Source organism: Lytechinus pictus, chromosome 17 (genome assembly GCF_037042905.1).
Source record: "Lytechinus pictus isolate F3 Inbred chromosome 17, Lp3.0, whole genome shotgun sequence".
NCBI lineage: Eukaryota > Metazoa > Echinodermata > Echinoidea > Temnopleuroida > Toxopneustidae > Lytechinus > Lytechinus pictus.
The window spans coordinates 5,511,272-5,572,219 of record NC_087261.1 but is presented as its reverse complement, the minus strand read 5'-3'; the positions used below and the strand labels follow the sequence as shown (position 1 = coordinate 5,572,219).

At 34.8% G+C, this 60,948-nt stretch overlaps 1 protein-coding gene and 2 long non-coding RNA genes across 3 annotated transcripts; 2 read left to right on the top strand and 1 right to left on the bottom strand.

Moving 5' to 3' along the window:
* Window positions 1-1,390: 1,390 nt before the first annotated feature.
* Window positions 1,391-8,619, bottom strand: LOC135157217 (uncharacterized). Its single transcript, XR_010296255.1, has 4 exons — window positions 8,469-8,619; window positions 6,384-6,559; window positions 5,634-5,730; window positions 1,391-5,002 (listed from the first exon to the last, which is right to left on the bottom strand). It is a non-coding gene; the product is annotated as an uncharacterized LOC135157217 (long non-coding RNA).
* Window positions 8,620-14,249: 5,630 nt separating this feature from the next.
* LOC135157282 (uncharacterized) lies at window positions 14,250-21,285 on the top strand. Its single transcript, XR_010296295.1, has 3 exons — window positions 14,250-14,385; window positions 16,664-16,930; window positions 17,701-21,285. It is a non-coding gene; the product is annotated as an uncharacterized LOC135157282 (long non-coding RNA).
* A 4,837-nt stretch (window positions 21,286-26,122) lies between these two features.
* LOC129280988 (uncharacterized) lies at window positions 26,123-36,942 on the top strand. The gene is made up of 6 exons (XM_064112167.1): window positions 26,123-26,281; window positions 26,807-26,883; window positions 27,958-28,091; window positions 29,231-29,310; window positions 30,554-30,629; window positions 32,952-36,942. Exons 1-6 carry the CDS (start codon window positions 26,145-26,147, stop codon window positions 34,884-34,886), a joined length of 2,439 nt encoding a protein of 812 aa, XP_063968237.1. The 5' UTR covers window positions 26,123-26,144; the 3' UTR covers window positions 34,887-36,942.
* Window positions 36,943-60,948: the final 24,006 nt, after the last annotated feature.

Genomic DNA, 60,948 nt, shown 5'->3' with positions numbered 1-60,948 from the left:
CAATGGTTAGGAAACCTTGGTTTAACTCCCGTTCTACTAAGGTTGGAAATCAATGTTATAAAACCATGATTTAAACCATGGTTTTATGATAGCATAAAAACAGTATTTATAATACCATGGTTAAAATTCCGTTTTACCAAGGTTGAAAACGACGGTTATACACCATGATTTTAACCATGGTTTTAAGATAGTTTGAAAATGATGGTTATATAACCATGGTTTTAACCGTGGTTTAATGAGAGTGTAAAAACAGTGGTTACAAAACCATGGTTAAATTTCCGTTTCACCAAGGTTGAAAACGACGGTTATACACCATGATTTTAACCATGGTTTTAAGATAGTTTGAAAATGATGGTTATATAACCATGGTTTCCCTTACAAAAATGTCCTGTGGTAATACCATATAATTACCATAGGACTGTACCACACGATTACCACATATATTGTTGTGTGGTAATGCTATGTCTTTATGTCCTGTGGTATTGTGTGGTAATGTGTGGTAATGTCGTGTGGTATTGTCCTGTGGTAAATTGGAACATTTACCACACAACATTACCACAGGAATACCACATGAATGGATTAATATATGGTAACATTTACCACACAAGGGATTAATTTATGGTAACAATTTTTACCACATACCATTTACCACATAGATTATCACACGACATTTACCACACCATTTACCACACACCAGTTACGACATGCATTACCACACACCATTTACCACACAAATTACCTCACATTTTACCACACACCAGTTACCACACGCGTTACCACACATCATTTACCACACGAATTACCTCATATTTTACCACACGCCTTACCACACAAATTACCTCACATTTTACCACACACCGGTTACCACACGTGTTACCACACATAATTTACCACACAAATTACCTCATATTTTACCACATGCCTTACCACACAAATTACGTCACATTTTACCACACACCGGTTACCACATGCATTACTACACACGATTTACCACACACGTTACCACATACACTACCACACACCAGTTACGTAACTGGTGTGTGGTAATGCATGTGGTAACTGGTGTGTGGTAAAATATGAGGTAATTCGTGTGGTAAATGGTGTGTGGTAAACACTAACCTGTTACCACACATATTGTACATAATACACATAATACCATGCATCAGAGTCATTACCCAAAATGTGTGTGGTAACTAGATGTGTGATAACTGATGCATGATAATGTATGTTGCAACTGGTGTGTTGCAATGTGTGTGGTAACTGGTTAGATACATCACAGATCATGGGTATGATTTTGGTAGCAGTAGAATGTGTTCATGACCCTATGTACTTTTATAAGATTAAGAAAATACAACACCTTCAATGAACAGACAACAAATGATTTTACAAGTGATATAGAAAGTACTGGTATTTAGCTCATAGAGTCATCAATTTACAATACTGGTTTAGATTTGCTATTGACAAAAATTGTGTAACAGCTGCTTTACTGTACAAACAGTGTAACATAATAGTAACTATCAAAGAAATTAGTTACAGTGCATATAAATACTTTTAAAAAAGATACATTTCTTCTAAATACTTTAAAAAGTTACCTCAAAGGTTATCTGGCTTTTCAGCAAACCAAATTAACGACCATTGTAGTTTTTTTGCAGGTCACACATACAGAATGGACTGATTTACTCTTTGTTTTATGCTTAAAGACAAAAATGATTAAACTCTTAATCGTTTTTAAGAAAATGAACAAAACATAAGGATGTGTCTACAATAGGTAATATCATATAAGTAGCTGCGGCAAAGTGCACTGTACTCAAAATTGCGTATAACAAAATGCATAATTATCCCAAGTTTACTTCAAGGCTGGAGGGCAAGTAGAAATAGACGAGAGATGATAATATGTATTTGGAGAAAATGAAAACTAGGACAATACCCTGGCATGTAATATCTGAATTAAAGGAAAATAACACCCAAAACATAATACCACATGATATTATTGATAAATACAGGACAATCAACATGAATCCACTCATACCCTAATCCAATTACGGAGTACCACCTTTTCAAAGTTGGCCTCTTACAGTATGGTTCGAAGTTTCTGGATGGAGGTCGCCATTTTCGCGGGGTTAGTTAGGAAATTATTACATCAGCGACGAACTACATCTCTAAACGTTTAGGCATTATATATTCTATTTTATCAATAACAAATCAAATGTACAGATAAAACTCATAAAAATATTAGTTAAAATTTGTTTAATATATGGTAGGTTCAAAATACAATTTGATGAGTTTTAATGATAAGATTTACACCCCAATTTCCGCTGCCAATTTGTAAATCGTAGATTAGGGTGTAATTTTTATCATTAAAACTCATCAAGTCGTAATTTGAACCTATCATATAATATTAAACAAATTTTAATTAATATTTTATGAGTTTTATCTGTACATTTGATTTATTATCGATGAAATAGAATATATAATGCCCAAACGTTTAGAGATGTAGTTCGTCGCTGACGGAATAATCCCCATCCATAGACTTTGTACCAGAAGATGCCAACTTTGAAAAGGTGGTACTCCATACTGGGACATCGGATTGGGGGTATATGAGTGGATTCATTTTCATTGTCCTGTATTTATCAATGGTATCATGTGGTATTATATTTTGGGTTTTATTTTCCTTTAAGATATTGTACTGGTTTATATCATGGCATTACAAAGTTCATCTGTAGTGCACACTGTGTCAAGTGCACAAACCTATTCATGGTTCCCACAGAAATTTGAAAACAGAATTCCATGACCTCTCCATGACTAAATTGCTGCTTTCCATGACTTAATTCCTTTCTGGCACAGTTTTCAAAATCAGACATGTTATGATCATGAACACCAATTATAATAGTAGAGTACAATCACAGAGTATGAGAGTTGTGAGACATAAAAAACTAGAAAGCTGTCATAGCCAAGAGGTAAATGCAATTCCATGACTTTTCACATATCCCTGACTTTCCATGACCAATTTTTTTCCAGGATTTTCCATGACTGTGGGAACCCTGTAATAATACTGCATTGACAGAGCTCTATCATTTTTAAAGTTAATTTCAATTTCCTTCAAACATTTTATTCATCTCTTTTTGGTTGGACCTTGAATATAATACAATACAATGTTTTGGCAGGTCGTCTATAAAAGCATGTACATCGTTAAAAAAGGCTTTTGGCAGGAACTTTTGGCAAGTAGTCAACAGTATCAATGCATGTAAATTTGGGTGAAAGAATCATACATGTACATTAATTCTTAAGAAAAGTTTGTGGTTGTATTACACTATCACTTAAACGTATTAAAAAGACAGCAGTTGCAGCAAACAATTATTTCATGAGAAATTGTCAAAATATTGTACATAATCTCTAGATCTGGTACATTAATGTAAGCTTGTATTTTTGTAAAATCACTCATTTTGAACTTAAAATTAATTATTTTGATGATCACTAACACAGAAAAGAACATGTGGGACAGGACAGTGTATTATGATTGATTTGAAAAATACCTGACATTGGATAGAATTACATGCTTATTTTGGTCATTTCTCAGCAATTACACATTTTCTTCCCGAGCTATAATTAATTATGGCACATGTCTTTTATATTTTGCTGGTAATTCTATTGGATTCTGTTCGAACTCATTTTAAGATTGTTACTACAACTGGTAATTTATCTTTAAAGTTGTACTTGTATATGATACGGGCTCAACATAATCTAAAATAAAGTAATTTTTACCATGCAAAATAGTGAAAACTTTATCAAAATCAGATAAAATTTAAAAAAAAATAATTAAAAAAATATTGGTCATCAACACATGCAAGTAGATACATGTAAGTTTATGATATCATGCCCACATTTTTATTGTTCTCATGTTACCAGATAAAATAATAATTTACTTCATGTGTGTAATAAGTATGTCTTCCAATCCCATGTAGCAAAAGAACTTCCAGCAATAATCAATACAGGTAAGTCACATCAATACAGTTTACAATCTGATTTGTTTCATTCTTGGTAAACAAAATTAAATGCACAATTTTATATACAAAATAATAAGTTGGGGATACGTGTACATGTACAATGTACGTCAGTATGACATCATCAGCTTGCTACTTGCATATATGCTTAGAGCTCTTTCACCAAAATAATGCAGAGGTTAGAATGTCATACATTACTTTATTATCCCTTGTCTAATTTGGATGAATTTTTCAGTTTTGTTAAAAAGTAATAAAAGGCAATATCCATGGTTACCCTTAAACTTGACCTCAATGCATGTTCGCTTTTACACAACACGTTATTTTGCGAGATACAAAGCGCATGAGATTTAAAAAAATTCAAATTACCAGACAGTGACAGTATTGTTGTAAGTACAGAGCAAAGATCAGGATGGTAGGTCTTCTCAAATTGTATTTGGATTGATCCAAGGTTGTTGACAACTGGAGGAGAGGAAGGAGCTAATTCCACGGCCTTGGAGCAGTAGTGGAGAAAGTTGCATCACCAGTAGCTAATTCGTAGGTGCGTAATGATCACAAAAATAAAAAGGCAAGTGCGCCTAGAATGAAAATGACGCACAAGGGATTCCTTATAAAACATGTAATCTGGATCTCTGTCAATGACTTTGAAAATCAGGAGACGGACACTGATGTTCATGTATATCCTTTCCTTGACTTGCAGCCAGCGAAGTTGGCGTATGGCAAATGGCACAATAGATGCAGCATTCTGTACTATATGCAGTCAGTCCAGATCGCCCTAATTCAAGCACGAAGAGCATTACAATAGTCCAGTTTAGATAGCGCTAAACCATGGACTGCTTTGTGGCAAGTAGAAATATAAAAGGCACTTCCCATTGGCCTTTATTCTTCCAATCTGTTTGATGTTATACTGGTAGGGAGCAGGTTCCAATAGCACTATGAAAGGAGTTACGAAACCAGATGAATGGGTGCAGATTCAGGACACCTTCCATTTCAACTTAAGGCATCTGCAATAAATAACAGAAGAAGATAAACATAAAAGCCTTTCCTGCATTAACTATTTAATATTCATTAAAAACTACATGGTTTCAATATCAATTTCCAAACTTTTTAAAAAATGATTAAAAAACAATGTGGGGTTTGTTCCATATTTATACTTCAAATATTAACATGTAAAGTCAGGTCGGGGGAGGGGGGCTTGATGCCCTCAAGATCTGCTGCACCTCCAAACCATCTCTGTATAGGGAAGGACATTTTAAAGTAAAAAAAAAAATATTTATTTTAATTAAACATGATTTTAATTCATGCTTTTTTTAAATGTGTTTTAAATGGTTATGGGATAATTCCATCAGTTTGAATAAGAAATTACAAGTTGCCAATTTCACATAACGAAGATCAATTCTGATGTGATAATAAATGCATGTCAGATGTTGATGTTTCACTTATGCCTATCTAATACGTTTGAATTGACAACAGCATGAACCTTGTAAGGGCATTAATTATTAGACAAGCTTTGTATCAGAGTGGTTACAAAATCAAAATTATTTAACTGCATCTCATGTTCATGCACATGTAAATAATCAAAATAACACAATAATTATAAAAAATACCTTCCACATAGGATAAATTTGTACACACCATTATATCTGCATGAATATTGTTCTTTTAGTCCACCTATAATGATACAGCTGATGAGAGTTTGAATGATGGTATCAAGATGGTGCTTCTACCAGGGCTGCAAAAGAGAGAAAAAAAAATAAAATGTTAACCTCAATCATGCCAAGAAATCATGCCAACCGTTGTGAAACTCTATTAGCGCCAAATTACACTCTAAACTTGTCATTAGAACGTCCAAACCGATACACGTCAGCCAGGAATCTAGTACTAGCACAATCAGCTATGCATTTGCACCAATTTTCTTGCATATGGACGTCTCTCGACTTAAAGGTCATGTCATTGTGTTATATAGCTTGGGAATTGCAAGCAAGTGATCCTTCGAAATGTTTACCTGCTTAAAAGTAACATTTCTTAAGCCTTAATTTTGTATATTTAGATAACAAAAGGCTTACAAATTGGAAAAATCAAATGTTTGCCCAAAATTATTGTGGGAAAGGTGGATTTTTTAAGGGAAATCCATCTTTGTGTACCAAGTTCTACAGGCAACAGAGACTTGTCTAGCTCCGTGAATGAAAATACCCCTTGTACAATGTAAAAATGATAAAAATATCATCACAGAGTCCTCTAAGTACAGTTAGGACCATTGACAGATAAGGTGCCCTAAGATTGCGCACATCCGAATCTGCGCGATTCTGATAATGGAAGATACGCAACGACTCCAAACAAAAAATAAACTTTACACCTGAAAGAGCCTACTGTACTTAGTCTTACCTACTGCCCGATGCCTCCTGACATGTAGAGCAACAACAAAGGACCTCCACTCCTGGCGGCCAGTGGTTCTGGGCCGTCTTCTGGAAACTCCCCCGGGCTAGGTCATATTCACCGACTTCATCTCCTCCTCAAATGTGATGCCAGGACAAGTAGTTTTGGGTCTCCCTCTCTTTCTCCTGGAATGTCATAAACAGATCTATTCATAAAAAATCTGACTTAAAATGGTTGGAAAATAATGAATTTAGGGCATTGGCAAGAGTTCCATATGCAACCCCACTAAAATTGAAAATAAAAACATGAAGAAGGTTCAGAATAATATATCTAGCACAATATAGAACATATATGATGGGGTAGTGGATAGTACTAGGAGTGGAAATACATACTAAAATATGGCTTTATTCCGTCAAATTTCGAGCATGTATGGATGTATCTAGTGTGTGTAATTGTCCATAGACATCGGTTTATTTACTCAAGGGTCTGTGAGTCAAGTCTAGGCGAACTATTGGCTGATAATCGTTAAAATACCCCTTCCGGCATCAGCACTTCTTGCTAGCATAGCAGGAACAGGTCTTGACTGCAAATAAAACGAGGTGATCTCAAGTCCCAACTAAGGTGCCAAAACAAGGGTAAAAAAATTATAGAAAAATCTGAAGTGAACGAACTGGAATGGAATTAAGTCTCGACAATCTTATTTTTTATCATGTTGGTGGGGGGTACATTGGAATTGCATATGGAATTTTTTCCAGGGCATTTCATGTGACGTCCTCAAAATGCAGCCTCTGTGACTGTGCTTTCTTATCGAAATTTTCGCATCATGTGAATAAGTGCGCAGACATCGGCCACTATTAGTATTACCCAGTTGTTGTGTGTCCAGACAGGTTGTGTGTCTGGACGATCAATTTTAGAAAGTCATTTGGAAAAAAAGCAAAGTTCCATCAATTTTTAGTACAAATTATTAGGAAATATTATAAAGAACAAAATAGAAGATGATAACAAGTATTGAATTCATATTTTTAGTGTAATCCAAAGATAAAAGGAAGGCTTCAAAAAGATAAAACTGTCCGGACACCCGACCCCCATCCTACCAGCAACGTTCTCGCCAGTGTAGAACACGCGTCGCATGCGACACACGTAAATTCCACAAGCTCTATATGCGTCACGGGCAAAAAAAAATCATAAAAAGTGGGGAAAAGTCATCGGAAATAATTGTTGCATCATTCATCATCAATCCTCAAAAGTAAAGGATGTTTCAGAATCATTTCGGCAACAAACAAACTACGATCTTCTTATTGATGACCGGAAAAATATCCATGCATATTAGAAACTGGCGCATTTCCACTTCCAGCCGGCTAGCCAGCCAGCCAAGCCTGAGCTGAGCAGCCACACTAGCCCGCGTTGCCAGCGCGCCTAGCTGAGCTGGACATGCATGCTATACGCTACAATGCATGTTAAACTGAATTGTCCGCGGTGCGACCCGGGTCCGACGTAGCCTTTCATTTTTACATGATACCGTTTCCCGATAGTTATCAAGAAATTTTTATCATAAAATGAATTGTTCCACATAATTTTCCCGCTAATTTCTAAGTAATATTCTTAACGTTCATTCTCAATTTCTCATGTCATTCTGATCTGCTGTCGGGCTACCGTACCAGTACCACTAACTTAATAATTTTGTTCAATCAAAATGCAAGTAAATGACCATGAGGCATGACTGGCCGAGATATTTTCCCAAGAAAATCAATTATTTCTCTTAATTTTTAATGAGACTTTTTGCACACTTACTCATAAGAATACAAGGTACATCATCAATTGAAAGATTTTGTAAAATAACAGGAAATTCACGTTAAATCTAAACTCAAATCGTTTAGGTGTGCTGTGACTGTGTGCAGACTTGAGACCACCAGCCAGTGGTCCACATCACAGCAGCGAGCAGGCGCTCGGGGCCGGGCGAGCGCCCGGTTAGACAGGATGGGATTGCCAGTGTCATGTCATTTTCATTGACGAAATCTTTATTTAGCTAGTTGCAAGCCGGGGCATTTAACAAACTACGAAAAGAAAATCATAGAAAATGGTTATCTAACTTACTGTTTAGCCTACTGCAAATGTCTTCGAAGTCGTCCACATCTAACCCGCATTCTTTAAGTAGTTGAATTATTAACGGCCTTCTTCGTCCCACTTCTCGATCGAGCTCAATAAACTGCAACGCAACGCAAACGGTATTCTTTTCAAATGTTGGCGGTAAGTGCGCATGCGCAAGCCTGTCGCCGCCCCCCCCCCCCCACAAATAAGGGACAATCGAAAAAAGATCAACAAAGAAGGCTACACAGTGTTACACCTGTAAAAAACTTTAAAAAATTGGGAGGGAGGGTGAACGAAAGAATGAAGGAAAGAAAGAAAAGGCGAAAGAAAAGAGATGAAAAGAGAAGAAAAAAAATTAAGGGGAAAATGAAGGAAAAAATAAAAAAAGAATAAAAGAAAGTTAGAATAAAAAAGAGAAAAAAAGTTTCCGCCATTCTTTGAATTGAATACAGAAAGAGAGAAAAAGAAAGAAATGGAAGAAGAATACATGTGTGAAAGACAAAATAAAGGAGAGAAAGAAAAAAAGTAAGAAAAAGGAGGAGGAAAGAAAGAATGAAGGAAAGAAAAATGTTTTCTTCATTCTTTGAAAGAAAGAAACAAAGAAAGAAGGAAACAGTAAGGGAGGAGGGAAGGAAAGAATTAAGGGAGGGAGAGAAATAATAAGGGAAAGAATTATAAGGAAAGATAAAATAAAGAATGAAAGAAAGAGAGGGAGGAAGAATGAAGTGAGGAAGGAGTGAAAACATAATGGAAGAAGAGAAAGAATTAAATTAAAAAGGAGAGGAAGGGAGGGGAAGAAAAAAGTTGAAAGAAAGAATGGAGGAAATAAAAAAAGGAAATTTGATAAAGAAGACGGGTAAGAAAAAGGGAGGAAAAAAATGAACACAGAGAGAGAGAAAGGATCAGGAAAGGCAAATAGGAAATAGAGATAGATGGAACAAAAACGGGCAAGCAGGAAGGATAGAAGGATGAAGAAAGAAGGATAGAAAAGTTCAAACTTCAAGCAAAAAATTCCAATCGTCTAACAAAAATCATAATGATATTTGGTGTTTTTAAAATATATTTTAAAAAATGTTTTAAAAATGAATAAAATTTCAAAGTGATTCTTTTTTACTTAAAAATTAGATGAAACATCGCGGCATTATATAGAACAAGACTCAAAACGAAAGTTGAAACAACTAGATCTAGTTATGAAAACTCAATAACTTGTTCCTCCGATTACATCCCCAAATCAGTAATCTGAGAACCCATAATATAATTATACAAATTTCCCGCCGATTTTGTGATTATTTTGGCATGTTTCATTGTGTTTGGTGTAGAGAATCTGCTCCGATCCTACATGCCTTGCTAGTACTAGCCTGTCACACAAAGGCAGGAGGCCAGTTCGATTGGGTTAGCAAGAAAATCACCTTGCAAAAGTTTATTTATCGATTTTATTGTTGTCTCTGCTTCGTCATCTGTTGGTTATTTGAATGAAAATTCGTCACTTTTAAATATATTTTGTTCAATATTCTGAAATACGGGACAAATAATAGGCGTCCCGGGAAGGGTTTGTCGGGACGCCGGGACAAAGAAGCAAAATACGGGACAATCCCGGGAAATACGGGACGTCTGGTCACCCTGCCCCCCCTCCGGCGAATCAATTTTTAATTTTGATAGGGGGTGAGCTGAGGGGGGTCTAAGTTATGGGTGTGAAAACTTTTTTTGTGTGGTATTTCTGATTTTCAACAGAAGGGCAATAACACACAAATACCACATATTTGAATTGACAGTACTACACAATGGGCTATGACGTAACATGCTTTCATGTGGTAATTTTGATTTACCACAGCAGTATAATTCCACACAAATACCACATATTTGAATTGACACACAATGGCATCATGTGGTATTGCATTCATGCGGTAAGTTTGATTTACCGCAGAGCATAACACCACAAAAATACCACATATTTGAATTTACATTACCACACAATGGGCTAATGTGGAAACATGCTTTCATATGTGGTAATTTTGATTTACCACAGCAGTATAAAAATACCACACAAATACCACATATTTGAATTTACGTTACCACACAATGGCATCATGAGGTAAAGCATTCATGTGGTAATTTTGTTTTACCACAGAAGTATACAATACACAAATACCACATATTTGAATTTACATTACCACACAATGGCATCATGAGGTAACATGCATTCCTGTGGTAATTTTGATTTACCACAGAAATATAACAATACCACACATACCACATATTTGAATTTACATTACCACACAATGGCATCATGAGGTAACATGCATTCATGTGGTAATTTTGATTTACCACAGAAATATAACAATACCACACAAATACCACATATTTGAATTTACATTACCACACAATGGCATCATGAGGTAACATGCATTCATGTGGTAATTTTGATTTACCACAGAAATATAACAATACCACACAAATACCACATATTTGAATTTACATTACCACACAATGGCATATGAGGTAACATGCATTCATGTGGTAATTTTGATTTACCACAGAAGTACCACATAGACAACAAATTACCACAGCCACCAGCTGACGTTACCACACAAGGATATGGAAAATTACCACAGATGTTCATGTGGTAACCTACATTCATGTGGTAATTCGTGTGGTAAAGCCGGGTACCACACATATATACCACACGACATTTTCGTAAGGGTTTAACCGTGGTTTAATGAAAGTGTAAAAACAGTGGTTACAATACCATGGTTAAATTTCTGTTTTACCATGGTTGAAAACGACGGTTATACACCATGATTTTAACCATGGTTTTATGATAGTTTGAAAATGATGGTTATATAACCATGGTTTTAACCGTGGTTTAATGAAAGTGTAAAAACAGTGGTTACAATACCATGGTTAAATTTCCGTTTTACCATGGTTGAAAACGACGGTTATACACCATGATTTTAACCATGGTTTTATGATAGTTTGAAAATGATGGTTATATAATTATGGTTTTAACCGTGGTTTAATGAAAGTGTAAAAACAGTGGTTACAAAATCATGGTTAAATTTCCGTTTTACCAAGGTTGAAAACGACGGTTATACACCATGATTTTAACCATGGTTTTATGATAGTTTGAAAATGATTGTTATATAACCATGGTTTTAACCGTGGTTTAATGAAAGTGTAAAAACATTGGTTACAAGACCATGGTTAAACATTCGTCTTAGCAAGGGTGAAAACAACGGTTATAAACCAAGATTTTAACCATGGTTTTAAGATAGTTTGAAAACGATGGTTATATAACCATGGTTTTAACCGTGGTTTAATGAAAGTGTAAAAACAGTGGTTACAAAACCATGGTTAAATTTCCGTTTTACCAAGGTTGAAAACGACGGTTATACACCATGATTTTAACCATGGTTTTATGATAGTTTGAAAATGATTGTTATATAGCCATGGTTTTAACCATGGTTTAATGAAAGTGTAAAAACAGTGGTTACAATACCATGGTTAAATTTCCGTTTTACCATGGTTGAAAACGATGGTTATACACCATGATTTTAACCATGGTTTTATAATAGTTTGAAAATTATGGTTATATAACCATGGTTTTAACCGTGGTTTTATGAAAGTGTAAAAACAGTGGTTACAATACCATGGTTAAATTTCCGTTTTACCATGGTTGAAAACGACGGTTATACACCATGATTTTAACCATGGTTTTATGATAGTTTGAAAATTATGGTTATATAACCATGGTTTTAACCGTGGTTTAATGAAAGTGTCAAAACAGTGGTTACAAAACCATGGTTAAACATTCGTCTTAGCAAGGTTGAAAACGACGGTTATAAACCATGATTTTAACCATGGTTTTAAGATAGTTTGAAAATGATGGTTATATAACCATGGTTTTAACCGTAGTTTAATGAAAGTGTAAAAACAGTGGTTACAAAACCATGGTTAAATTTGCGTTTTACCAAGGTTGAAAACGACGGTTATACACCATGATTTTAACCATGGTTTTATGATAGTTTGAAAATGATTGTTATATAACCATGGTTTTAACCGTGGTTTAATGAAAGTGTAAAAACATTGGTTACAAAACCATGATTAAATTCCCGTTTTACCAAGGTACTAACTTTGTTAGTCTGGGCCTATAAAGCTTGTCACGACTAACTCAGCTGTGGACTAACAAAGGTTTTTCATTACTCGTATTTCGTAAAAAGACAGGCTTGACTAACACCATTTGTGGTTTCTGACTAAATGAGGCATACGTGCACCTCATAATGTTGTACGCACTAGCGTACCTACGGGGGGGCAGGGGGGGCAGTCTGCCCCCCCTGACGAGTCCCAACCCATGCAAAGTACGTATCCCTGCCCCCCCCATGACGAGCTTGAAAGACCCTTTTTTGCCCCCCCTGACGAGCTTGAAGACCTTTATTGCCCCCCTGACAAGCCTGAAGACTTTTTTTTTTTTGTTTTTTTTTGTTTTTTTTTGCTTGTCAAGTTTTGTTCTGGTACGAAATCCTATATTTGTGATTGAAGACCTTTTTTTTTTTTTTTTTTTTTTTTTTTTTTTTTTTTTTTTTTTTTTGCTTGTCAATTTTTTGGCGGACGGTTTTGCCCCCCCTGTGGAAAATCCTAGGTACGCCACTGGTTGTACGACTAACTTTCGGCCATCCAAAGGCATGACTAAAATTATAAAGGCCTGCGACCTGAATTACTAACTAAGCAGGGCCGTTGTTGTTGATCTTGAAGGTAGTCGGGCCGGGGGTGGCCGCTGGTGTTTTTTTTTTTTTTAATAGGACCCGGGGGGGCCACTTCCACTGACGAGTGGATACCATGCGCGACCACGGGGTCTTGAGAAGCACCCTAAACACGTATTTTCCATATTCTGAAAATGCACCCCTTAACAAGTATTGGCGTGTGAAACCCTACCCTTAACAAGTATTGGAAACAAGTATTCCCAGAACTGAGCCCCTAAACAAGTACAGCGATGTATTTTCCATATTCTGAAAATGCACCCCTTAACAAGTATTGGAAACAAAACGATACTCTCAGCAAGTATTCCCTGAAATGAACCCCTAAACAAGTACAGATATATTTTATTTTTATATCACGCGTCCGTCGGTCGTCGGATTTACCTTTAGACACCATTATTTGGGTTAAGTATACCCATCTTCCACACCTCGCGCAAATCGGACTCTAAACACGTAGTGTTGGGGCAAAAAGGACATCCTTTATAAAACATTTGATTTTGTTTTATCATCCCCACACATTTTACCCTAAACACGTATATTTTTTCGGGCAAAATAGATACCCTTTTTTCAATATTTTTGTGTTTTTGACACCCTTATCACGTTACGTACGTAACGTGCCCTATCTTGAAAAAGACATCCTTTTTACGTGTTTTTTTGGTCGCGCATGGTATCCACTCGTCAATGTAAGTGGCCCCCCCGGGTAATAGGACTATATATTATCTTTTTGTATAATTTCAAAATATGTCTGCCCAGTCACTAAACATTGTCTGTCGATACGTACATATATATCATTTGTCATTTTGAACCTGTCTACTTTATAATTGTGTTCAACACGAATTTTCGCGCATTCCCCGCCTGCCCCCCCCCCCCCACCCCTCCCGCTCATTTTCGCGCCTTTTTTTTTATGCGCGTCGATGTACTAGTATAGTACCACCGAGTACCACATGTGTAACGCACAATTACCCGCACATGTATATGCTATACACACCATAGACAAATGCACACACACACGTACGCCGTGCAGATACAATCAGCTTAATGCTTCGAAGGCCAAGGGCTAGCTATAAGCTTCAAGTTCATGAAATTCAGGCAATTAACTGCATTCAACTAATTTTTTAACTGAAACTATAGGAGAACAGACAAATTATGGAACTGTCAGGAGATAGTTAACGGTAAGTAAGCTTATCTAATCAGTAATCTGTTGGGCATTCTCGTGAATTAGTCCACTCCTGGCACCTCCTTGGCCTTGCATGACTCGGAAATTGAACACTCGGCGGATTGTGCGCGTACTGTACCAAGCCCTAGTAGTATACCGTACTGTACTGCACTCTGCAGCAGGCAGTGTCACTGTCAGTGCAGTGGATTATTTCAAGAGTTTGCCTAGGCTTAGTCTGTAATGTTGCTGCATTTATTTTGATTAGGAGTGTTGCATGGGTCTAGAAATGTATTCTGACTTCAACTTGAAGTTGAAGCCAGGCATTGGGGCTGGCTACATGTAGGGCCTAAAAGTTATTTATGGCTATATATTATAGGCTTGAGCTTGCCTTGCCTTTGGACTAGATTTATTATTATGGTGGAACACGTCGTACTCGTAGCTAGCTAGTCCCGGCCCTAGCCTAGGCCTAACTTAGGCTAGCGCTTGGCCTACCTGAAAAAAAAACTTGTTGGCTGCCATCGAGTATGAAGAAAAATTTTGTACTAGATCTCCTACTGGCTTAATTAACGTTAGACTATCGACTAGGGTCTAGATCTAGATCTAGGCCCTATACTTTAACTTTTTTAAGTTTACGTTAACGGTTAGAGTACGGTGTCGGTGGTCCTAATTAATGTTATACTTTTGAACGGCAACAGCATTCAGTCCACTGATCTGTATTCTTTTTTTTTTTGATGGGTCTAGTCTCTAGGCCTAGGCTACAGACTCTGCTACTGCGGGTTAATTAGTCCTCATTTAATTAGTAATACTTGATCAATGGATCAGCTAGCTGCAAAGTAGTATGTTTTAATAAATCCTTTATTTTTAAGCGGGAGTACAATTCATATGTCTGTATATGTTTTTCCATGTGAAAATCTGTTGTTTTTTTTGGTAAGTTCAGAGTGTGGTTGTGGGAACGTGGCTGGCTCCTTGTTTCGACGATTTCTACAGCATGCATACACATTACGATAGTAGATCTACACAGTTGTACACAACTGAAAGATATGCGCATTTCCCTAGCCATAGCGGCGATGATTGTTACCAAAAGAAAAGTAATGCCAATAGTTCTAGTGTTTACTTTCGAGTCTCCTTGGTATTTTCATATATAGGCCCTACAACTATTCATGAAAAATCCGAGGCCAAACCACGTAATGTGGAATTTCGTCACAAATGGGTTAAGTTATTAATTTAGGAAGTGTTGTTCCATATGTGTCACTAATAGTGGAATTGTCTGAAATTTGTATGAATTTTAAGTATGGTTGGTTATTATGAAATGAATGAAATTTCATGTGATGAAAAATGGAAATACCATCGCTGGACCGTTGTGTCGTAATAGTACTGTATTTTAATTTCAAATCAAAATTTTTAATAGACTACAATACAATTTTCTTTCCTGGTAGCGGGAAGTTAAAGGGATGGTCCAGGCTGAAAATATTTATATCTAAAAGTATATAAATGGAGTAAAATTCACAGAGTAAAATGCTGAAAATTTCATCAAACTTGGATATCAAATAACAAAGTTATTGATTTTCAAAGTTTATCAATATTTTTTGGAATATGCACATCATCATGAATATTCAATAGGTGGGCTGATGATGTCACATCTCAATTTTTTCTTATGTCATTACATGACATCGTAAATGTTTCATTTTTTCATACATGTGTAAATGATGTGTCTCCATTATGATGAAATAAGTTGAGGCAATAAATAACTAGTCCACTTAATCAGTTGTCAATCCAATTGTTTTAGTTCTTGGTAGCAATTTTTTTTATTAAACCAAATTTCACATAATAAAACACAAAAGAACAAGTGGGGATATGACATCACCAGCCAACCTAATGAATATTCATAAAGACATGCCTAGAACTGTTTCACCGGAATAATATCATTTGAAATTCAAAAACTTTATTTGTTATTCGATTTTGATTAAATTTTTAGCATTTTGCTCTGTAAATTTTCTTCTATTTATTGAGATATAAATATTTCCAGCCTGGACCATCCCTTCAATTTTACTAATATTCGAAGACAGGAAACTAATACTAGAAAAAAAGATAAATGAATGGAATATGTATCACCAAACCCAGACAAACATTGGAATATGTCTTGTTTGCCTCTTGCATCGAGGCAAAAACTGAATATTTGTGTCCATGTACATGCAATATCTTTTGATTACACACATTTATCCTGAAAGCTCTTTGCATACATTATTTATTCAAAATTCAGGTTTAGTAAGAAAATCAATTACTTTTCATTCCAGGTACAAATTTTTATTGATATATGGCCAAAATCAAAGAAGGGTGTTGGTAACCAACAAGTCAGAGGAGACCTCAAAACAGGAGCTGCTTAGGGTGGTGTGCACAACATTTGGAGTGAAAGAAGAAGATATTTTTGTTGTAGACATGGCAAGACAAATTCTACGATTTTGCAGACATGGAAGAGGACGAACTTGTGACAGGGCCATTGAGAGTAAAAATTACAAACTACCTGTGGTCCTCGGTGCACAGCAACTGGTGAATGGTGGAGAGTAAGTATCTGGTACCAAACAGAAACCCCAATTAACTCTCAATGTGCCATAGTCTTGCCCAAGTGCATGCCATTTAATTTCTTTGGCAATTGATTCATCCTTCTAGATAAATATATTACTTGATAATGGCCAAACTTAAAGGCATTTCTCTTTTTCACATGACATAGTTATATATGAGACTCAACCAGAAGGATTATTAAAGAGGATTAGAACTTGGCCAGTAAAAATGCTTTAAACGTGTATGGGGCAGCTTAAGAGTTGATGAATTAAGTAAATGTGAGTAAATGCATAAAATATGAGAATATTTCTTGCATTATAACTTACTAATGTTTGAGTATCACTATTGATGCAGGAATCTTACAGTGGCTACATTGTTGTGACATTTTGTAATGCATTTCTCTGTTAGATTTTACCTAAAGTTAATGTTTTAGTCTAATTCGCATGTATATGGTTCTGCTATGGTCTTTCACCAAATGTTAACTGGTACAGTGTGTTTGTGACAGATAGTCGCAAAGTGTGACCAAGTGGAGCTTTTCTGTTCTTGTCTTTGGCAACAAGACTGGCGTGTCGTTGCATAAAACTTGCTATTATAGTAAAATTTGCTGTAAATATCTATTAAGGACTCGGATGAAAAGTGATTTGACAGAAACTAAATGAATGAGGATTCTAAATCTATTTGTTTTTTCTTTTTTAAGTATAATTTTTATTCTTTGTTTTTTCTTTTTTTAAGTATAATTTTTTATTCTTTCCAAATCTGACACTGTTGCAAGGCACATAGAGTGGATGAGCACTGAAAAAAGGGCAGCCAGACTTCAAGAGAGTTGAGTTCTGCATGCAGAAGACACTGGCAGACAGAAGGGCATGGATCATAAATTCTGTCCCTCGGCCAAGGATCACTGATGACCGACTGAAGTATCCTTGGCTCTTTGATGAGGATCAGGTAATCTATGCAGAGTTTTCTCACCAGATTTTGAAATATACTGAATATCCCGAGATCGATTGAATGCTGACGGACGTTGATAGAGTTGCTTACTCAATGTTTCCCTATTACAGTGATTTACAGAATGTATTGGAAACTTCTAACTACACATGGATTATCCAAACTTGCTCATAAACTTAATTTATTCAAGACTGCGTAAGGTGTGAACTTCATATGTGGTCCTTGTATGTAAAATTCAGGTTATTTTCTTGTCAAAGCAATATCACCTAAACAGCTTGAGGTATGGATGTAAAAACTTGGTGTTTAACATGTACCATCATTAGGAAGACGATTTGAATGGATTTTGGAATATGTAGGTCAAAGGTCAATTTGTGAAATTTATTTGTTTAAACACATTGTCACCTTAACAATTTGAAATATAAATGTGAAACTTGGTGCTAACATGTACCACTATAGGAGATGATCTGGATATATTTTGGAATATGTAGCTCGAAAGTAAATTTGTGAAATTCAGGTAATATCTTTGTTAATGCAATGTCACCTTAACAGTATGAAATATGGATGTAAAACCTGCTAGCATGTATCACTGGGAAGAGGATGCATTGAGTAGTGTATGTTTCATTGACTGTTTTTTGAAAATTTGACTCAATGTCTCTAATCTTCAAATTAAAGGTCTAGTCCACCCCAGGAAAATGCTGATTTGAATAAATAGAGAAAAATCAAACTAGCATGAAATTTTAAAGTTTCGCTTATTTTCAACAAAACAGTGATATGCACAACTAGGTGAGCCAATGATGTCACTCACTATTTCTTTTGTTTTTTATTGTTTGAATTATACAATATTTCAATTTTTACGAATTTGATGATTAGGACCTCCTTGCCTGAAGCACAAAATGTTAAAATAATTGAATTCCACGTGTTCAGGGACGAATGAAACTTCATTTCACATGACAATGACGTGAAAATCAAAATATTTCATACTTCATATAATAAAATACAAAAGAAATAGTGGGTGAGTGATGTCATCAGTTCCCTCATTTGCATACCGACTGAGGTGTGCATATAAGCGTTTTGTGAAATGAAGCAAAACTTTAAAATGTCATAACTTTCTTATTTTACATCCGATTTTGATGAAATTTTCAGTGTTATGCTTGTTGAATTTTTCTCTTTTTATTCAAATCAAGGTTTTTTTTTTTTGTTTTTTTTTGGGGGGTGGACTTGTCCTTTAATCTTGCCATATCTGTGCTACCTCTGTGTGTGAAAAGTACATTAATTTATTTAGTTTATTCAGGGATTTTTTTTTTGTATATACATATAGTCTTTCTACCTTGTCTTCTCAGTCAAACCAAATCTTATAAGATCAACAGCAAAAAAAAAACAGTTTTCAGGAGTATATGACATCATTCTGCATTCCATACTTAATTAAGCTTGACATATCTGTGCTAACTCATAATTTATTTAGAATATTTATGATTTTTTATGCCTCCGCCAACGAAGTGGCCGGAGGCATTACGTTTTCGGGTCGTCCGTACGTCCGTCCCGTTTTGTTTTGTCGAAATCTCAAGAACCGTGGAGTGGTTTTACATCAAACTTGGTATGAGGGTATATCCTGGGGGGGTAATACTTTGTTTTGATTTTATGGTCACGGGTGAAAGGTCACAGAGGTCGTTATATACCTTAAAATGTCCTGTTCTTGTGATAACTTAACCATTGGAGCTAATAACTTCAAACTTGGTACATTCTTTATATACATAATAGAGGGAGAATGATCTGATTGGATTTTGTGGTCACATGGTCAAAGGTCACAGAGGTCAGTATGCCTTAATATATCTTGTTCTTGTGTAACTAAAGGAATGTTAGAGGAAGTAACTCCAAACTTGGTACATATATGCTTGATATAGGGGGGGGGGGTAATTTGGGGGGGGGGTTGCAGGGCCAAGTTCAAAGGTCATAAAGGTCATATACTTACAACTTTTTTATCCATTTAGTAATTTTCTTGTGTTTTATGAATACTAAAAATTATTTTCATATATCAAGTTTGATTGTAGGTCAGTGTATGCATGAAATTGTTCTTGTGATAAACCAAAGACTTCGATAGATCAATTTCAAATATGGACAATGCAACCATTATGACATTGACTTGAGAAGTTCAAAGGTCTAAGAGTTCATGTCTCTTGTCACAATTGCTTGTAGATTCAATATTAATGGTTCTTGGATGCATATATGAGAGTGATCAATATGATAATAGAAAATATCAATCAAGGTTTTCCGTTGGGTAGATTTAATTTTATTGAATAATTTTTGCCTTATCCAAATATAAGTGAACACCAAATGTTCAGGCCAGCTATGGTAGGAATCGAACTCACGATCTCCTGGTTACTAGACAGGCGTCATACAACTAGACCACCAGGAATTAAGCCCGATGGCTATTGGCTGTTATTATGTGATATATCAACACAGTACTGTACCTGCTGCTATTATGTGAATCAAACCAGTTACCAGCCATCGGGCTTCTCGGTGGTCAAGTGGTATGACGCCTGTCTGATAACCAGAAGGTCGTGGGTTCGATTCCTACCCGAGCCGGCCTGTAAAAATTTTTCTTAGCAGCTCAAACATGCACTGAACATTCAGTGTTTATTTATGTTGGGATAAGGCATAAATTATTTAATATAAAAAGAATAGAACAAATTTGAAGATTTATGGGAAATTACCTGTGCAACATATTTCTGATCTAGTGGCAATGGCGGAGGCATAAATTTCGACTGTGTGCAGTCGAGAATCCATCTAGTTATTTTCTTTTGTTTTTTGTATAAAGTCTTTCTAACATGTCTTCTTGGCCAAATCAGTTATATGAAATCAGCAGTAATAAAACAGTTTTCAGGAGTACATGTATACATTCCTTACTTAGTTTAGCTTGCCATATCTGTGCTAACTGTTTGTGTGAAAAGTACAAAATTTATAAAGAATGTATTAAAATTTATGTGGGTTCTTTTATAGATATGTATTCAAACCTGCCATGTATAAAGACTTGCCTCTTTTGTCAGCTAACTTGGGTAATGTTTCCAGAGCTGTACATGTAGTACTTTATTAGATGTGTTTGACTTTATTTTTATTAAAAGTTTTCATTGCGTTGTTCTTAACACTGATTTGCATTTTGTCCCTTTTTAGGTCATTGTGTGATCACTCACTGATTGATACAATAAGTGGCGATGTGTAGTGTGGAATATGACCTCTGTCATATTATCTGTCTGACTGACCTACAATTTTAAATGTAATTTCTTATTATACCATCACCAATGTGGCTCTTTGATGATGTAGCCGAATGTGTACATTGTAACTGTATTTTAATTGACTCTTTTCTTTCGCTGATACACTAGAAACTCAATATACAGAGATTCCCAATATAACAGTCAAATTTGCTGGTCCAAGGTCCTTTTGTTATCGCTGTTTCTGTTTTTAAATCATTGTTTCACCTTTTCTTAACCATAGTAAAGACACTTTGAAACGATGGATTTACCACAATAAAAACAAGGTTGTAACCACGGTTAAACCATGGTAGCCATGGTTTATCTACAATGAAACCATCGATTAACTGTGGCACATTATGGTTAAACCGTGGTATACAATGGTTAAACCATGGTTAGACAGTACTTTGACATGGTTTAACCATCATCATACAATATTGCACTAATGGTTAAAAGGTGGTTTTACCATATGATTGATCATGGTTTTACCGTGATTTGGGTTGTAATTATGTGGTTTGGCTGCTGTAAAACAATGGTTTCACCGTTTTCTAACCATGGTTTCACCTTCGCTTTACCATGGTTTTACCTACCCTTTACCATGGTTTTATACTTTCTTAACCATAGTTTCACCTTTTCTTAACCGTGGTTATAGTACGGTAAAAACACAGTTGTGACCATGGTTATGCCATGGTAATGTCATGGTAAGTGCGTTCCAATTTAACACCTTTTAACCATGGTTACCATGGTTTACCCATGCTAAACCTATAGTTTAACCGTGGTACACCATAGTTAAACCATGGCTAGACAGTACTTTGACATGGTTCAACCATCATCATACAATATTGCACTATGGTTAAAAGGTGGGTTTACCATACAATTGATTATGGTTTTACCGTGATTTGGGTTGTAATTATGTGGTTTGGCAGCTGTAAAACAATGGTTTCACCTTTTTCTAACCATGGTTTCACCTTCTCTTTACCATGGTTTTATACTTTCTTAACCATGGTTAAACTATGGTAAAAACATAATTGTGACCATGGTTATGCCATAGTAATGTCATGGTAAGTGCGTTCCAATTTAACACCTTTTAACCATGGTTACCATGGTTTACCCATGCTAAACCTATAGTTTAACCGTGGTAAACCATGGTTAAACCATGGCTTGACAGTACTTTGACATGGTTTAACCATCATCATACAATATTGCACTATGGTCAAAAGGTGGGTCTACCATACAATTGATTATGGTTTTACCGTCATTCGGGTTGTAATTATGTGGTTTGGCAGCTGTAAAACAATGGTTTCACCTTTTTCTAACCATGGTTTCACCTTCTCTTTACCATGGTTTCACCTTCTCTTTACCATGGTTTTATACTTTCTTAACCATTGTTAAAATATGGTAAAAACACAGTTGTGACCATGGTTATGCCATTGTAATGTCATGGTAAGTGCGTTCCAATTTAACACCATTTAACCATGGTTACCATGGTTTACCCATGCTAAAGCTATAGTTTAACTATGGTTAAACACTAGTGCACCATGATTTCACCATAATTAAACCATATCTTACTATGGTTAAACTATGAAATTACTGTACGATGGATCCAATGCAAAACCATGGTTTTACCTTAACATCAAACCATGGTTTTTTTTTACAAGGGAAGCGACTGTAGGGCCTACTTCAGTCCATTGATTACCTGATGCAATTGAGGGAACTTGTCATATAAATTGTACATTTGCGTGCAAATCTGTGAATCTTTTATCATACATTTTTTAAATATTTGTGTTGTTTTGTAATAGTATTTATCAAAATCATTCAGTTCAGAATCATACAAGTAATAGTACATCAACAAAACATTGTTCACAAAGTAATTATTCATAATACACAAAATTGAACCAAAAAATACAGAATATAACATTCGAATCATCTAGAACAAAGTAAATACTTATAGTCTGTAGGAAAAAAAATACAAATATAACAAAAAAATTATAAAGGCGCAATTGAACTGAATGAGAATTAGAAGTAAAACACCCTCCCATCCCTATTATACATGTATGTATTAATGAATTATTGTTTCTTTATTTTCGAGGGAGGGATGTCGAAACCGGGGATCGAAAGAGGGAAAAGGGAAAATGCATATGATTTTTATAATCATATACGATAAATTTTTAATTGGTCTAAAACCAATCTAGTTGGTCAGTACAGTCTCGACCCATTACCTAGGTCTAATAGCATTTTGTCTACCAAACAATGTATGAAATGGTGTCCCTGGACTGGAGCTCAGAATATTTTTGTTCCATTTTCATTACCACCACTACCATTACCTCTCGTTTATATTTTTTAAATCATGAATTATAAAGCTATGAAAATAATATTGTATTCTGCATATCAATCATATTCTCTGCTTATGATAATATTCCCACTAGCTTTGCTCAAAAACAGAACATGAAGATTGTTCGCAAAATCCAGATATCCTTTTAACGTTAGAAATAAAAGAACACACAAACAGGCGTCAATATGAATAAAGAAAAGATGAATTAGATATGAAAGTTGATAAACGCAATTAATTCTGGGGAAAAGAAGAGATCGAGGTACAAACAACTTAAGAATCAACTTGACGTGTTATCACTCAGTTTTATACTATCATGACTATAGCAAAAGTTAATTACGGCATCCCCCCCCAAAAAAAAAAAAAATTATAACGACGTAATTGAACTGAATGAGTATTAGTTAAGTAAAACACCCTCCCATCCCAACTGCTCCCCCCCCCCCCCCCCCCCCATATCCCATATAAGCCCAGGAAGCGCGGCTGCCTTCTGTACGTGTACTGTAATATAATACCAGATCGCGGCGCGGCTATCGCATCAGGAAACTGTGTGTATGGTGTATGTTTGTGCATGTGGTGTGTGCATGTGCTGCTCGATTTACTTATATACGCGCTCGACCTATCATCTAAAAATAGAAAATATGAATACATAATTAGGTACAAGTCTAACGTAACCGAGTACAGTCTATACACTATAGCTAGCTAGCTCAGTAGCTGCGCGTGCATGCCGGTTTGGTATATAAAGCACAACGTGTGTATTGCATAGCCAGCTAGCTAGCTAGACATGTGAATTATTGTTTCTTTCTTTTCGAGGGAGAGTGGTCGAAACCGGGGATAGAAAGAGGGAAAAGGGAAAATGCATATGATTTTTATAATCATATACGATAAATTCTTAATTGGTACACCAGCTAGTCTAGTTGGTCAGTACTATCTCGACCCATTATATACCTAGGCCTAATAGCATTTTTTTCTACCAAACAATGTATGAAATGGTGTCCCTGGATTAAAGCTCAGAATATTTCTGCTCCATCGTCATTACCACCACTACCATTAACCTCTCGTTTATATTTTTTTAATCATGAATTATAAAGTTATGAAAATAATATTGTATTCTGCATATCAATCATATTCTCTGCTTATGATAATATTCCCACTAGCTTTGCTCAAAATCAGAACATGAAGATTGTTCGCAAAATCCAAGTATCCTTTTCACGTACGTTAGAAATAAAAGAACACACAAAACAGGCGTCAATTTGAATGAAGAAAAGATGAATTAGATATGAAAGTTAATAAACGCAATTATGGGGAAGGAAAAGAAGAGAGGTACAAACAACTTAAGAATCAACTTGACGTATTATCACTCAGTTTTCTACCACTATCATGACTATAGCAAAAGTTAATTACGGCATCCCCCCAAAAAAAATTAAATAAATAAATAATAGAGCCTGCACGAACTTCGCCCGATATCGAGGTAGGTAGCTGTGACGTAATTTCGTCCAACCTGCGGGTCGGACGAAGGGCCAGTGCTGGCCTCTGACGTAATTTCGTCCCACCCGCGGCGGGATGAATCTCGTAGAGCTCTTGGATCTGTCGTCCCGGGCGCGGCGGGATGAATAGCGGTGCGCCGCGTCCGGGGCGCGCTAGGAGAAAAAGGGGCTCGCTGAATAACCGAATCGTCCCGGACGGTGGGATTTCGTCCGAGGCGCGGCGACCCGCAACCGATAATAAGTTTGCTGCGCCTTAGACCATGTTGGGGGAATCAACATCAAAATCTTAACCTAAGGTTAAGTTTTTGAAATGTCATCATAACTTAGAAAATATATGGACCTAGTTCATGAAACTTATACATAAGGTTAATCAAGTATCACTGAACATCCTGCATGAGTTTCACATCACATGACCAAGGTCAAAGGTCATTTAGGGTCAATGAACTTTGGCCGAATTGGGGGTATCTGTTGAATTACCATCATAACTTTGAAAGTTTATGGATCTGATTCATGAAACTTGGACATAATAGTAATCAAGTATTACTGAACATCCTGTGCAAGTTTCAGGTCACATGATCAAGGTCAAAGGTCATTTAGGGTCAATGAACGTATCATTTTATTAACCTGTTAAAGTCAGCCCAATGAAAAATTATTGTCAAGTTGATTATAATCTGGTCATTAGCTGGCTTAAGCAGGTTATTGTAATGCTAATTAGAAGATGGTTAGTAGCTAGATCATCTCTGGAATGTAATTAGGAATGTATTTGGAATGTAATTGGGCCCAACCCTGCCTTAAGTAGATATTCACATTGTTTGTTTTTATCTTCATAATCAAATAGTCAACTTGATGTGTTTGAAACTTGCGAGAAATTTGAAAAATCACATTTAAACTTTTTTATTTCTTTTCTTCCTAAGTTCCTTTACTGGAACATTAGTGGGAGCAGAACTCAACAATTCATACCAAATGCTTGTATTTTTATTTCAAGATAATTAGCTCGATCAAGTACGATTATTTTTTCATCGTGCATTTGTTTATTTCAGTCTAAGATCTACTCTGTTTTAAGTTGAATTTACTTACACATGGTCTGTATCACACTTTTCAGCTTTTCAATAAGATTAAAATATTAGTAGTATTACCAAGGTTCTTGAATATCAACAAAACTCATCATACAATGTGTTTTATGTCATAGGTTTATGACACTAATGATGGCACACTTATGCAGCCTTTGAAGGGTCATAAAGATACTGTCTATTGTGTGGCATACGCCAAGGATGGTAAAAGATTTGCTTCGGGATCAGCGGACAAGACAGTCATCATCTGGACATCAAAACTAGAAGGAATATTGAAATATACGTAAGTCATGTGATACAAGAGACAATTACTTTAATTATACTTTATCCTGCAACTTACTTGATTACCAGCCTGTAGAGAAGTCATCAGTGTTATTCTCATTGCCCCCAAATAAATGCAGTGGTGTATACTGTACAGCAATGATAAGGTTCATATGTTATCTTTTTATAGGGCACCGATGGTCTTGGTTTACATCTAAAAGAAGGCAATATATTTAAAATTGATTTAACTGGTGTTGATGATTGATGGTCATGAAGAGGAAATTAATGTGAAGGATGAAAAGAATATAGATGTTCAGTAATAATTGAAGCAAAAGAACTACTGAATTTTCAGAGCATTTATTAGAATTCATTAATTTGAAATTAAAAAATGGTGCTGAGTAAAGACATGCTCACATTTGTTTGTTTTTTACTTGCACTTATCAAGAATGAACAGAAGGCGATTTCAAACAAATCACAACAGAATAAGGGATGTTTCTAATCGTTATTTTTTACATTAAAAAAAATTGTTTGTATTGTTTTATTACAGTCACAATGATGCCATTCAATGTCTTGGGTTCAATCCAATCACACATCAGCTGGCTAGTTGTGCTTTCAGTGATTTTGGTTAGTATCTGCATTAGTATTATTTCTTGTTTATTCCTTAGATTTTAGTATGTCCTAAATTTCATATATTCAATTCGATTCAATCTATTCTTGATAATAATTAAAACATCATCTAATGTACATTCGTATATGGAAATTTCATTACAAGAAAAGGAGGGCAACAAATAGTTTACACTTGAAAATTAGAAGCCTCCAAAAATACAGTAAGTATTGTATGTACACATTAGATGAAGCGACCTGTTGAATATTTTCACTTCCCCTTTTCCAAGATATCTAAATAAAATTGAACATAATGCAATTATGGTACCCTTAAAATTCTCTTGAAGATAATCATTTAATAATTGAAGGCAAATTTCTTTGTAAAAATATTAAGATACCTGTTGTGAGACATACCTAATATGTGTTTAAAATCATTTGTTTTATGAGGAAACCTCTTTTGATTACTTTAATCTAAGTTTAATAGACTGTCAAAGATACAGTTCCTGTCAACTGTGTCTATTGAATATAAATACAATGTATTATTATTATTATTATTATTGAAAAGGGTTACAGTATTCTTAGTTTAGGGAGAAACAGAAAAGGGTAATTTCAGTGCATTTTCCTATTTTGTACAAATTTGTCTGACATGATATATAAGAAATTGAGGAACATTTCTGTTTTTAATTCTCTTTAAAATTTATACCTATGTCTTGCATTTCGGAGTTGGTAATGTTAGATATGAAAAAGTTTTTTTTTTCTTTTCCCGGGGGGTCCTAAATGATTTTCATGTAGAGAAAAAGGAGATGGAGTGGAAGGGTGGATAAAATGATATTATGGAGCAAGCAGGCTCAGTTAATTCAACAGGTCACTACTTCATGAATTCTAGGATACATCTATTGCTATAATATTTGAAAATAAAAAATATTGAGAAAATGTTTAAGTAACAAAAAATGCTGTTAAAATCTAATTTCCATTTAAGTAAGTTAAAAGGAAAGGCGACAAATGTATTTAATACTGAATGAAATTATCATGTATACATGTATGGTGGAAAATTTTCATCAGAATATATGTTGACCTCTATTTTTTTTCTTTCAGGATTATGGTCCATGGAGCAAAAATCTGTTTCCAAACACAAAGTGACAAGTCGTATTACATGTTGTTCTTGGACTAACGATGGTCAGTACCTAGCTTTAGGACTGTATAATGGATGTATCACTATCAGGACTAAGGTAAATACTCATAAGGAGACAGCCGATTGGATGATATTATATGACACCTAGGTAGATCCTTGTCATTTGATTGGTTGGTCGATATCGATCATTCAGCCCATTCTACAATGACGTTATCAACCATGCAAGTTTAGATCCATTCATCGTGCAATTTTGGATCCATATGATTTTGCGCACCCAGACTACAATGCAGGCACCACGCGATAATCAACAGACCAAGCTCGCACTGCATTAGCATATTTTGCATCGAAATTCACAAATTTCATATGAAATAGAATCTATTTTTAGGTGTCATATAAACCAAATAATGAATGTTCTTTTCATTTGTGCAATGGACAGAATACTTCATTCGGTGAAAGATGAAATGATCCATTCCATTCTCGGCTACGCCTCGTCGAATGGATCATTTCATCTTTCACCTCATGAAGTATTCTGTCCATTGCACTCATAAACATTCATTATTTGTATATTATCTCGAGTCATATTTCAGTATTTTCTGAATCACATGTAAAAAAAACAGTACAATTTCTCTGTTATGATTTTAAGATTATTTTCGAATAAACCATTGTTATGATATGGCAAAAAATAACAAGTTAGATTAATTCTAAATTTGATTCCTTTCTTTATTTACAGGAAATAGATCATACATTAAACAAAATAAAAAATTATCTTACATATCTTGAAGAGTCAGTTCTGAGTATTTCCAAATTATGTCCTGTATTAAATCCGTATAATATCCAAATTGGCTGGCAACGATTCCTATGTTCTTATTATGCAATGAACTTCCTTAGAGAAAAAGAAAAACTAAATGGATGAACGTACATGTGATTTCGCTTACAATTCTTAAATATAATTTGGCTCAGTATCGTTTTATATATTTCTTTGTAGGAAATGAAAACGAAATGTAATTGAATAATCAAATGACTGGAACATTTTTTTCAAATCTTTATTTGCCATTGAAGGTAGGGAGAAATGATTACACTACAGAACAGGATTCATGGGATTTGGGATGTGTATGGGTGTAACATCTGTGTAAACAAAGTAGGTGAGATGGTTTTTATTTGTTATTATTATTATCATTTTTTTTTCTGGTTCAATGTGATAAAATATGATTTTATGAATCATGCTTATTTTTATAGAATGGTGAAGAGAAGCTCAAAATTGAGAGACCTAATGGTGGTCTTAGTCCTATATGGAGCTTACAGTGGAATCCTTCTAAGTAAGTTATCTTTATTTCTACTTCTTATTGTTACAATCAGCTCTATATTATAGCAGCTATATGTTGAAAGTTAACCCCTTTTTTGTGTGTGTGTATTGTCAAACATGTAGTGAGGTACTTGCACTTTGGGTAGGATAGCAAGATATTCATTTTCTTTTTATTATTTCAGAAAATATCTCGCAACCAGCCAGGTTTATGCATTGAAATGATTACTCATTGATCAGATTTAACTAGGAGAATGACTGAATGCAAATGCATTATGTGCATACCATGTAAATTAGAATAGTAATGGTTTCAGAAAAATCTATTGTCATCTTTGAAGTTTAAGAATTTGAAAAGTAGATCACTCTAGAAAGAATAAACAAGACACTAAATATTCATTAGATCTTTTAGAAGGCAGATAAATATAATTCAGTCTAAGATTGATGTCATGGGAAATTGATAAGTTTGATGAATTAGTTCCGCTATTAATCTAATCTTCTTACTGATATTTTGGACAGATCATTATTTTTCTTTGGGTGAGTCTGGATATTTGAAGTAAAACTTTGATATTGTGGTTGTCAATAATTTTTGTTTTTTGTTTGATTGATTTTGAAGGATTTGTTTCATTGGTAGTTCTGGCTAGACTAATTTTACAAGCCTTTAATAATGATTGTGTGCAGTATCTTGGCCTGATGATGGACACTGTTATTCTCTGGGGAAAAACATAAATTCTAGAATTTTATCTGTAAAAGGAAAGTAGAATAAAATGGTTGTGGAATTGAAAGAGATCTTGTTTGATGAGAATGTGAGAGTATGATGTGACCTTTCAGTTTGATCTGTATCTTTTTAATGTAACTTCCACTGATATGAATTCCAAAGATGTGAAAATTATTTGTCTGTACTTAACCATAAATAATTTAATCTGATGAAACTATTACTTCAACAGTTGGATTTTAAAGTACAGTCCAGTTTTGGAATGTATTCATGAATAGTTCATGGAAAATTTATTTGATTGTAATAATTTCTTTATTTTGATTGAATAGTAAGAGTGGAAAGCTTTTCACATTGTTGCTCACCGGAGCATAACCTTGTTCGTCAAGTCCATAATTAAACAAAAAGATTATCTACTAAATATTAAATAAAGATGATTGAACTGAAGTCCTGTCATTTCAGGGTTTTGTAGATATAGCTAAATTATTCTTGTTGAATTGATTTATGGCAATCTAATTTTACACTTTCTTAATGAATACTTGTTTTACAGAGATGAATCTGTTGATACCCTTGCCGTCCTTGATTGGGGTCAGAAGTTATCTTTCTACAATCTCAGTGGAAAACAGGTATGATGATAGCTTACAGATTAACATCTACTTGAATTAAGATTGATCAATTACTATAAGTGCAATAGATTATAAGCAATTAGTGATTCATTGATGTAAACACAATTCATCAGCAATTTACTTGACTATTCTTTCTATATTTAGTTTAATTCAACTCTTCATTTTTGTCTCACCTGCATTATGCATAGCAGAGTGAGACTGTAGGCGCCGCTTTTCCGATGGCGGCGGCGTCAACATCAAATCTTAACCGAAGGTTAAGTTTTTGAAATGACAGCATAACTTAGAAAGTTTATGGACCTAGTTCATGAAACTTGGACATAAGGTTGATCAAGTATTACTGAACATCCTGCCTGAGTTTCAGGTCACATGATCAAGGTCAAATTCATTTAGGGTCAATGATCTTAGGCCATTTTGGGAGTTCATGAAACTTGGCTATAAGGGTAATCAAATATTACTGAACATCCTGCCTGAGTTTCAAGTCACATGACCAAGGTCAAAGCCTCAAAGGTCATTTCAGTTCAATGAACTTTGGCCAAGTTGGGGGTATTTGTTGAATTATTTTCATAACTTTGAATGTTTATGAATCTGATTCATAAAACTTGGACATAAGAGTAATCAAGTACCACTGAGCATCCTGTGCGAGTTTCAGGTCACATGACCAAGGTCAGAGGTAATTAGGGTCAATGAACTTTGGCAATGTTGGAGGTAATTATTAAATTCCTGTCATAACTTTCAAAGTGTATGGATTTAGTTTATATGAATTGTGGATATAGGGGTAATCAAGTATCACTGACAAGTCGTAGGTAATATGATAAAGGTCGAATGTCATTTAGGGTCAATGAATGTAGTATTGTATCATTATATGAATGGTGTTTTTGTGAATAATTATTCTATAGTAATTTTCAAAGTCATTACTGCTGCTATATTGAATCGCGTAATGCAGGTGAGACTGCCAGAGGCGCTCCACTTGTTTCTTTTCATATGTTCTAATGAGAGGTATTTGATATGGCTGTAAAGAACATTTTTAGCCATTTCAACATTTGCCCCTATTTTTTCATGGTTTCAAGAATTTCTTATGTACAGTATTTCTATTGTTTTTTATTTTTTATATGTTTCTATTTTCACTATTCTTTTCTGCTTCATTGATTTTAGAAACTGAAGAAAATGTGAATTACTTTTTGAGTACTCTTGAAGTTTGTTTTTCTCCATTAACTTTGTACGCAAATTTGACATTCATTTCCCCATTGACATTGCGTACAAATGTCCCGTACGTAACATATTGTCCCATACATGACATTTCTAAAATTAACTTTTTATTAAAAAGTAAAATATTTATTTGGAACTTTTTGTGGTAAATCACTTTCATACTCAATAAATTAAAACTTCCCAGAGATGCATCAGTACAAGTATGTATTCTGGGAAATAACTATAAAAAGAAACGTCCTCAAAATGTTACGTATGGGACATTCCATCTTTAGACAAGACCTAATTTGTATATTGAATTAAGTAATAAGATGTTGGTGGGTCCATGGCCCACCTATGATTGAATTATCACAAGTTTTGTTTCAATTTTCTACTAGTTGTTATAATTGTCCCATACGTACATGTAATGCCCATTTTACCAATTATGCAAATTAGGTGCCCCAAATTTTTTGTAAATTTTTTTTAAAATTCAACATTAGAGCTTTCTTATCCAACCAAAGATAAATTCTTAAAATAGAGATGAAATTTTGACTTCTAGCAGGGCTGTGAGAGTTCAGAGTTTTAGCTGATTACAGATTTTTTTTTTTGATTTTCAGCTTAAATTCAGCTCATTTTGGACTTTCCTATGTACAAAAAGTATGGGAGCTCTTTCTATTTCAGACTTTTTCAACACTCTTCAGCTTTTTTCAGATCTCTTTTTATTTGTGACCACTCACACCCCTGCTTCTAGGGTGACCTTTTCTTGGACTTGCCCATACAGGTTTCACAATTGTTTGTCCTATCATATAAATGAACAAGAAAAAATTGTTTTGGGGTATTTTGCAGTGTCCAATGTGGAGAATTATACATTCATGACATCACAGATCTTATTTGCATTGCCAGTGGAAGGAATAATGTTCTTTACATTCAAATGCTCATAACTTTTTCAGTGGTTGTCCAATTTTACTCAAACTTCTGTTGATCTCATTCTTTTTTTTCCCGCTTGCACACAACCTTACTTGTTCCCGTTCTCGACAGGTTCATAAAGAGCTACATGTAGGCATGACATGTATTTTGTTTTTAGTTGTTTTTATGCTTGTGAAGTAAAAGTCAACATGCTTTTTTGTTTTCTCTTTGCAGGAATTGATCAAGACTGGATCAATCATGCCTAAAATGAAACGCACCTCATCATCACAGAAGAATATTGTATGTGCTTACAAGGCTGCTAAGGAGGGCAAGATGTCGATACGGGAAGCCGCCATGAAGTACAACATTCCAAAGTCTACCCTCATTGATAAGGTCAAAGGTAAAACTCCTCTGGAATGCAAGAAAGGACCCAAAGCTGTCCTTTCACCAGCAGAAGAGAAGAGTCTTGTAGACTGGGGAGTCAAGATGGCTGGAATTGGGTACACCTGCATAAGGCAACAGACCATGTACACCGTCAAGACTATCATGGACAAGGATGAAAAAGAAGGAAGAGGGAGGAGGAAACGTTTTGGGGACAACAATCTCCCGGGAAAAGATTGGTGGTTGCGCTTTTGCGAGCGGCACTTGAAGCTGAAGAAAGCTACAGCTCAGGTCACAGAGAGAACTAAGAAACTAGCAAAGTCTGATGCGGCTCTGTGCAAGTGGCAGGCTGGTCTGAAGAGGTTACTCCAAAAACAAGGAATCAAGGATGGCTCTTGTGTCTTTACTTGCACTTCAAGTCGCTTTCTGGTGGATGGACATAGGGGTATGATTAAATTCTGTAATACCAAGAAAATCAAGGAAGGGGAAAAGTATCTCACTGTCCTGACAGCTGCTTCCGCTAATGGGAAATTTGTTCCTCCTATGATCATTTACCCAGGAGACCATGTTGATATTGATCTCCTTGAGGATGAGGCGGTTGAAGGGACCTACTTCACCAAAAGCCAAAATGGAGATATGAATGTTGAGCTATTCTTTAGTTGGATTGGAAATCACTTTCTAGACTTCACACCGACCAGGAAACCTATCCTGCTTCTTATTTCAGGAAGCTGGCCATATGTTGATATGTATGTCTCAAGACTGTGTAAAGACAAACAAATCGTCTTGTACTGCATGCCACCTCATACAAATCTCTTTCAGGAACCGCTGAGGTGGAGCTTCGCGAAGCAACTGCCCCATGAATGGAAAAGGGAGTCCATGAACTTTGAAATTCTGAATCCTGGTATGAAAGTGGACAGATATGCATTCCCTGCTGTCTTTAGCAATGTCTGGACTCATCAAGCCTCGGGGAGCAATGTCATGGCAGCGTTTGAGAGAAGTAGAATCTGGCCAGCAGATTCCAAAGGCAGGCAAAAACCAGCAGTCCAAGACCATGCAAATGTGCAGTGCTTTGATGAAGATGGCAATGCAATAGAAGTTGCCATGTACGAGGAAGTCACAAGTGAAAGTCCAGCTCATGATGTAGAAGAACAAAGTGTAGGAGTCCTGACAACAAAAACTGTCAGTTCAAGAAATGTCAAGGTTTGGGAACCAAACTGCCTCCAACAATTTGAGGAAGCTCAAGACTTGACTAAAAACCAGAAAGAACTTTTTGAAGCCCGTTTTCTTTTGAATATGGAGATAGAGAATGATCTTGTCTACAATGCTTGGAAAGCCCTCAAGTGCTTGATGGAAATGAAACAGGAAACATCCGATGACGACGACGATGATGATGGTGAATCTGACACTGATGATGACGATAGTCTCCTGGGTTGGCTTTCCGATGAGTCTGATGAAGACATCCAAGAAGATGATGAAAAAGAGAACATCAAAGAGGATAAAGATGAATCTCCTGATGATGCTGAAAGGAAACCTGATGTTGAGGATGATGATGATGATGAGAAGGAAAATGAGGAAAGCGAAAGTGACCATGAACTCGATGTTGCTGAAGATGGGCTTCCAAGTTCTGCATCAAGTGGTTCTGAAGACTTTATCTCATCAGCATCTAGATGCTCTCCCACAAGGACAGCCATGTCTCCTCTGAAAATCACTAGATACATCCATCCTGGAGAGGAAAGCAACAAGAGAAGTGTGAACAGTGTTTCTACACTGAATAAAGAAGATGAATAAAGAAGAGAAGATCATTGCTCGTGCCCTAAGTCTGTCCAAGACAGAGACAAAAAATGGTCTGCTGCATAAAACTATTTTGACTTGTTTACTTGATGCCTTTCCTTACTTTCCTCCTACAGTCTACACACGTTTGCTTACTAATTATAAGCCTATCTGTAGTTTCGGTCAATCTTCACATGAATATTATTCCAATTGAATTAAGACAATATGAATGTGTGTGTCCTGAGGATATAAAAGGAAAAAATAAGTTGTATTGGATAAATTTCACAATTTAACATAAAAACATTTGTTTAGATGCCCGATTAGAACAAGGTATCTGCATGTTTTTATCTTGTTAATCTAAAATTCCTTCTCAAGCATCGAATGGGCTGAAAATGTCAGTATGTAATCTCCTGTAGTTTTCTGATATCCAATTACTAAATATGTAAAGTAAGTACCCATTGAAGTAAGATAACGATCATCCGAATTGCTGACACAGTTGAAATCAGTAATATTTCTTTGTTTTTACTCAACCCGGTCTTCATGTATAAAATGAAAATAAAAAATTAATGGAGATGAATTTGTAAATTTATAAATGAATAAAGAATGATGAATATATAAATGAATAGTTAAATAAATGAAAAAGTAATATGAAATTAAAAAAACCTACAAAATTAACAGAATTAAGAATGAAAGTAAATCACTCCATGAAAAATGATGAGACAGTCACTTTACTGTAAAAAAATTGGGATGGATAAATTTGGAATACTGTATTAGAATGATAAAGCAAAATAAGCAATATAATCTATCTAAATGAAAATTATACCTTAAAGCTAAATGATAGTAGTTGCAGTAAAACACTAATTTCGTGAGAAAGTCTGTAAAACCAAGGTTAAGTAAGACTATACCATCGTGGATCTAGATCTGGTACAGTTACATAAACTGAACTTTGTGAAATCATAAAATCTAAGCTGAAATACGATCACACTGAAAATCGCCAACACAGATAGGCACACGTGGGACAGTGTATTATTATTATTGCTGGAATAAAGACCTGACGGAAGTGACCGAATCCGCGCTTATTTTGCTTATTTCTCAGCAATTACACAATTTCTTCCAGAATCCTTTGGCACATATTTTTTATTCATACAAACAGACACTTGGGTGGTCATTATATTAGATTCTGTAAAAAGTCATTTTGAGATAGTTACCAGAACTGGAATTTATATTATCAAACTAGTTCCATGCAAGTGTATGATAAATATAGATGTAGATATTTATTTGGTTTGTATAAAATATATTCGAAATTAACCGTTAAAAACAGAACACATTATTTATTATATTTTAAATAGTTTTTAAAATGAAGAAAATGATTGTCTATATATGCTCATTGATCAATGTAATTTCTGATAACTTGTGTTCATAGAATTTATACCAGGGCCATGAATAATGCAAACATGAATATTTAACCCTAAAAGGACTGGGCTATTTAAGATGTATCGAGGACTGGGGGGTGCATGATGGCCCCCTTCTGATCCTGGCCGCCGTTCGCGCAATCGCGCCTAAATTTGGCACGCACATTCTTTACCACAAACTACAAGCTAGTATAAAAATAATTCTGAAATTAATTATTTTTATTTATTATGAATGAAATATGCAAATTTATTCATGAAAAACATTATTCGCATATTTAATACCCAATTTCACTTCATATTTTCTTATTTTTTTGCAGATGTCATCTTTGTAATCTAATTTAAAGGTTTCCACAAAGAAAAATTGCGAAAGCCAATTTTTCCTTATGTTTTTAGAATTTCTTATGTATTTCTTTGTTTTTTCATCTTTTGTTTTTTCAATGGAAATTATTACAGACCATTTAACAACTTAATCAAACCCTAACTTAATTAAGCAGACCAATTAGAATGAAAAATAATCACCCTTTTAGGAATTTCATCTCCCATAGACTTGTACACAATGTATAAAACTGAGCCATTTTCGGCATGACATTGTCTCGTAAAAAGTCACGTGATGTCGCGATGCTATACCTGGATGTCGCGAAATTGGTCTCAAAACTGGCGCGAGACTTAAAAACAAAAGTAAAAAAAATTTGCGGTGCTATCTTTTTGCGTTTCGGAAATATCGCGCGAAGCGTCGAGGGGGGGGGGGGGGCATCATGGCCCCCAGTCCTTTTAGGGTTAAACCATAGACCGAGAGAGCCGGCCGGGGAGCGAAATTATTTTTCCCACCGAGTTCTGGACCGACATATGAATATTCATGACTTGCGTCTTCGGATTGAGAGTACGCATGCGCGTGGATTTTGCCTCGACCAGTGCCGATCGTAAGCATTCACGTGAATTAGCATCGTCAAATTATAGTGGTTCCATGCTGATACAGCGTAGATCAGAGTCTAATCTAGATATAGAGACTAGACTAGAACTAAGATAATTTTTTTTTAGATCTAGGACTGGTTTTGTATACGGACTAGACATATTAAACCATGGCAAATAAGCTAATATTTGTCTAAACCTAATTAAACGTGAAGTTCGGAATCAACCAGTTCGAAGTTAACCATGGCATTAGTCGGCTATTCAGTGTTGTAGTCAAGGCTCAAACCTCCAAGGCCAAGGCTGTAATACCCAAGGCCAAGGCTGTAATACCCAAGGCAAAGGCATGGAAACCCAAGGCCAAGGCCTGAAAACCTCAAGGCCAAGGCATTTCAAACTTACGATATACAGAACAATGAACTAACAATACTTAGGCGGCAGACATCACACATGGTAAAATGTATGTGAGCGAGGGGACTGAGCGAGAAAAAAAAAAACCTTTGTTTAAAACAAAAATAATTTCATGATAGAGACATATCAAAGTAATGATATAGTTACCTGTGTACACATAATCCATAATTTTTCTATAGGCGATTTACATTGCAATAATTATTATTACCACGGTCATCTGATCCTGGCATTCTCAACGTACCGTATGTTTCAGTCTCCACTCCCTGGGACTGGGGCAGCAGAAAATTATTATGGGGGGGGGGGTCAACGCCAAAAAGGCACCCATTTTTCAAAATGAGTTTTTTTGTGCAAACAGATACATGTATTTTCAAAATGAGATTATGAACTGCGTGAAGTAATTGTGTGTTTTATAGAAATTAAGTTGAGCAAAGGCTTTCTAAAGTGATTTTTAATTATAAGATAGATATTTTGCTTTAGGTTTTACTTCTCAGCGAGAAAGCATAGCGAGCAAGCGGTTTTGAAAAAAAAAATCTGAAGTTGTAAAACTTGATTTATGGTCAATTATGGGGCTAATCATTGTTGAAATTTCCTTGCGCGATGTTGCCAGCGCGAATCACCAGCTCAAACTTCTTGACATGTCGTGTAATAAGACATGGAAATTATTTTATTCTGAGCTGGTTTTGTAATCATGAAAAAGATGTGTATCTAACTAAAAAATAACTTTGCGCTCGCTAATTCTTTTTATATACTGACCAGTAAAGGAAGCAGTTAATTACTGCATTTTAAATAAGATACATAACTCACCAATAAAAAATAATGCGAGCGCAAAGCGCGAGCTCAAAAATTTGTAATATTCCAACCTGAAAACTGGACATTCTAAGCATTTTTTTGTGAACGGGAAGAGAACGAGTACAATCATTGATGCGAGTGCAGGAAGCGAGCCAAATATTTGTGATATTTCAACCATAAAGCAACATTCTATACATTTTTGTAACCATTATATTAGCAGTACTGTACTAAACAATAATTGATTCAAGCACGATTCAAAATCTGTGATTTTCGAACCTAAAATGTATTATGTTTTATTATTAAAGAAGGTATTTCTTTTTTAAAAAGGGCACATTTCATTTAATGTGGGATTTTTTTTTTTGGGGGGGGGGGGGGCAAGAGAACACAAAGCGCAAGCTAAAATTTTCAAATGCTTAAACTGAAAATGAGTAATTTTTAGGACTCTTGTCAGTTTTCATATTTTTTTCTGCTTACAACCACTTTTATTATTAATACTTATTGATAATATTAATAATTATTGAATTATTTTTTTTAATTATTATTTCTTGAAACCATATTGACACAAAAACAAATATGTTGTTTATTTCCTTGAAACTGTAGAGAAATGAGATTCAATGTTGAACGATATATGATTAAAAAGAAGTAAACATTTTTTCCCCTTTGTTTTGTCAATGTGACCCAAAACAACTATAAAATTTAGAAGAGAGATAGAGAGAAGAAGAAGTCCCACCACCAAGAATAAACTTAGACAAGGGGGGAAAGGGAAAGGAAAAGATGGAGTAAATGTGATATTATTTTTTAAACAATCTATTGCAAAATTAGCTTTTCTTATAGAAAGAGGGGGACAGGTTTTGTTCACTCGCTCGCTTCAATCGCTTTCTTCTTTTTTGGACAGAAATTTTGCTCTATATATGCCATGCTTGGCCTCAAAGTTTCTGGCTCATCATGCCATTGACATAACCCATTTGGATATGACAAAATTGGAGACTATGTTCAAGTTTACCAAATCTTTTCAGAATATCATTAAGACTTAAAACATTATTGTTGGCCAAAGAAAACAATACAAGGAAAATCCTAATGGAATAGAAATCAACCTTGTTATTGTTCTTTAGAGTTAGCTATGTTTAAAGTATGAAAATTGTTGTCAAAATTGCAGTCAGATGTAAAAATTATTCTTGTCATCTTGATCATGACCATTATTATTTACTGTCATTATCATCATATGATTACAACACATTACCAATACATAATGCTATTTGTCATAACTGATGTATTCTTTGTTTGAATTTCTTGACAATGGTGACAATTACAATTGATGACACTGCTAGTATACACTTACTACTGCTGCTGCTACTGTTACTGGTGATTGGTAGTATTGACCATTAGTGTTATTAAATATATATATAAAAAACAATTGAAACATTTATAATTACTTATTTAAAACAAATGAAAGTACAAAATACAAAATGCCTTGAAAAAGCCTTAAAATTTCAAGGCTCAAAATCCTCAAGGCCAAGGCTTTGAACAAGTATGCTAGGCATTAAGGCGCCTAAAGGCCAAGGCCGAGCATCAAGGCACTACAAACACTGATTAGTACTAGGAATTAATTAGACAGGTCCAGAGTTGAGGTAAAGTTAATGCAGCTAGTTTATTAAGTGTTTAAGAATTGGATATATATATATATATAGATCTAAGCCTATAAGACCTATATATGTAACTATGTAAGGGTACCGGTAATTTGACGATGCTAATTCATTCTGAGCAACGTGAATGCTTACGATCGGCACTGGTCGAGGCAAAGTCCACGCGCATGCGTACTCTCAATCCGAAGACGCAAGTCATGAATATTCATATGTTGGTCCAGAACTCGGTGGGAAAAATAATTTCGCGGCCGGCGAGGGGAGAAGGGAGTCGGTGGGTGCATGTGTGTGTGTGTGTGATAGAGGGGTCAATATTTTGGAAAAGGATGAAAGTCAAAAGATCAGCATTATGGCAATAAGGACAGGTGAATGATATATTAAAGATACATAAGGGGGAATTCAGATGAGAAAGAGGAAGGAAATACAATAGAGAGATGGAGGGGGGGGGGGGGCTTAAGAAGGGGATAGCTGTAGGCAAGAAATAGGAAATAGACTGGGAGAGGAACACAGTAGCTTAGTAAACTGATGTATGTTTTGATTCATAGGAAGAAATATTCTTGAGCGGAAAATAGTTCCACTTCCGATCAGGGAAAAACAAAATGGGACATTTTAGCAATCACTTCACAGACGCTTTCTATGACGCAGAGAATCTTTTGTCGACATCCCTTCAAAACAAAGCAGGCTTTGTCGAAAATCGGTGAATCAAAACAGCAGTGTCGTTATGGACTCGGGACAAACGACGTATTTGCATTTTTTTGGTCCATTCGAATCTTAAGACGATGTGCTGTTTCGGTCCACCAGCGTTCGACAATGACCTCTAATCTATCCATTGTTATTTGACGGGCATTTGCAATAGATTATGAGCATAGCAGAAAGCATCCGCGAAATGATGCTAAAATACGCCATTCTCTTTCGGATTTAGAATCCAGTAATCCTAAAAATCCTCGGACGTCTCAAAGACAATAACATCGTTGTGCGCCAGCGTCGATTGACAACATGATTTCCCGCCAATTCAGACGAGCTAAAGAAGCGTCCTGGATCGGACATGAAACTGTTCTCCGTTACACAACAGAAAGTCCAAATGAATAGGTGCACTTTTTATTTCGTAATTTGACAATGCAGTAGGGCCTAAGTAATAGTATAAGAGGTAGGAAGGAGTTAGATTGAGAAAAGAAAAACAGTAACATGGAGAGAGAGGTCGTTCAAGAGGAAATACGAACATAAGGCCTGAGCGATGTCACATCGCCGATGTGGTAAGTTTGAATCACTTATGCATGGAGATTAATTACTTTTCTTCATGATTTATGCAGTTGATAATGAATTAAGAGAGAAAGAGAAAAGGGTAGACTTGGTTCAGGTGATTGGTAAACAAGGCCTTGTTGGTAGCGGTCTAGCGCCACCTCATGTTCAGTTTTGGTAATCTTTGTGCCCGCCTCAGTCTGTCTCCATCGCTCTCCCTTTTTTTCTCTCATTTCCACTTCCCTCTCTTTCTCTCTTTCTTGGATGCCCACCACTCCATTGTTGATGTTTAATCCTTACTTGTTTTTGTTCATCTACCATCCTCTTCTTTCCATCTCGTCATACTTTGTACTGTTTTGTATAAGTTTATCGAATGATTGGTTATCTATAGGCTTATTTGAATTTTTCAATCACAAAGTGTGAAAATAGGCCCTGCATAATTTTCTTCTGTACTTCTTTTAATTTGGCGTCATGAATACTAAATCAAAATCATCTTCCAACAAGACTTACTGTGAAACTCATGTTTACTCATATTTAAGTCATTTATTCATTTTTTTTTTCATTTCATTTAGGTTTTATCGAAAAAAATCTGTAACACGATATTACTAAAAAGGGTATAAATCATGATGTAAACTATCCGTCTGAACATAATATAATCCCTTTTTATAATACAAATGAAATGTAATTAATAATCTAAAATACGCTACATGAATGAAGTGCGTAAAATGGAAATATGGAGGAAATCTTATAAAAGCAGAATGCATGTAGGATGAAGTTCCCCCCTTTTTATTTTATTTTTTTACTGATACATGGGCTTTTGAATTCCTTTTAACACAGATACGTGACAAAACGTATGACGAAAAGCAGCAGCATAATGATAATGGTTAGTCGCGTGCATTTGAGTGTCCGAAAGTCCACACACACAGCTTCAACACAGGGAACGGTGGTTTTCATGAACGTAATATTGCAGAAATCCGGGTATATCTTTATAATTATTAATAATCTCACACCAGATTGATAATAGTGTGAAAATTGTATCCAATTCCATTAATTTGATGTAAATATTATTACAATTAATTCACTATTTACGTCTCGCTGTTCATTTGAAAGTGTCCATGTTCACAACTCTTGCTATGGCAAACGGTCTCAAATCACCAACATTTTCGAGACACTGGCACCTTTGTTTTCCCACTGGAATATCCCTTAGGGTAAAAAAGGTCGAGATTGATTGTCATCTCAATGCTAAATAGATTACTTACAGTTTGATGTATAATACTTAATGGCTGGTATAATGGTTACATTTCATTTCCCCCCAAACTTTGAGATCGAGCAGGCAGAACATGGCATATTTCTGTGTACAACGTCACGTGACTAACGTATGATAGTTTCCGTTCCTAGACCCTTTTCATCTGAAACAATTAATACAGTCCAAACAAACTTAATTAACGCATTTAATGTTGAAAGTAACAATATTCTTGTACTATGAAGCTTTGCTTACTGATATTTATAATATAGCTACAGTTTGAGGAAGCAAATATCGAGTCCGGAATTAATTTTTATTTGCAATAGGGTATGCGTAGGTATATACTAGCAGGCTAGCATCGTCTGCTACGTAAACCAAATGAGCGAACATGACCGAAACTAACCATTATGCCATGCAAAAAGAACCAATGCAAATATTTAAAAGCTTTGAAATAAGTTCGTACTTGTAAGTAGTATAGTCACCATTTGTAAAATTTGTAAAGTTTAGTGTTATTATTTGTTAAAATAATTTTTGTTGTGTTGTAAAATTATAATTTCAATGAAATCGTAATTCGATAATGTGACATTATTTTTGCAGAAACCGAGTTAAATTAGACTAGCAACAGCGCCATCTGCGATTGACGGATGACCATACTTTGTTCTTTAAATTGTAGAAATCACTCGATCATATCAATTTGATATTAAAATAAATACTAAAGGCAATTTAGAAATTCAGGGGCTTAGAGAAAAGCCATTCTCTTATTGCGAAAGGAGTATTAAAATTTGGTCTTAATCTCTGTTGATGCAAGCTAAATACTCGCGTTTGTTCTGCTAACTCTAGCGTTAAATCGAGAAGGCGAAGGGAAAATAATCGCCAGGAATTATGAACGCCATCCTATTTCTGCTCCAGGCTTTGTTATATGCATCAAATCAAAGGGGCTTTTACCATCCAATGCGCCTTTCCTGCTTTCATTTTAGTAATCATGAAATAGCCAAAGTGAACAGTCCATCTCTTTTATTTAACAAAGAAATCACTTTTTTTTCTTCAAACGTGTTTAGTAGTAGGCCTATAAGGCTTTGGTAACATAGGATACCATAGGTCTTTACATCGAATATCTTTACTACAAAACAAAGGAGACATAGTAAAGAGTTATCAAAATTATATAATTTGATCCTTTTCATGCTAAAACATAACAAACAAATATTGTATTTTTATAAAGGAAATGACATGTCAAATATCGGGGCCTAAAGTTATATATAATTCAAAAAACGGAAAAAAATCTACTGTTCATAACTTTTCCATTATTATTCTTTATCTTTTACTAAACTTCACTCTATGTGGAAAAGATACATTGACATTTTATGGACTCAATATTGTCATTTACTTTAAATTGGCATGTTAGTATTATTATCTTAAGGAATATACATGACCAATAAACAAAGAAAAGAAAAAAGAAACCCTTCTTCTCAGATATAAATTGATATAATTTTACTTTTAAAATCCCTTTATGTATTACCTACTTGTGTCTATTATCATTATTATTTGAAAGATATCGCAAAATCCCAGCTAGTTTACTATGTTTTGTGTGTACCTTATTTTTCGATAAAATTGATATTAAATTATTGCTTTGCAACCTTTTTTTTTTTTTGGGGGGGGGTGCGAGTGGTATGAATTAAGGTTGTATTAATGTTTGTTACTTTTCTTTCTTTGTACAACCATCTTGCATTTGTGTGATTTGCAATTGTTCAATAATCATCTGTAAATTTTGCAATTGACTCCAATTTGTTAGGATAACAACATAATTAAAAAAAATCCTTCTCCCATGTTGTCTAATTTTATATATACTATTACATTGTATATTTAGGGCCGTAGTCTTTTTTTTGAGGGGCGTCCTTTTTTAAGCCATTGTGCTTATAACTGTCCCCTCCCATGCAATGACTGTTGCTATTTTACCATGACATATTATTGTTAATTTATTCTCTATCATATAATGCCCATTTGTTGCATCAATCAATTCAACGATTAAAAACAAATCTTTATTGACTTTGAATAATGACCAGCCCAACTCTGGATTTCATCTGGGCTGTAAAAAGTGTTGTTTTTTACTTCAAAGGATTTTAAATCATTAAAAAAAGTATTTCAATGTAAATCCAGTGTTGGTAGTTCCTTAATATAGCCAAACTGGATTCAGTTCAAATCATTTCTGTTTTTTTTTTTCAAATCATGCATGAGAGTTATTAGGGAAACCACTGACATATTTGGTAGATGCACATCAGGCTAATACATTACGTTTAATTGTGCATACTTGATCTTGCTATTAAGACGCATATTTTAACGAAATTACCGTATTTCTTTTTTATCATTTTTAAATTAATAGATAAAATATCATGCTTTATTAATGTAAATAATCAATATTGTCAAACAGTTCATACAAGATGTAAAATTATTCTCCATTGTAACCCTATGCAAATTTCTCAACAGGAAAAATAACAAGGAATTATAAATTTAGCACTTTTTACCCAAATCGACCAGTTCAGTACATGACTGACCACTGGTTACCTCTAGTAAGTGCGTTCGCACTGCAGTCAAGTGTATTACAGGTGCACAAGGAATCATTAGCATACTGTACTCCAACCTTAACAGACTATTGGCATTAATGTATTATGAATGTAAATATCGTTTTGCGAGGGAACGACCAAGCGAGAAAAGAATAGTAAAATATTTTAGTTTACCTAGATTAACGACAATGGGATACTGCATGGTCAATATTTGTTTTCATTGTTCTCGTTTTTTATATATTATTTATTTATTTGTTTATTCATTTATGTATGGTTTGTTAATTAATCAATTAATTTATTTATTTATCTATTTATTCATTCATTCGTTCATTCATTTATTCATTCATTCATTTATCTATTTATTTATTCATTCATTAATTTGTTTACATATACATGTATATAATATATATATTTTTATTATTATTATTTTTTTTTTTTGGGGGGGGCGGGGGCTCGTGTCTCCAAAGGATTGCCCTGTGGTTCCAGATGTAAAGATAAAGAAGGTCATGAAGTGTATTAAGTCAGGGGGAAATGTATTGCAATTATGCGGATAAACGAGGGGGAGGTCGGGGGGGGGGTGAATTGCCACTTATAATAGGGTTGAAAAACGCGCGTTCATATCCATGAGGATCATGACAAAAACTCACCAAACCCAATCAGGTTCATCGCTTTATTCAATATCTGCTAAATTTACATGATTGATTCAAATATGGCACTGCTTTCTGCTATCTAAATTCATTTTCACTATTAGTCAAAGACACTTGTATAGAAATCAAGTATACCATGTCTTTACATTGTCTAATACAGTGCGTATAAAAAAAAGTTTACACTTAGAAAAAATCCTGTAAAATTATACATTTGTAATATCCTGAACATTTTTCCACATTTCGACATTCGTACAGATCCATTAAAGCAAAGACGATATAACTGTCGAAAATTATTTCGGCTTGAGTGAGCACCACTTACTTTTGAAAAGTTAGTGAAAAATGATTTGCGCAGAACTTTGAAATAGTTATGCGAATGAAAGTAGACCTTAATCATGAATAACACGTGGAATTTAGCTAATAAATGTATTTAAAGATATCTTTTACCTTTTTAACTTGTTTCCTTGCCCAAAACACTTCGAAGAGTGCATTGCGCCCCACCCCACTCCCCCACACACCGAGGCCATAGTGACGATATGTGCTTTACATTGAGCTGTGATTTACATGAAATGGCTTAGGCTTGATTTCCATTTTGTTAATCATTGTCAAGCTTTGGAAAAGTGTGGAGAAACGAGTATTAATGCAAAATGCAATGTAAACCTACTTTAAATGATAAAAACAGAGTGAAAAAATGCTAAAGATGTCTGATGTAAACTTTTGTTCAGATTTAGTTATGTCCTCAGATCCAGCTGGCACAAAAAGTGTAAAGGTTTTGCTTACTAAGTGTTGAAATTTCAATTTGGGTGGCAAAATAGTTACAAAAATGATTTCGCCCTTTCCCCTTGACACAGCGCGAAAACGAGCATTTCTGCGCAAACAGATTTCTGCGAGCTTTGCGAAATTGGACAGTGCTGACTCAAGTGTAACATTCTGTCAAATCTTTTACTTTCATAATATAGATGAGACCCAAACCCAAGATTAAATGTGAAAAAATACCCACATGTTGTATATTTTTTAATTCCCAGGGCTTTTTCAAAGTGTAAACTTTTTTTGATACGCACTGTATATTGAAACATCAACATATATTAAGAAATATTTCGTCCAACATGTTTACTAATAAAAAAGTATAGGTGAAAGCTATATAAATATGCCCTATAACAGCGTTAGAGTAAGAATAAATCATGGAAAACAGAGTTTAGAGCGTTGATGTCATGAAAAGGATTCAAAGAAAAGGTTTTCTGATATACTGTACAATTACTACATGCCTTACTATTAATCAATCATCTTTACTCCCCCCTAAAAAGAAATAGTCCGAGCGAAACGTATCCCTTCGTCACCCCACCCCAAATCCCCGTCCCTGGGTGGCAATATCGAATTTTATGTTTTAATTTTCAAAATCAGTTTTAAACTGAACATTGAAGTTTCTGACAGTCTCTGCTTCCAAGTGAAAATCAACATACAATCAACTTTTTTTTCATATGGAATGACTTCATCTACAGAAACTTAAACTCCATTTTGCGCAGCGTACGAGTGGTTCTGATCAGAATCTGATCACTTTTTCGCGCTAAAATTCACACCTTTGTCGGTGCTTTTTAAACAGCTTATCCATATCATTGACAATTAGGCTGTAATTTCCTTAATACGTCCAACCGCGATCGGGCGGTCCCTTTTCACCTCGAAATCTGATTTTTAGGAGAGCAGATTTTGCAACAAACCGGCTGAAAGCACAGCGTGAAATTCAGAACAATAGTCAAAGTCAAAGCAACCAGGTTCGAGGTTAACCTACGTATAGTCGAAATGCACTGGACCGAGTTTCTTAACCCTCTAAATCTGATATTAATAGGGTTAAGGGGGTAGAACGCCGCCGCGCATTCAAATGAGTACTCGTTGGCGGGTAATCTTGTTTTAAGGATTTTAACATGATTTTCTGGTCAATTTCCTTCTTTGTGAGGAGGCGACGCATAAGGGCAGGTTTTTAACACCAATTGAATGGCACGAAACGACTGAGTTTAACACCTACGGATCAATGATCAATAAGTAGTTGATGCGTGTTCTATCTGCATGCAATCTTACAATAAATCATATGAACATCGGTTGAGCTGATTAGAGTTAATATAATGATCAAATTATCTACTCTGCATGTCTGAGAATTTGCGTTAGACACGATGTATGAAATATGATGATTAATCATTGCTTTGCGTTCCGAGTTTGAAAAACTATTTATGAATTGAAAGATAAATGAAACGTTATCTCGTCTAATTTAGGAAGAATCTTGAGACCAAATGTAAAACAAAATGATTTGATGAAAAATAAACAATGAAAAGATTAAACATTTATCAAAATAATCCTGTAATAAAAGAAAACAAAAATCTTGAGAGAAAGTTTAGATAATAAAAAGAAAAAAAAAATCAATAACATATAAGATTAAAAGTTCAGCAAATATACAGGGGTTGATCAAGCGTTATCCCAGCTTCACGAAGAGCTATATGCTCTAAGAAAGATGAAATAATAAATCAACATTCAAAGGTTTGAGGAGTGGCAACCCTTTTCTAAATGTTGCATTGGCCACTTTTATTGGTTCGGTGCATTATTTATCATTGTCATTATTATTATCATTATTATTTTTTTTTTTTGGGGGGGGGTGGGAGGTCCTAAAGATTGAAGTATAAGTATATACCTACAGAATTAGGCCCAGATGAACTACGCGTGCTCGATACGTAAGTAAAATTCAGATAAACTAACCTGATAGCGGGACATTCTGAGTACCCATGAAAAGGTTGCATAATATAGGAACGCGAAGCGCGGGCTGAACTAAATGAATATTTTTCTTTAATATACTGATTCTTAAAACTGACATTACACTGACTGTTAGTAGGACAGGATGCGTAAGTGACTAAATAGAGAATGTGAATATTTTGACACTCAGACCGGAGCATGAAAACTTTAAGACCTCGGACAGGATAAACAAGAAATTATATTTGCTATACTGACTTGGGCCCATAGCATAGATCATAGAGAGTGATCGTGTGTGGTTTTATAGACTGTACATAAATTATAATCAATTGAATTAATCGTAGAAATTAGCTCCAATGTTAAAGGGCCTTGAAAACAGGGACACTTTAAAGATTGCTTGTATGAATAAGCGAACATTCCGTAGCTCACTAAACAACCAACGCGATCGCAAACCGCGAGCTGTTTTTAAAGTGATCTGAAAAATGAAAATTGTACGGACTATTCATATGACTTAATGAATATGATCATCATGATCATGATGATACGCATCTCATTAAAGAAAGAGCACGATTTTAAGCTCGACCTGATATGATCATACGTGGCATGAAATGATGGCATGAACATGACTCGCATCTAACTGCAAAATTAATGCGACCGCGAAGCGCGATCTAAAATCTTGTATATTCACACCTTAAATACTGAAATTTCTAGCATTTTTCTAATCACCAAGATGATCCATGTCCAATCAAATATAATAAGTAAAGCGTGAAATATATACTTGTTTTCATGCATGTACATCTCTAAACACGTTTCAAGCACCATGAAATCCACATGGACAGAAGCATGTATTTGTGTATATCATATATGTATGTAGATCTTGCTCTGAACTTTGCTCTGAACCTTCTTGTTATTTTGTGATTTTATCTCCGTTTTACATCACCTGAACATGCTATAACTTTCTTCGTGTACTTTCTACGTGTCTAGAGGAACATTTGGATCACCATGCTGCTTTTAAAACTGTATATTTGATGCCATATTATGACATGCTGAACTAAGAGACTTGAAGCTTTTTCTGTCTACAGTCCCACAGCCTTGATTCTTACGTAAGTTCAACTCTGATTTTGCACAGTTGTGGTATGCTGATTTGACTAAGCATTATACCTCATTACCTATCCAGTAATCTCTATTCATCGAGCCTACAGCTAATCTGCTTATTGTTATTGACAAAGACTGAGGTGTAGTACTAACAATGCCTGATACTAGAAGTACAAAGCCTCAGACCCAGTCCCAGGTTCCTGTAAAGGAAATTATAAGAGATGCAGATTTTCTAGCTGCTGTGAAAGAAGCAGTCATACAGACAATGAATGATAAATTCAAGAACTTTGAGAAGCTTATAGATAGAGTAGAACAACAAGAAGGAAAGATTCATGAACTTGAAAATAAAGTGGATAGAGTAGAGTATGAAATAAAGAATTTCAGAGCGCAGGCAGAATGTCAAAATGAATGCATAAAAAAGTTGCAAATGGCCCTAAATGACCAGGAACAGTACTCGAGAAGGAACTGTGTCAGGATTTTTGGCGTTAAAGAACCCCCAAGTGAAACTACAGCTATGTGTACTGCTTCCGTATGTCAGTTAGCAAGAGATAGATTGGGCTATGATCTGAAATCTGAGCACATCGACAGATGTCATCGGGTAAGACGGCGATTAACATCTACCAACCAAGATGGTGCAGCTACATCAAAAGACGTCAAACCTAGACCGATCATCGTGAAGCTGACTTCCTTCCAACATCGACAGTCACTCATTCTAAATAGAAGGAAACTAAAGAATAGTGGAATCAGTATAAGTGAGGATCTTACAAGAACAAATCGCAATCTTCTGAACAGTGCTTACATGGCCAGTAAACAACAAAACAGTAAGATTTTGGCAGCATGGTCATCTGACGGACGCATTCTCATTTCTCTGAAAGCAACAGATGGTAGGACAGTGAGGAAACAAATAAACAACAAAAATGAACTTGATGGACTATGATAGATACTTTGACTCTTCTTCACCTACCTGAAAGTTAAATGAGAGGGGTTGATTAATTCTTACTTCGTGAATGCTCTCTTGTATGTCATATTTGTATACTATAAACCTTTTTATATTTACATGTACTCTGTTCTATATTGAATTTCCCTGAATATGAAATGAGAGGGGTTGATTAAATATTACTTCATGAAGGGATTTCTCGTAAAGATTATATTCCTCTTAAGGAGACCCCTGTTTGATTTTGAATACGTATTGAAAATATTGTAGAGCTTTGGTGATTTTTTTCTATCTCTTTATTCTCTGAATTCTTTATCTAAAAAAAAAATGATAATAATAGATAAGAGACATATAAAGAAGTCACGAATGCTCCCTATACTTATATATCATGTTCGCATAAACTTTTTAAATTAATTTACTCAATGTTGTCTCTAGACATTTATGTAACTACGGTGACTTATTACTCTGTATTTTCTCCTTTATCACAATTTTTTGTTGTTGTTGATGCTATAAATCTAATTGAATGTATGAGGTGTGTGAAATCTGTGGTGAATATATGAGATGTGCAAACCCTACACAAGATATGTTACATATGATATGCGGAACTTGTATAGACATTTTTCCTTTTAATCATTACAAATGTGATGATGATTACATATTGAATATGCATGCTTTTTTCCATTTGAATATTGACATTGATTCTAACCACTTTGAAAATATGAAAATCAATCCATTTGTATTATGTGAAACTGATGATAATGTTACATGTATAAATGAAAATTTGCATTTAAATACTGACTTTGAATCTCCTTTTGATATCGAACCAAGGAAATGCTCATATACTTTTTGCGAAGAATTCAGTGCCAATTATAAAAAATATGATGATAGTTTTTCACTACTCCATGTCAATTGTAGGAGTTGAATGCAAGTACTCATGATAAAACAAATCTATTTTTGGAAAATATGTTTTCTCACAACCTGTACCCATTAATAACGAAACCAACGAGGATATCAAAAACATGTGCAACATTAATAGATAACATTTTTTGTAATACGCTAGATAATAATATTGACTCTGGTTTATTCATAGCTGACATATCAGACCACTTACCTATATTTTGTGTAAAGAAACACATTAGGATTTTAAATCAATGGCAGTCACAATTACCGAAAAGACAGATAAATGATGATAATATAATTAAATTTAATAGAAAACTGTGTGAAGTTGATTGGAGTCATGTATATAGTACTGATGATGCTAATAATTGTTACGATATATTTATGTCAATATTCCACTCAATTTATAATAAATGTTTTCCAGAATTGAAGTCAAAATCAAAAGCGAAGGTTACTTTTAGGAAACCTTGGCTATCAAATGGCCTCATGAAATCCATAAATAAGAAGAATAAAATGTATAAAAAGTTACTGAACAAATATTCTGACAAGCAAAAGAAAAGTTACATTAAGTACAAAAACAAATTGATAAACTTATTACGCAGTGCTAAATCTGAATATTATTCTAAACTCTTTAATCAAATTAGAGGAAACACACAAAAGATTTGGAATAACATAAATAATATACTGGGTAATAAACGCTTTAAGAAGTTACCATCGGTTATGTATTGTAATAATTCAAAGTTAAATTCATCAAAAGATATAGTAGAACATTTTAATTCTTATTTTTTGAATATCGGTAAGAATATTGCTGACAGAATTCCTCCTGTGCGTGTGTCATATGATTCATTCTTAACCGGAAACAAATCACCGAACTCTTTGTTTTTCAGACCTACTTCTCCAAATGAAATATTAAAGATTGTCCTTTCTTTAAATTCTTCAAAATCAAGCGGCCCTGACGGCATAGACCCTATAGTTATAAAGAAATCTATACATTACTTCATTGAACCACTATGTTTTATATTCAATACATCAATTTCTACAGGAATAGTGCCTAATCATCTGAAATTTGCCAAGGTAGTACCAGTTTTCAAAAAAGGAAATGCAAACGATTTAACTAATTATAGGCCAATTGCTATCCTTCCTCTGTTTACAAAGATTCTTGAAAAAATAATTCATGAACGTTTATATTCATTTTTACAGATGAACAATTTTTTAACTGATGCTCAATTTGGGTTCAGGAAAAATTTTTCGACTTCATTAGCTGTCTCTAATTTATGTACTTCTATTCAAAATGAACTTGAAAAGGATAAATTTTGCATTGGACTTTTTATGGACTTGTCAAAGGCATTTGACACCATTGACCATCACATACTACTAAAAAAACTTGACTCTTGTGGTGTCAGAGGTCTTGCCCTTAAATGGTTTGAAGATTATCTATCTAACAGAAGTCAATATGTGATGGTCAATGGTGTCAAATCCTCAATACAGCATCTCAACTGTGGTGTCCCTCAAGGATCTGTCTTGGGCCCTCTCTTGTTCCTTATATATGTCAATGATGTTATCAAATCTTCTTCTCTTCTCAAGTTTTCCCTGTTTGCCGACGATACTTGTGCACTCATGAGTAGCAGTAACATTAAAACACTTGTCTTGTCGGTAAACAGGGAAATAGCAAAAGTCTCTACATGGTTCAAAGCAAATAAATTAGCTCTGAATATAGCCAAAACAAACTATATTATATTTAGATCAAGGAACAAGAGAGTGCCCCATGACCCACCACATATTATAATTGATAATCTTGTAATTTCTAAATTGAAGAATATAAAGTTTCTTGGAGTTACTTTTAATGAGCTCATGGATTGGAGCATACACATATCAGAAATTTGTAAATCTTTATCTAAATATGTTGGTATCTTATATAAATTGAAATTCATATTACCTTCTAATGTTTTAAATATTCTTTATAGTAGCCTTATCTTGCCACATCTGAATTATTGTAACTATATTTGGGGTAATACATACAAGTCACGCCTTCTAAAGCCATATATCCTACAGAAAAAATCAATCCGGTTAATTGCAAAGTCTCATATGCAAAGTGCTAGTAAACCCCTTTTCAAAAAGATGAATATTTTACCTCTCCATGAACTAATTACTTTAAATACTCTAATCTCTATGTACTCAGTTAAAAATCATATTTTTCCATTGAAGTATTGCAATATGTTTTCACTCAATTCAAATGTTCATTCTTATGCTACTAGACAAAAAGATAATTTCCATGTTCCAAAAGTGAGACTTACTTCTTCTTTAAATTCACTAGCTTTAGTCGGTATAAAAAAATGGAATCAACTCCCAATTTCACTAAAAAATTGTTCAACTCTATCCTGTTTCAAAAAAATGTGTAGGGCGTATTTAATGGAAAATCTATAAAATTACTAGGGTTTGTGTGTGTGTGTGTGTGTGTGTGTGAGGGTGTGTGTATGTGTGTATGTTTATACATTTATATATCTGCTGATAAAATTTGTGTTTTTCTTAGTTTTCTGTTTCTGATTGTGAATTATGTCAATGCTATTGTTTTGAGGGCCATTCTCTACAAGCATTTTGCTTTTTTATGGTCCTAGCCATATTTTTTACCATTTGTTACATAACTATGTACACTGTTTGATTTGTATATACACATTTTTATGGTTGAATAAAATTGAATTGAATTGAATTGAATGTATATCATCTAACTGTGGCAATGCCAGCGCGAAGCGTGAGCGGAACTTTTATTTGTCAAATTTTTATTAGTCAAATTCATATAACTTTTATTTGTGTAATTTCTTTATTTTTTTATTCCTCTCCTCTCCCTTTTGCTCATATTCTCTTTCTCACTTCATCATTTCTATTTATTCTCTTTTCTCTTCTTTCTTCCATTTTATCGTCATTTTTTTTGCATCGCCAATTGTTGGGAGGGGCGGCCGCTTCATCCCCTGGATATGAAGACAACAAGCCTCAACAAAGACCAATGAAGGTACGATTGGGTGTGTGTGTGTGTATAATCGGAGCAAAATGCACTGTGCATGGCTGGGATGGGTGTGACTTACACATGTGTGGGAGCGGGTTTGTGCGTATGTGTATGAGATTGTGCGTGCGAAAGAGGGAGTGTGTGTGTGCTCACGTGTGTGTTTTCGCGAAATAAGAAAGGAGAGAAAAAAAGGAGGGGGAAACAAATAAAACAAATATGTGTGTGTGTGGGTGTGTGTGCTTGTGCGTGAGTAGGTTCGCGTTGTGGGTGTGTTTGCGTATGCTTGTGTGTCTGGGAGGGTGTGTGTGTGTCTGTGTGTGTGAAATACACGCGAGAGAGGGTGGATGGGCTATTTTGGCGGCATGCGAGTGTGTATGTGTGTGGGTGTGTGGGAGGTTATGTGCGATTGCGTGTGACCCTCGACAATTTCGGGTCACGTGAGTGGGAGTAAAGGTGTGTGTGTAAGCGTGTGCGTTTGTGTGGAATGCAGTGAGTGGTCGGTCCGTAATACAGGGTATGATCCTCATGTGGGCTTTTATTAAAAAAAAATCATTTTCGCTTTATTCATTCATTTCCTGGACAAATTAGGATTTTGTTTCTAACTATATATTTTTACCTTTTATACCTTATATTTTTTCTATACCATCTGGCTTAGCACACACACAAATAAAGGAGGAACGAAGAAGAAGAAAAAAAGCCCTTTGGGGTGAAGTTCTATAGCGATTTTTGTTCAATTACTGGAAAATAAATCCCATTACAGATTTCAGATGTTTAAAGTTGAATTAAGAAGGGGGTGAGTTTCCATAAATATAGGTTCTACACACAATATATAGTATATATAAGTTGTTCAAACAGATAGCATGTCACAAAAATCCTCTGCCTTCTCGATATTTTGCTTTGAAAGTCTATGAAATTAGCCACCTGTCAGAGCCCGAGAGACGAGTGTACAGAAAAGCCACTCGGAGTGTGACGTCACCGGGGGGAATTTAGTATAAGAGGTGCCTGAATGTCATACAGAAATGCTATGCAGAGAGAGAAAGATATTTTACAATTTTTTTTCAAAGCAACTCAAATCAAACAAATAGGACTGATATGTACAAATCTTTACTTTCCCTGTATAAAGAACAGTATGAATAACCATCATGAACTCTTCAATCATGATGTAAGATAGCAAACAGTGAGTTATTGAATGATATTTTCACTATTTCTCATTTATTTTATCACGATGTTCAATCAAGTGAATAGCTGGAAAGTAATTCCGGCGGCTAGCTCAGCTCTCGCTCAGCGCGCGCTGAACGCATAATACTAGTAGACACAACACCCAGGCATTGAGTGTACTGTTATGGTCTGGTACGTCGACTTAGTTCATGGCCGTGCAGCGATCCCCTGGCGTTTTTTCTTCTTTTCTTTTGTCTTTGACTCCACTTTTATATCCTCTGGATCATTTCCACTCGATCATAGCTCATTCCACAGAACAATCTTGAACCAAACGTATTATTCTTTCTCGGCCTTCTGAGTTGTTTTCTATCATGATATTTAATTACGCTAGGGGTCACCGTCACACATACAAACGCAATTCGCAAGTGAGTTGAAGACAGAGGGATATTATAGTAATTAGTATACATATCTATGGTTGAAGACAACAAGAAAGGTATGCGGTACGGTAGCTCGACAGCTAGCTGCGCCGGAGCGGGCGGCCGGTCGGCACAAAGCAATTCCGCAACCAACTGTGTTTTTTTGCAAGAGCCGCGTCACACGCGGATAAATATGTCATAATAACACGTCTGCTACGTTATCGACTGGTGAGAAGATCTCGATCAAATTTCATATTATTCACCTTGAAATTATTCCTTTAGGGTCTATGGTATCATTCTGAGGGAATTTACATATTTGGAATAATAGTACGGCCACAAATATTTTAATCATTTCCTCTTTGCAAGTTCTATGGCTCGCAGATACAACTTCAACTGCAGTTATTCCATATGAAGGCGTACGTGCATAGTACACAAAGCGGCACTACACCGAGACCGAATACCCCCCGGTGACGTCACACTCAAAGAACACCCGTCTCGGTAGGCATTGCAGGAGCGAACTCAGGGAAAATGGGTAGGGATAAATCGTTCAAATTCACTATTTTGAAAAAAGAAAATGGGGGGTCGAATCACCTCTTAGTGTTTGGGGGGTTGTAAGGTTGCTATTAATGTAAATATCTCAATATTTGGAATCGTCTTCTTAATTCAACTTTAAGTTCTTTATCGATCACGTCCCCCCCAAAAAAAAAAATCTTAAAAAATGTAAAAAAAACATAATTTTCTTAGACTTGCACCGATAACTAGTATATGGACACAAAGACAGTGCCAGAGTCTTTATTTCCCTTTTCTTTCATTCTTTCATTTTCCATTTCTTTCTTTTCATTTATCTTTCTTTCTTTCTTTCTTTCTTTCTTTCTTTCTTTCTTTCTTTCTTTCTTTCTTTCTTTCTTTCTTTCTTTCTTTCTTTCTTTCTTTCTTTCTTTCTTTCTTTCGTACTTTCTTATTTCTTTCTTTCTTTCTCTCCCCTCTCCCTTTCTATCTTCATTTCTTCGTTCTTTCTCTCTCTCTCTTTACCCCATCTCTCTTATCCACCCCACTCTGCCACTCCGTTCTGAATTTCTCCCACAGCATGTCTCTTTCCCTTTCCCTCTTTCTCTCTCTCTCTATCTATTCGTTAAGCTTTTTATAAAATATGCTGTGTAGACATAAGTAAAAAGAGCTCTGAACAAGCGCAGCTGAATATATCCATATAAAAGCTGCGCTATATAAATTAATGCTTATTAATTATTATTAATTGTCCTTGCTTCTCCAACCCTCTCCCCTTATCTCAGCTTTCCTTTCAAGCCCGCCCTCTTCCTCTCACTCACTCTCTTTATCTCCATCTTCACCTCCATTTTTCTCCTTGTTTCTCTCCTCTTTTTCTCTCTAAACATCTTCCTATGCCTAATAACAGTGACATTCAAGACTCCCCAACGAGAATAATTCAATGTCGTTAATACGTGTCTAACCGAGCGTAAAATTAGGAAATCGGTTTAATATAACATCTTATTGTATCGAATTTCAACGTAATCATGAATGGAATATCAAATTTAAAGTATTAAGACTTTTGGTGGCACCTTTTTCGGTTGATTTTCTTTTCTCTTAGACCGGGAGTTTGGGGCACCTGTACAAATAGCCATGCTAACGGGACATGTTAGATGAAGGAAGCACAGGAGCGGTAGAAATGCGGCACTGTTTAGAACATTTTGAGAGGCCATTGCCCCGAATGCCTAATCTTAATGCCGGTTTCATAATACACGGTGTCTCAGCATAAATTCTTAACGAATAAGAATTTTGAAATAGGTAAGAAGTATTCAAATAACGACGAGGGGGAAAATGCGAGAACGGTAATTTATCGAGAGATTGAAAGGAGGGAAATTAAACTCAATCCAAATATTTTCGTAAAAAATTAAGAAAAAAAAAATTTTCTTGTAGAGGACGTAACTTTACAAGAAAACGATACGAAATTAGCATCATCAAATAATTTGGTCGAAATAATCATGATTACAAAATATTCAGCAATGCCACATGACCAATCTTTTGTTATGACCACATGTAATAACTCTCAAAGTAAAGTGGTCAATAAAGTATTCAAGATTCAATATCAATTTTCAGGATTCCATAATTTTATTCCATTGCCATTTTCGGAAATAAGCCAATAAAAGTAAAACATAAAAGCAAAAAAATCCCATAAATTATATCATCGTACACAGCACAATAGTCAGAAGCATAATACATTTTAATGAATAACATCAAATTCTTAAAAAGCTTAATTATTGTGGGAGCTATATTGTAGATTTTAGCTCTCATTTGTAGGTATGGAAATGAGGAATCCGCTAAAACAATTGTACAATGTGATTTTCACGATGATTACGAGCAATTTATTAAGACAAAACTAGCAACATACATGTCAATAATATTATTTGGAGGATTTTTATCACACAATATGTAATATGAAATTAATGTAGTTAAACAAAAATAAATTACTTTTTTTTCAGGTATAGGAATATTTCATCATATGAGCATAATGATTGTAGAACTTAGTATCTGTAGGTAAATATGATATGATACCCATAACACCACAAGGAACATAATGGAATTTAATTTCCCAATCATTGTCATCCCGTAATTTTTGAATCACCCTAACAAACTGAAGTCATGTTTTTAGCTAGGGCAGAACGTCGGCATAGGAATCAACGCCGTATTATTCTTTAGAAGGAAGGTTAGTGTTCAAAGAGATTAGAAATGGCGGCATGTACAAACCGCTCTAAAATAGGATGGAAAAGAAAAAAAAAGCCACCTAGGAGCTGCCCACGGTGAGTGTTAAATCTAACAAATTTGACAATAAGGTTCACGTTCCCGATATTCCTAAACAAAATTCCCCGTTTTTATTTCAAATCGAACATTTTTTTGGGCGAGTGTGGACGAGGGAGGCTCCAAAGGATTTTTGGATGATTTTCCAAATCGGAAATTTGAAGTTTCGGGAGCTGAAAAGTCAAGGTATGTCGAGATTAAAATGTCTTTGAGATCTCCTCAAAATATTATGATATTTTTAAGCGGATTGGTCCTTTGTTCAACCGTGATGTGAGGTCTGTGGTATTTTTGTTGGGGGAAAAATACGAAATTTTAAACTATAAAATAGTGTTGATGTGAGGTAAAAAGCTCAAGATAAAACAACTTCAAGAAATTGATATACCATTTGCAATCAACATTCAATAGGTAAGGGCAAAACGAAGATTGCATATTTAAGTGTATCACGATTAGTGGAAGAAGGATATGAAAGGAAATAACACCAAATGGAAATGGCTGAATAAATAAGAACGTCCAAAAAAAAAAATAACAGAATCAAAATAAACGAAACACAATTTGTATTAATGGATTTTTTTTAGTTTTCATTTCAGTTGAGAAAGGGAAACCATAGGTCGAAACAAAATGATAATATGAATATTAGGATATTAATCGTGTCACTTCCTTGTCAAAAAAGTATTTTTGATACATGAATTTAAAGCCATCCAGAACTCGTAACAAAAATTTCATTTATCAAATCTGAGGATCATAGCTTATCGTGAATAAATATAAAGTTTTTTAAAAGATCGTGATTGAAGTGCTTTTCAAGACTCAAAATTTTCAATTTCATAACCGTTTATCATGGGCATATTTTGCAGGTTTGATTTATTATATGAAATTTGTTGAGAGGGGAATCTGATTTATTGATGTCCTTTGAAAAATTTCAAACAATAATTGAAAGGATTTTTTTTGTAAAAACGGATATGTACACATTACTAGGTTTATGTATTAATAGGTTTGTTCAGAAAAGAATACCTCTCAATTGATGTGCAAATCACCTGAAAACAAAGCAACAAACTAAGTAAAAATTACACCTAATCTGAATAAAGTAAAAGACAATCTAGCTAAAACCCAATCGGCAAAATAAAATGTTACGGATTTTTGTGCTCTCATAATCGAAATTATATCTCCTTTATTCTAACAAATGAGCAAGAAATAAATGGTATACTTTCTGATTTTAAAAACAAGAAAGATTCTGAATATGATAGAATTAATGACGCTATACATAAATATATAAACAATGTTCATTATTTATCCATTGATAAAACTACGAATGCTATGAACATGATGAACTTTGCCAAGGCCACGATTAAAAATACACTATGTGGTAAGACTGATATTGTTAATTGCAGACCAATTTCTTAAATGTCTCCATCTTCTAATGTATGGAAAAAAAGATGATTTACAAACATACGATTTTTTAAAGATAAGTATGACCTTTACCCATCCAATTGGCCTATCGTCTAATAATGATATATTCGTATATAATTATCTTCCTGGTCTCTCTCTTTATCTCCCCTCGCATTATCTACCATTTGTATTTTTCGCAATGCCAAATACCTGCATAACGACAATAACCGATCTGAAGCATCCTAAAAATCAAGAATTTGAATTCACTTTTCTCTCAAATTCCGTATTATTAATATAGGGGCAGTTTTTACCCTTTGTTTTACACGGTATTTTTCTTTGAGATTTCATTAATATCCAACTGTAAAAAAAATATGATGATTTCCATTTACCTGTAATTATAAAAAGCAAAAAAAAATATATTCTCGATATTTTAATGTGTGTGTGTGGGTGCATTGTATGACATACGACTGTCAATGTTTTGGTTTTGTTATGTTACTTGCGAGGAGCTGTCCCACATATCCTATAATATGCATTCCATAATTCACAATTTGTTAATGGTCCATAATGACTTCAAATATTTTCTCATATAGTCATAAATATGTATAATATGTATATGCGACTGATTATTTGAAAGCAAAACCACTGTTTGATTTGTCTAATAAACAACACAGCAGTTTTGGAACCTATACCAAATAATAATTGCTATAACTGCTATAGGAACACCTGATTTAGTAAATTTATTAGGATAACTTTCTAAACGAATTTACGAGGATCTTATGAATAAACATAAATGATTATTTTGTGCGTTAG

What these genes read in the sequence shown, in the direction of transcription:
- LOC129280988 (XM_064112167.1), top strand. Translation starts at nt 26,145, where the DNA reads ATGCAGCCTTTGAAGGGTCATAAAGATACTGTCTATTGTGTGGCATAC. An exon ending in GAAGGAATATTGAAATATAC is followed by an intron (nt 26,282 to 26,806) that starts GTAAGTCATGTG and finishes GTTTTATTACAG; the next exon opens with TCACAATGATGCCATTCAAT. An exon ending in GTATCACTATCAGGACTAAG is followed by an intron (nt 28,092 to 29,230) that starts GTAAATACTCAT and finishes TTATTTTTATAG; the next exon opens with AATGGTGAAGAGAAGCTCAA.